Below are 70,831 nucleotides of genomic sequence, written 5' to 3'. Positions count from 1 at the left end.
AGCTCAACCCAGGCCTGGCAGCCCTGGGCCCAGCTGTCCACAAGGCCTCCTGCCACCACTCCCACACAAGGCTCCCATTGTGAGTTCTACTGCAAGGGAGACCTGTGTCAACCCACAAGGACCCTCTTTCCTTCCCTCTGCTCCTGGCCTGCTTAAAAAATACCCAGGTCTTGAGAGAATGGTCCAGGGCTGGACCAGAGTGGCCTGACTTGGGGTCCACATTTTGAAGAGCTTTGTTCCATTTACTCTTCAGAACAACATTGGTAGCAGATAGTGCTATTCTCCTTTAGAGAGGAGAGACACAGATATTGGAGGGCCTACTATGTGTCAATCTTGGCGCCAGGCACTGGGAAGAGTAGTGAATCGGGGGACAAGAACTGACCTCCTGAAACTGATAATCAGTGGGGAGACAGACTAACTGAATAGCCATGCAGAGAAATATCTGGTTACACAGCGTGCTCAGTGCTCTGAGAGGAAAGAGCAAGGACTGAGAGCATACAGATATTGGTGGGCTCATTAGTGGGGAGCAAGGGCAGTGAAGCCTTCTCAGGGTTGAGGTATGAAGTGGGGTACACGGGGCCCTGAGGTAGGAGGAAGGTGCTGAGTTATAGGAGGAACCGAAAGAAGGAGGCCTGTGACAGGAGACTAGGAGGGATGTCTCTTGATCATCTTTAGTGGAGGCAGCCTCTGGATGAAAAGGCCATATTATAAACGCCAAAGAACGCAAGTGCCTCAATGAGTCAATGTCGTAATCAATCTATGTGTGCGCCTTCCCCCAGCGACGTCCCCTACTCTGCCCCAGGAATTCCTTATTTAGAAGCAAGTCTCTTTAACTCTGGGAGCCTCACATTCTTTACCTCAAAAATGGGAGTTGTAATGCCCCTACGGCAAGCATGTCAAACTTGCGGCCTGTGGGCCCGCATGCAGCCCACAACGAATATTCTTGCGATGTGTAAGAAACATTTTAATAAAAATTTCATAACTTAATTTTTACAATATCCCCTTACACATAATTATTAATAACAAACTACAACGTTCGCTAATGACTGATTACTATAATCGTGTTGCATTCATTTCCCTTATGTGCCTTACGCGCAAGCACACCATTTCTCTCCACTAATACTAGCAGCGAATAGTTTAGCAGCCGATTGCCACGTCATGAATCTTGTACTGACTTGTTTGGTGTGCGCAACAGGAAATAATTCGCTTTCGGAGAACAATAAAAATAGGTTTATTTGCATTACGCTTATTAATTTGTGCAGTTATTCAGTGTCTGGTAAGTTAATATTCAAGAAAAAATATTAATTTTTATTAACGTGTTCTATTATTTTATGTTAATGATTACTCATTTATTTCAGCCCTTTGTATTCAGCATGTTTCTATCAAAATAAACCTATGTTTCTATGAAAATTGAAGCTTTTGGTTTTTTTGCGGCCCACATAAACTTAAACCTTGTTTATTTGGCCCGTGTGAGCCTTTGAGTTTGACAGGCTTGCCCTACGGAATTCCCAGGAGGAATCTGGGAAGCAGTGTACAGTCAGTGCCAGGCACAGGGCTGGTGCAGGTGTCCATTCCTGGAGACCCTTATAGGGAAACCCAGGCTGGGTTTCCCTTTGCAGCCCTCCTCCTGAACTGCCCCAGACCCAGCAAGCTCCTCTCTGGAGGGAAGAGGCCCCCAAGGCTTCTAGGTAGAGGTTAGAACTTGCTCAGCTTTGCCTGATTGCAGAGACAGACCGGGGATGGAGGCCAGGTGTGCCCAGACTTTATCAGCTACGGGTCTTACAACCCCAAGAATGCCCAGAGTGGAGAATGGTAATAAAAGGAAACCTTTGTTTCATAGGCATCTCATTTAGCTTCATTGCAACTCTATAAGGAAGATTAAAGGAAGATTTATTTAAATCATCCCTATTTTCCAAGTGAAGAAATTGAAGCTATTTTTCTAAGCCATGATTCAAATCCAAGCAATCTGACTCCAGAGCCTGCTGTGTTGACCACTCGCTGCACTGCCAGGCCAGAGCACAAAGCCAGTACTGCTCACCTCCTGCCCCTACCTCTTTTTCACCTCCTCTAGTTCAGTTCTACTACTAGCATACCGTCAGTTTGCTCAAAATGGGGAGGAGATAGCTGGGACTTTATAGTGGTTAAAGATCCCTTCTAACATCATCAGTTGTGGTTCCTTCTAGTGAAAGTGATGTCAGGATGAGCCATTGAAAGCCATTAAGTGCCCCAGCCAGTTTGGCTCAGTAGATAGAGCATCGGCCCGAGGACTGAAGGGTCCCCGGTTCAATTCCGGTCAAGGGCACGTACCTCGATTGCTGGCTCAATTCCCAGCCCTGGTTGGGGCACGTGCAGGAGACAACTAATCAGTGTGTCTCTTTCACATCAATGTTTCTTTCTCTCTGTCCCTCTCTCTCCCTTCCACTCTTTCTAAACATCAATGGAAAATATAGTCTGGTGAGGATTAACAACAACAAAAATAAATAAATAAGCACATAAATAAATAAATAAATAAAGCAAAATAAAACCATTAAGTTCCATCCACTCTCTAGGGGTGTCTCTTCTTTCTTTCTTTCTTTCTTTTTTTTTTTTTTTTAAAGAAGTCATATGCTTATCAAGGTGATCACTTTGTAAGTTTATGCAAATATCTAATCACTATATTGTATACCAACTGTAATTAAACGTTTTTTAAGTGAGAGAAAAAAAAAAAGAAGTCATGTGATGGACAGATTATATGACCTGAGTTCAAGTCCTGGCCTTGACATTAATTGCATGGTCTGTGCAAAGCCCTTCTTCTCATGCAATTAATGTCTGTTTTGCTACCTGTCTAATTGGGGCACTGGGACAGGTAATACAGTCCCCTCAGTGCAGAGATGGGAATGGGTGGCTGTCACCTAAGTTTATCAACCATGAGCACCGAGTGGACAGCTCCTACTGTCCCTCCTTTGTAAAGAATCACGGGTTTCCTCTAGGGACAGCCCCCTCCTTTACTCTCTACTATCGCCATCTTGCCACTACATGTAGCTTGAGGTTAAAGTTGACATATGAAGGAAAATAGAAGGGAGGGATGATGAGAAATTGGTACCTGGCTATCACTTGAGCACTGATTAAGCTATACCTCAGGCCCTACCTCTGGAGTTTCCAGTTAGGTGACCTAAGTCATTCCCTTTTGACTGAAGCCATTTTACATCAGATTTATCTGTCACTTACATTCTAAAGAGGCCCAATGAGAATGGATCCTGTGCTGTATCTCTGCTATTTGTCCCTCCAGATGCTCTACCTTCTCCCACCCTGGGTGGCTGATCCTTAGGGGTTATATCCATAGACTCCTGTGACCTTTAGTTTCCATCTGAGTTTGGCCAATGGGAGGCCTAGCAAAAGAGCAGAGGGCAAAGGTAAGCTGAGGTCAGAGTATGCATTCCCTCAGCTCTCTCCCTGTCCAGTCTCTGCAGGTCAGCCGATCCCTCTGGCACCCTTCCCACACAGCTATTCTCTCAGTTCCTTCAGGACCCCACTGTTACTAGCCCTGAGGGACTGCACTGTTCCCTGTTGCTCCCCCCAAGCCCTGCCATACCTTTATACCGTCTCTATATTACCCCCTCCTCGAATACCCAGGGCAAGGAGCCACCTGTGTACTGCCTATGTGTGTTCTTGAGTGTGTGTGTGCACACATGTGCATGCATTGTCTCTGTGCCAGTCCCTTGGCAATTCATCACGAGTTGGGACAGGAAGGAAACTGGTTTTACTGAGTACTCACCACGTGCCAGACTCCACACAGGACACTTTATACGCATGATTGGGTTTCATCCTTGAAAGTCTCTGAAGAAGGTATTTTTAGCCACATTTTACAGAAGGTAAAACTAAGACCCAGATTGGTAAAGGGACTCACCTAAATTCCCATGGCTGAGTAAGTGGAGCATGGATTTGAAACCCATATACACTGGCTCTAAAACCTGTACCTTTTAGCCCCTCAGGGTACTGCTTTCCAAAATGCCTAGTTCATTCTCATCCTTAGGTCTCAGCTTAAATGTCACCTTCCCCAGGCAGCGTCCTAACTGAGACCACTCTGTTTGAAGGAAGTCACCGAATGATGTCTTTTTCATAACATATCATTCTTTTCCTTCAGAACATGAATTTGTTTTTTCTTGGTTTGATGTCTGTCCCACTCATTAGATTCCGAGCTCCGTGAGGGCAGCCAATCTCCAGATCTGTTTTGTTCACCATTGTCTTCCCATTGCCTAACTCAATTGCCTGCTACATACTAGGCCCCAGAGAAATACAGTATCCCTCTTATCTGCCGTTTCACTTTCTGCCGTTTCAGTTGCCCATGGTCAATTGTGGTACAAAACTATTAAATGGAAAATTCCAGAAATAAAGAATTCATACATTTTAAATTGTGTGTCCTTCTGAGCAGTGTGAGAAAATCTCCCACCTATCCTCTCCATCCCACCTGGGGCGTAAATCATCCCTTTGTTTAGCATCTCGTGCTGTTACACAGGCATAGCCATCCAGGCTATCAGATCAATGGTCTCATATCCAAGTGCTTGTGTTCCAGTGACCCTTATTATACTTCATAATGGCCCCAACCCACAAATAGTGATGCTGGCAGTTTTTTAAAAAATATATTTTATTGATTTTTTACAGAGAGGAAGAGAGAAGGATAGAGAGTCAGAAACATCGATGAGAGAGAAACATTGATCAGCTGCCTCCTGCACACCCCGCACTGGGAATGTGCCCACAACCAAGGTACATGCCCTTGACCAGAATCGAACCTGGGACCCTTCAGTCCGCAGGCCAACACTCTATGCATGTGACTTCACTGAGCCAAACCAGCCAGGGCGATGCTGGCAGTTTTGATATGACAAAGAGAAGCGGTAAAGTGCTTCCTTTATGCGAAAAGATGAAGATTCTTGACTTAATAAGGTAAGAAAAAAATCATATGCTGAGGTTGCTAAGATCTACTGTAAGAATGAATCTTCTATCTGTGAAATTGTAAAGAAGAAAATTTTCTGACAAACCTCAAACTGCAAAAGTTACAGCCACAATGTATGATAAGGGCTTGGTTAAGATGGAAAAGGCATGAAACTTCATCTTAGGGATGTACATGTAGGAAAAACATGGTACGTATAGGCTTTGGTACTCTCTGTGGTTTCAAGCATCCACTGGGGGCCTTGCAATGTATCCCCTGTGGACACAGGGGACTACTGTATTTGCTAAATGAAAAAGTGTCAAAGGAAAGGAACAAATATTTATTAAGTGCCTGCCCAATGCCAGGCATTTTACATAGATAATCTTATTTCCTCTTCAGCACAGTCTTACGAGGTACACGTTGTTATCCTATTGTGCTGATGAGGAAACTAAGGTAGAAGAGGGAATGTGACTTTCCCAAAGCCACAGAGCCTACACCTGGGGTTAAACACAGGTCTCTCTGATGTCACAGCTGTACTGCATGGCTGGATCTCCTACACAGGAGCTCACAGTGGGGGGAAAGGAGGAAGGGCCAATCCGTGGAACTCTGTCATTCCTGGACAAACAGAAACTTCAGGGAGCAAATAGTGTTTGCTGCGGCGACTCACCTGGCACTGGCCACTCCCAGGTCCAGTGGACACACACCCTCCCAGCCCGGGCAGGAAGCATGCTCTTCCATTTGCCCTCAGGCTCTTGGCTCAGCCCTATCTAGTCTGTGAGCCTCTGCAGAACCCTGTCCTTGTCTTGTTTTGTAGGGCTGCCTGTGTCTAACAACCCGCCCACCCGGTTCGCAAGAGAGGGCTCTGAAGACTGACCCCTGCATGCAGGCGAGTTCATCAGCTGGTGCTAGTAAAGAAGGGGGTCCTGCTCGGCTGGTGTGGCTCAGTGGTTGAGCGTCGATCTATGAACCAGGAGGTCACAGTTCGATTCCTGGCCAGGGTACATGCCGAGTTGTGGGCTCAATCCCCAGTTGAGGCATGCAGAAGGCAGCCGATCAATGATTCTCTCTCATCATTGATGTTTCTATCTCTCTTTCTCTCCCTTCCTCTCTGAAATCAATAAAAATATATTATTAAAAAAAAAGAAGAAGAAGAAGGGGGTCCTCCTGCTAAGTCTCCAGGAGCACACATCGGGCCAGGCTGGTACCTGGGAGGATCTGTTCCTTCCTCCCTCCTTTGCTCTCAGACCCTGCCCACTTTGCTCTTTAAAATCAATGCCACCCAAATGGGGGTTGCTTCTGGGACGCTAAGCAGTGTTCTTTGTCTTGGGTTGGGTGATGGTTATCTTACCAGACCAAACTGGGTCCGAATGCTCAGTAGTCGCCAGTCAAAAGACAACTCCAAGATGATTTTATGAAAAGGAACATTATTGTAAGCCAGCAAGCAAGGACACACCAGGGATTGTTCCCAGAGCATTGTGTCCCTGAACAAAGTATCTAACCCATCTTTATTAGGGAAAGTCATGCATAAACATTGAAGTAGACTTTGTAATTGCATGTATAGGTGGTGACAATCCAGGGCGTTCGAAGTCAGGAAACATGGTTATACATACATCGGCATATTCAAGTAGGATAATGAGGGTGTAAGTTCAGGAGGAGGTCTTTGGAGAGTCCTTCAGGCTGCTCCAGCTGGTTTTAGGCGATTTAGCAGGTTTCCCCCCTGGTCCTGCAAAACAACCTGGGTTTGTTCCTGAAAAACATTCTGGCGCCCAAACGTCAGGGCTTGCGTAGGTATGGATAAACATCTGACTAAATTGTGGTCTTTCTGTGAGACTTTCAGCAGATTGCAAGACAGCATTACACAAATCTTATAAATTTTAGAGTGATCTAAGTGGGGTTACCGGTTAAATGAGACCATGTTATAAACTCTAAACAAAAGTTAATCTATGGTAGGCTACCTACTAGGCTACATGTGTAGATTAGGTTACAATTACACAGGTGTGTTTGGGTACTTTTTGTGAAAATTACATGGGTGCATTCCTCCATATATACTTCAATAAAATGTTTACAAAAAAAAAAATCATGCTATCCACTCATGCCCCAGGGCACCAACTAGGAAATGAGGCACTATCTTTCCAGCTGTCCTCCCTCAAAACTCCCCAAAACACACCCAGAGATCTTTTCATCTAAGACAAGCATGTCAAACTCGCAGCCTGTGGGCCGCATGCGGCCCACAACAAATATTTTTGTGGCCCAGCCAATATAATGGTATGTAAGAAACATTTTAATAAACATTGCATAACTTAATTTTTACAATATTCCATTACACATAATTATTAATCATGAACGACAACGTTCGCTGATGACTGATGACTATAATCGTGTTGCATTCATTTACCTTACGGGCCTTACGCGCAGGCGCACCATTTCTCTCCACTAATACTAGCAGCTAATATTTTAGCAGCAGGTTGCCACGTCATGAGTCTTGTACTGACTTGTTTGGTGTGCACAACAGGAAATATTTTGCTTTTGGAGAACAAAATAAAATGGGTTTATTTGTGTTACGCTTATTAATTTGTGCAGTTATTCAGTGTCTGGTAAGTTAATGTTCAAGAAAAATATTAATTTTTATTAAAATGTTCTATTATTTTATGTTAATGATTACTCATGTATTTCAGCCCTTTGTATTCAGCATGTCTCTATCAAAATAAACCTACGTTTCTATGAAAATTGAAGCTTTTGGTTTTTTTGCAGCCCACATAAACTTAAACCTTGTGTATTTGGCCTGTGTGAGCCTTTGAGTTTGACATGCTTGATCTAAGAGTTTCTGACTGAATCCTGCCCAGCAAAGACAGGGTAGAACAAAGTAACCAACATGGACAGTACCCCAAGTCCTGAAACCTCCAGAGTCCTGGTGGGGAGCTCGTCCCTCCCTCTCTGAGATACTTCTGGTCCAGTCAGAGGCAGAGATTGGACCCCCTACCTATTTCCCACCAGACCTTCTTTCTCAGGGCATGCCTCTGACTCAGCACTATGTGGGGTTGGTTACTGTTTATCCTCAGGACCTCTGCCAGCTCGTCCTCCTCAGGTTCTGGGAGAGAAATTAATTGCAGCCCATCCAGCTCCAGGCCCAGTGCAGAGGCCAGGTGATTACCCCACATAGACACCTTTTCACACAGCCCCAGGACACCTGGACCCAAGAGAAGGGAGGGGCTCTGCACACCTGGTGGGTGGGGATAGCAGAACTCCCTGGGGCTGAACACAGCCTGAGTGTCAGATCCGGCTCCTGGTGGCCAGCCACAGAGGCCAGTGCCAGCTCCTTAAACAAAAAGGGAATTTTTTAGAGGACTACCAATGTTGACAGAGGAAGGGATTAGCCCAGTGTCAGGGGCCTGGCAGAGATCACACTGCAGAACGAGCTGGCTTCTGCTGGTCACAGGCAGGCCACTGGCTACACCAGGGGCACGTAGAAGAATCTAATTTCTCAGACTTCTGTAATTTGAGCAGGGACTAAGACTTACCCCCAGGCAAGACTTTAATGGGAATTTCCCCCAAGTGGAAGAGCATGGGGCTAGTAGGGAAGGGTTAGGGTCTGGACTTGAGATTGTCAAAAAACAACTGTCTCCTTAACACAGGCTTGAACTAAACTGAAGATGACTTTGAGCTCAGGTAGGGGAGAGGTTGTGCCACCTCCATTACACCCTTATTCACTAACAAAATTTGAATCATAACATTTTAAAGATTAATTTAAACATATATATAGTTATTTTTTTAGTATATATTTTTTAAAATATATTTTGATTGATTTCAGAGAGGAAGGGAGAGGGAGAGAGAGATAGAAACATCAATGATGAGAGAAAATCATTGATCAGCTGCTTCCTGCATGCCCTCTACTGGGGATCGAGCCTGCACCCTGCAACCCGGGCATGTGCCCTTGACCGGAATCTAACCAGGGACCCTTCAGTCCGCAGGCCGATTCTCTATCCACTCAGCCAAACCAGCCAGGGCTAAAATATTTTTTATTGATTTCAGAGAGGAAGGAGATAGAGAGAGAGATAGAAACATCAATGATGAGAGAGAATCATCAATTGGCTGTCTCCTGCATGCCCCCCACTGGGGATCGAACCTAAAACCCGGGCATGTGCTCCATCTGGGAATCGAACCATGACCTCCTGGTTTATGAGTTGATACTCAACCACTGAGCCATGCCAGCTGGGCTTTATTTTTTATCTAGTATCATGAAGGTTTCCCTATATTATTAAGGATTCTTCTGCACCATTATTTTTAATGGCTGTATAACATTGTACTGTGTGAATGTATCATTTCTTCCTTTTCTTCTGTCTTTTTTTTTTTTTACTTTACTATAAATAGCACTGTTAACAAGCATCCTTTGTAGCTAAGGAACTGTGCAGGAAGTATCCACCTTTCTGAGGATCTTATTCTTTGTTGCCAAGTAACTAGAAAGGCTGTGTCTACCACTGGGCACATGGGTGTGGCTGCCCTGAGTATGTTTTTGCCCCATGTTCAGCATCTGAGCCCTCAATAGGGCTGCCAGGGCTGTAGTCAAGGGCTGAGAACATGAGCTAGCTTATAGCCAGGGCCTGAGAACCAAGCCAGACCACCTCCACCACATGTCTTGCTGGCATCTGAAGCACAAGCAATTTTTTCTGGATTGATCCAAAATGCCAGCTAAGGCACTCCTCCACTTCCTGCTCCACGTTCTCTTTCCTTTCTCCCAGCTTCTCTTTCTTCTCACTCCCCTCTCACTCTCCTCTCTTTCCTCCTTTCTCCGGCACTGCTCCTTTCTGTTTCCCCTTTAACTCTGGTATTCTTTCTCTCTGCCTCTTTTCTCTCTGTCTCTTTGCTTTCTCTTCCTCTCTACTCTTTCTCCTGCACTTTTTATTCCCCCCCCTCCCCACCGCCCCCTGGAATCCAGCCTTGTTTCTGTCTTTTTTCTCTTTCTCCTGGTGGCTCTCAGTCCTCCACCCACCCACCTACCCACCGCTGGGTAGAGTGAGTCATAATTTCCCCAGGTTAGATAAGGCAATTTCCAGGTAGGGCTGGATTTGAATGAGAGGTGAGTTTGCCTCCCACAAAGGGCAAAACTAATAGATCACAGAGTTGGGAGCTGCCTGGTAAATCAGGGTGACTCAGGGCTTCCAGATTGGGAGATACACAGACCATCAAGCTTCTCTTAGAGGCCTGGGGGGTCAGTACCCTGTGCCTGATGACTCACCAGGGCAGCCTTAGCATGGTGCAGCAGAGTGTGGTCGCCCCAGTGAGCAGGCCCACTCTCTGTGGGCAGACTCAGGGCTGGATGCTGGGGGACCAGGAATGCAGCAGATCCAGGCCCCACAGCCAGCCATGGTTCTCACTGTATGGTCTCACATCACAGTGATCAGGTGAATGTCCATTAGTGGAGAATGGTTAAATAAATGATGATGTCTCCTGCTGCAAAATAATATTCAGGCCCTAAAAAAGGGTGAGGCACTCATAAAGACAGAAAGTAGATTAGAGGTTGCCAGGGGTTGCTTGTGTGTGTGTGTGTGTGTGTGTGTGTGTAGGGGTGGAGAGTTATTGCTTAATGTGTACAGAGTTTCTGTCTGGGATGACGAAAAAGCATCGACCTATGAACCAGGAGGTCACAGTTTGATTTCTGGTCAGGGCACATGCCTGCGTTTCAGGCTCAATCCCCAGTGGGGGGCGTGCAGGAGGCAGCTGATCAATGATTCTCATCATTGATGTTTCTATCTCTCTCTCTCCGTCTCCCTTCCCCTCTGAAATCAATAAAAAAAATATATATTTTTTAAAAAGGGTAGTGGTGATGTTTGCACAATACTCAAATGTAATTAATACCACTAATTTGTATAATTAAGATGGTTAAAATGGCAAATTTTATGCTATATATAAATACATGCACATAATTTTACAAAAAGAATGAGTAAGAACTATAGGCATTAACATGAAAAGATGCCCAAGTTAGCCCATTAAGTGAAAATGAAAATTGCAGACCAAGATGTAGAATACTATATAATAAAAGGATAATATGCAAATCAACCTATGGGGAGCAGGCCTAAGCTGTCAGTTGGACATCCCCCGAGGGCTCCTGGACTGCAAAAGGGTACAGGCTTGGCTGAGGGACCCCCTCCGTCCCCAAGTGTACGAATGTCTGCACCAGGCCTCTAGTAAGAATTATAAAATTGTGTGTGTGTGCCAGGAAAACACACCACCCTCTTAAAAGTGGTTGTCACTGGAGAAAGGATTGGCAGGACAGGCAGGAGAAGGAAGATTCTTTGTCCTTCCTGTGATATTAAAAAAAAAAAAAAAGTGGTGGGATAATGGGTGATTTTGACTTTCTTTTTAGTGTTTTTCATATAAAAATTTTAAATACACTCAACAAAACAAATACTTTGTTCTCAAAGAGCTCAGAATCAAGTGAGGAGATACATATGGATCAAGGCAATTACAACAGAACACTAAGGCCTGTGGAAGCACAGAAGAGAGGGTGTCAGGTCAGACTTCCTGGAGGATGAAACATTCAGACTCTGGTCTTCAAAGTCCACAAGGAGTTGGCCAAGTGGAACAGCAAAGCTAGAACTCTTCCGGTGGAGGAAAAGGAAAAGGTGTGAGAGAAAGTGGGAGGCTCCAGAGGAGTCTATCAAGTCCCAGTTGCTGAACTGCAGCGTGCCAACCGGAGAGGCTAGAGAGTGTTTCACGCTGGAGAGTGACGTCAGATTTGTGTTTTGGGTAGATACTCTGGCGAGGTCTCTTCTGGGTTGAGGTTAGAGACTGCTCTCAGGCAAAGGCTGGGAACTAATCTATATATATATAAAAGGCTAATATGCTAGGTGTATGACCGTCCAACTGGTCACTCTGATGTGCACTGGCCACCAGGGGACAGACACTCAACGCAGGAGCTGCCGTGACACGCACTGGCACCGCGGACCTGGCAACACTCAGCTTCCCTCAAGTGGGACACTAGCCCCGCCACCACCCTGGAGCGACACCCGACCAAATTGCAGCCGACGCTGCCAAGACCCCATGGTGCAAAATGCAGCCCACAGCCCAGCCCAGCACGGAAGGATCGCTGTGAGCACCGGGTAATGATGTCATGTAGCAATGCCCAGCTTCCTCTCCCTAGTGACTAGCCTCCTTGGAGTTTCTTCAGCCCAGGAACATGACTTGCTTTATAGCCAGGTGCAAACATTTTACACTTTAACCAAATGTCTGTGAAGCATTTTCCTGTGCTTCATCTCATTTGATCCTCACAGAAGTCCTGGAATAGGTAGATAGGAGACTGGGTGGAATCGTATTTTCTTTTCATTAGCCGGAAAACAGATTTAGAAAGCTTAGAAACTTGACCCAACTGAAAAGAAGTAAGAAATGGTGGACCTTGAAAATGACTTCAGGTTTTCTCACTGCACAGAATATAGTCAAACACTGCTACAATTAAATATTTTACCCTTTGTTCTCCCTGCGTGATCTACAATAATAATCTGATTTGTGTTGATATTTACTGCTGTGTTGCTGACAATTACCTGAAAGAGAAGTTGGGGTGCTTCACTGGGCTGGAAAAACTTTAGCTACATCAGAAAGCAGGTCTAATTAAGCAAGTTTGTTCTATATCTATATAAGGCTAAGTTGACTCGTACATGCGCGATACATATAAAGCTCTCGCTGGCACCAATTGTACGTGTGTGTTTCGATCTGTCATTGTTGCTCGTGAGTTTGGTTGACACTTCTATTATAGAGAAAGGGTGAATAGCAATATTAAAATATTTCTTCTAATTAATTTCCTTTCAATGTGCACGAATCCGTGCACTGGGCCACTAGTAAGATATAAACAAAGACTTTTCCAGCCACCTCAGAATTTCAGCTGAGGTCTCACAGCGAGACACAATGCCAGCCAGAGTCGCTGAGAGACTGGACCACCTGAGAGGGAGAGCAAAGACCTACCTCCTGCCCATCACAGAGAAAGCCAAAATCCCCCAGGAACTTGGGAGGATAACCTCTTTGGAGAGAGTTGTTAGTGCACTCACCGGGGGTCCTCCAACCCACATCCCACCAGAAGGGAAGGAACTGCTCCCTCCTCACCTCAAACCCGGGGAGAGAGGCTTTAGAACAGTTTGAGGAGTCTTGGAGGAGGAGGCTCTGTGATCTGGAATCCGGTGAGAGCTAGCAAGTGCCGGGCTCCTAGGCAGGGGGCTGCATTGCAGAGGTGTGTGTGTGTGTGTGTGTGTGTGTGTGTGTGTGTGTGTGTCCTGTAGGGCACATGTAGACCCTGCAGAAAGGAACAGAATGGAGGCCTTTCTTGAAACAGACACCAAGGAAGAGGGCTTCCATTAAGGTGTGAGGGGACTCCAGCAGAAAGAGGCCAGAGTGTGGGGAGGGATGCAGAAGCTGTGGGGCTATAGCAGCCTGAAGGAGGAGGCAACCCGCCCCTGTTTTGGGGGTCCTGCAGGAGAATGGTGGGGTGGTGGGTCTCCCAGGAACCCATCAAAGTGCTCCTCATAGAAAGTGTCAGTATTTGGAACCTGTCACGCCCAGAGGCCTCTGGTTTAATTAGACTTCTCCCCCCAGTCCTGGAGAGCCGGGGCAGCGGGAGGGGCCGGAGGAGCCGAAGAGCGAGGCGAGATTGGAGAGCGGCTGCCCAGTTCCTCCAGCCCTTCGCCAGCCAGCAGGTGTCCGCGCCAGAAAAGGCCTCAGCGGGGCGGAGGGCTAAAGGGTGTGGATGGGGGGTAGTTTTACTCTGACACTGGCCTGCACGTGGCTTATTCACGATTTGAAATTATCTGGCAATAAACGGGAGACTCTCGGAGAAACTGGAGGAGCTGCCGAGATTTCATCCAGGAACAGTATAGACAGAGTGAGCTCACGGAATCTGTGCACAAGGGCAGTGGCCGGAAGGAAAGAAAGCGGCTGCGTGCTTTCACCTGCAGTCAAGCCTCTTTAATAAACAGCTCAAACCGTTCATGACGCCTCTCCTGGAGAAGAGAGGGTTTTCTCCCGCGCTCCTCCCTTCCCGCCAACCCCTCTCTATTAAAACGGGGCGGACAAGTATCGCCTGGAGACTCGGGTGTTTCCACGGGCGACTGGCCTCCGCGCGCTGGCGGGAGTTCAGGGACCGCGTTGCCCAGGGCTGCGGGGCTGAGCAGCGGCGGTGGCGCGGGCGGAGCCCAGGTCCTGGCCTGCCCGGCAGCGCCCCCTGCTGGCCTGAGCTGCAGCAGTCGGCTCCCGCCTCGGTGCCCAGTTCTGGGGCTGGATCCGGCTCAGCCTTGCCTGAGTCTTTGCGGCGAGACGTGCATGCCTTCGTGAATTGAACCAGCCTAGGAGAGGTGTACACTTGCAAGTGGGATGAGAGCCTATCCGACTGGGGAGGGGCTGACCTGGTCAGAATGGTCAGCCCGGGGCGTAAGGCTGGGCAAAAGGGGGTGGGTGAGGCAGGAAACGGGGGTCGCGGCGGGGGGGTAGTGGTGGTAGAAAAGTTACTGTGGAATTTGGGGACAGTGCAGGCAAGTTGAGGATTCATCAGTATTCTTGGTATTTTGTGTCTCAGCTTTTGCTAAAGCTGATACCTCTACCCGGAAAACATTTCCCACTTTTCTTTCTTTTCTATACGCACGTAATGTATACAAAAATGTTAGAGAATGAATATATAAATATCTATGTACCCATCACTGAGCTTGGTAAATAAGACTTAACAAATGTGAAGTCTACTCCTCCCTTTCACCTGCCCCCTCCCCAGAGATGACTCCTTAAATGCATGTTTTCATTCCCATGTTAAGTTTTTATTTACTGTATATGTATGCATTAGTAAATAATATATAGATGCATGAAATCAGAAAAATTGTAATAGGTATATCCTTTGTTACATATACTATAAAGACTATATGTGCTATCTATACGTTAATATATAATATACACTGTAGTATTATAAAGTATTTACATATATACATATGTAGTGCATGTACTGTGTGTATAGTGAATATATCTAAGAGAGAGAGAGAGAGAGAGAGAGAGAAAGAGAGAGAGAGAAAGCCACATTTCCCCCTTACCATCCTGCACTTATGGTTATTCCCACCTTTCTCTGTCTTGATAACTCCACAATGTTACTCTTTCAGGAAGCTTCCCCAAGCACCTCTCTTCTCTGTGCCCTGTGCTCCTGGGATACTCACCCAGCTAGGCTGAAGTGGCTTGCTTAGTTGTCTGTTTTCCTCCCCCATCAGGCTCTAAGCTTCTGGGGGCAGGGACTGTGAATCCGGGTGTCCTTCCTGCCCAGCTCAGAGCCTGGCCCAGAGGTGGGGCTCAGGTTGTCGTCCTGCTGGCAGAGAATAAAGCCAGAAAGGCTAGTCGACGCTTTGAATGCCAGGGTAAGACTTTGGACTACATCGTGACTGGTGGTTTTCCAGTTGTGCTCTGTGGAGTCTCTGGGTTCTCTGGAGGTAACCCTAGGGCTAATGAAAGATGGTCAGCTATAGACCCCCTCATCCTGCTGCAGCCAAATCAAATTCTTTTCCATTGAGCTTCTGTGCAAAATTTCATGTAAAGAAGTGTCGTGGCATGTAAAAACAAATTGAAAGGGATGAGGAGTGCGATGGGTACAATAATAATGGCTCCCAAAGACATCAATGTCCAAATCCCTGGCACCTGTGAATAGGTTAGGTGACTTGGCAAATGGGGAATTAGGATGCAGGTGGAACTAAAATTGCTAATCAGCTGACCATGAGATGGGAAGATTATCCTGGATTATCCAGTCAGGCCAAATGTAATGACAAAAACCCTTGTAACTGGAAGAGGGAGAGCCAGAGAGACGGCAATATGAGAAGGTGTTGCTGGCTTTGAAGGTGGAGGAAGGAACCTCAGACCAAGGAATGCTGGCAACCTCTAGAATTTGGAAAAGGCAAGGGAATGGATTCTTTCCTAGAGCCTCCAGAAAGAAACGCAGCCCTGCTGATACCTTGATTTGAGGCCAGGAAGACCCATTTTGGACTTTTGACCTCTGGGAATAATTCATTAAAACAAATTTTTAAAAAAATCCTTACTGACAACCCAGATATGTGCCCGACTGAGACACCCCTCCACCCGCCTCCCTCCCCTCCCATTCCTTCCCCTAGTGTACACAGGATGACACCCAACCAACTGAGCCACTCTGGGTGGTACATTTGTGTTGCTTTAAGCCACTAAATTTGTGGTAATTTGTTACAGAACTATAGGAAGCTAATGCAGGAACTATTGAAGGTATTTGAGCCAGGGAGGGGTGGTTCCTTCTTATACCAAAGGAAGATTGATTGTGTATGGAGGAATTGATGGAGAAGCCAGAGCAGGAGTCACTGTGAACCCTGGCTGGAAAGGAAAGGAAACCCCAAAGATGGCTGGGTGTAGATTGAGGGCTGGAAGGCCTGAGAAAGCCTGGAAGAAGGGTGTTCAATAGGCTAAGTTTTGTGTATGAGCTCATGGCCTCCTCCCCCAACCAAGTCATCGCCAAACACTCCATCAGAGTGGGGAGAGGACCCTCAGACACTTCCTGGACTCTGGCCTAGGTCCAAGCTTGGAGGCCAGCCTTTTGCACAGAGTAAGACACCCCCCACCCCATCCCCAGGTGACTCATGGAGCACCCCAGAAGGAGGTAGCTGAGCCAAGGCCCATCATAGTTGAGCTCTCTGGAGTCCTGGGCCTGGCTTTGGCAGCCTCCCACCCCACCCCTCCCTGTGGCCAGGTTTCCTCTGTAAAACTTTGTGAAGAGAAAAAAAAAATGAAGGAAGGAGTGAAGAAATATCTGGGGAGCACACCAAAGGTAGACAAAATTCCCACAATTTCATTTATTCATCCTTTCAATCAACCAACTAAGGAAACTTTCCTGAGTTGCTGGGGTTCCGGGGCCATAGGGTAGAGTTTGTCTGTCTGCCCTCTGGGGCTCCCAGGTAGAGGAGAGACAGACATGTTATCTGTATGCGTGACTAGTCTTGTCACAGAATTTTAAAGTATCATAGCCTTATAGTGATACATATGGAAGGTGAAGTCCTTCCAGGGGCGCGAACAAAACATGATTGGACATATAAGTTGGACGCTCAAGTTTCCTCATCCGTAAAGTAGAGGCTGGGTTGCAGGATCACTAGAGTACACCCAGCTCCAATAATCCAGACCTTCCTGACTGACTGAGGAGCTCTTTGTTGACATGTCGGTCCCTCTCTCTGCAATTCTGCCAGCCCAGAGCCCCGAGACTGCCATGGGAGCTTGTTGCATCAGCTGGAAGAGGCACTGAGTGTTCCCAGAACTTGGGGAGGGGTGGGACAGGGAGGAATTTGGGAGGAGTGGCTGGACCCAAAACTTGCCAGCTTCCTGGGTCTCCTCCGGTCCTCTATTCACAGTCTTTGTATCAGCAGAATTTGCAGTGGATTCTCAGAACAGCAGAGATACCCATATTCCTGAGTCACAGAAAAAGCCTGGGCCTCCTGGGATGACCTGAGGACTCCAGAGAGGGGACCTGACACTCCCGCAAATAGCTTTCTTAGCTGGTCACTTGACTCTTTTTTGTTGTTGTTAATCCTCACCAGAGGACATTTTCTCCAATTGATTTTTATTTTTTTTTTATTTTTTTTAAATAAATCTTTATTCAGATTATTACAATTATTTCTCCTTTTTCCCCCCATAGCTCCCCTCCACCCCTTTCCCACCCCACCTTCTGTCCTTACCTCCCCCCCACTGTCCTCATCCATAGGTGTATGATTTTTGTCCATTCTCTTCATGAACCCCCCATATCCCTTTCCCCCTGAGAATTATCAGTCCATTCCCTTTCTATGCCCCTGATTCTATTATATTCACCAGATTATTCTGCTCCTCAGGTTTTTAATTCACTTGATTTTTAGGTTCGCTTGTTGATAGATATGTATTTGTTGTTCATAATTTTTCTCTTTACTTTTTTCTTCTTCCTCTTCTTTAAGAATACCTTTCAGCATTTCATATAATACTGGTTTGGTGGTGATGAACTCCTTCAGCTTTTTCTTATCTGTGAAGCTCTTTATCTGCCCTTCAATTCTGAATGATAGCTTTGCTGGGTAGAGTAATCTTGGTTGTAGGTTCTTGCTATTCATCACATTGAAAATTTCTTGCCACTCCCGTCTGGCCTGCATAGTTTCTGTTGAGAAGTCAGCTGACAGTCATATGGGTGCTCCCTTGTAGGTAATTAACTGTTTTTCTCTTGCTGCTTTTAATATCCTCTCTTTGTCTTTTGCTCTTGGCATTTTAATTATGATGTGTCTTGGTGTGGTCCTCTTTGGATTCCTTTTGTTTGGGGTTCTGTGGGCTTCCTGGACTTGTAAGTCTATTTCTTTCACCAGGTGGGGGAAGTTTTCGGTCATTATTTCTTCAAATAGGTTTTCAGTATCTTGCTCTCTCTCTTCTTCTGGCACCCCCATAATTCTGATGTTGGTACGCTTGAAGTTGTCCCAGAGTCTTCTTACATTATCTTCAACTTTTTGGATTTTTTTTTTTTGCTTTTTGCTTTTTCGGTTGAGTGATTTTTGCTTCTTTGTATTTCAATTCTTTGACTTGATTCTTGTGTTCCTCTATTCTGTTTCTGGGTCTCTGTATAATATTTTTTATTTCAGTCAGTGTATGTTTAATTTCTAGTTGGTCCTTTTTCATATCTTCGAGGGTCTCGTTATATTTATCGGCCTTTTCTAGGATATTCTTAAAAAGTCTTATAACGGTGGTTTTGAATTCTATATCCAGTCGTTTGTTTTCCTCCATTTCTTTCGTTTGTGATCTGATTCTTTGACCCCGCATTTTCATTGATTCCCTGAGTTGGTAAGGTAGATATTTGTGCTAGGTTTCCAATATGGCCCAGTGGGTCTGCTTCCCCAGTTAACCTGAGGTGGACACTCTTGGTGCACCCCTTTGTGGACTGTGTGTACAGCCTTGTTGTAATTAAGTCTTTATTGTTGTTGGTATCACTGGGAAGAATTGACCTCCGGGTCAGTTGGCTGTAAGGATCAGCTGTGTCTATGCTGGGAGAAGCCCGGTGCTGGAGACAGCCCTATAGGATTAGACTTGCCAAATTGCAATAGCCTCTGTGCTCAGCTTGGATGGGGTGGAGCCTCAGTCTTGGCTTCCTGTCAGCCCTGCCCCTCCGCGCGCGTGCGCTTTCAGTCCTCCGCCTTCCCCGACTCCCGAGTCTCCGCCCGAGAGTCCAGACTCCCCCCACAAGAGCGTGGGTCCCCAGGGGCTCGCCTGGAACTGGGGTTCACTGCAGTCAGAACTGGGGCTCAGTGCAGTCAGAATCCTCTGACTCCCCTCCACTAGGGAAAGCCTGTGGCAACCCCCGCAGCCTTTGTGCGCACTGGCCCGCGTGCGCCTTCAGACTTCTGCCTTTCCCAGCTCGAGTCTCTGCCCGAGAGTCCAGACTCCCCCCGTAAGAGCGTGGGTCCCCAGGGGTTCCCCCGGAACTGGGGTTCAGTGCAGTCAGAACTGGGGTTCAGTGCGGTCGGAGGCTTCCTTCCCCCTTCTGCCAGAGGAAGTCAGCCAGGCTCTCAGCCGCCCTTCCTCTCTGCGTGCACAAAGCCCCTTTGCCGTACCTCCAATTCTCTGTGAGCTTTTCTCCTTCCTTCTAGTTGTAGAATTTTCACTCAGCCTGCTTTCCTGTGGTTCTGGATGGTGTCCGTTCTGTCTTTTAGTTGTAGTTTTGAAATTGTTGTGCGAGGCAGCAGTTTAGGTGTTTACCTATGCCGCCATCTTGGTTTTTCTAGCAGTCTCCTCCAATTGATTTTTAGAGAGGGGGGTGGGCGGGAGACAGAGCGAAACATCAATGTGAGAGAGACATATTGATTGGTTGCCTCCCATATGCCAGGGGGGCCGAGGTTGAGAGGGTGAGGGAGGAGTGTGTGGGGGGGGAGGGGGAGTCGAGGGAGCCTGCAACCCAGGTAGGTGCCCTTGTCCTGAATCGAGCCCGTGACCCTTCAGTTCATGGGCTGACGCTCTAACCACAGAGCCAAACTGGCTAGGGCAGTCATTTAACTTTTGATGCCCAAAATTCTCCATTCAGATGATTTTCTTTTCTCCCCTTTTCTTTTCTTTTTTTCCTTCCTTTCTCTTCCTTCCCTTCCCTTCCCTTCCCTTCCCTTCCCTTCCCTTCCCTTCCTTTCCTTCCTTTCCTTTCCTTTTCTCTTTAAAACTTAAAAGAGCTTCTATTTAGTCCAACTCCTCAATTTTCCAGGTGGATCACTGAGGCCTGGAGAGGTAGAGTGACTTGCAAGGTTACCAGGTGAGCTAGGTGTGTCTTTAAGGAGAATATTTTATGTTCAGTAGCACTGGCTGTTTCTGCTGCCTGGAAGACACATCTTCCAGGAGCTGAGAACCTTCAGGTGTCAACACAAATATTTATTCTTCCCTGGGATAATAATCGCTGGTTTGGAGTGAATTCCTGACTCCCTGGCCATAAGCATTCCCTTGGGGAGCTTGCTGAAATGCAGTTTCTGATCTGGAAGTCCTGGGCAGGGCCTGGGAACCTGCATTTCTGATGAGCTCCCTGGTGATTTGCTGCTGCCTGTCTGCAGACCACACTGGCAGTCGCGAGGCTCCGATGCATTATTTCACTTTATTTTCTTCCTAGTACATGTCACAGTGTGATATTATTGTATGCATCTGTACATATGTTTGTTGTAGCTCTTCCCACTAGATATAAATTGCCTGACTGGGGTGCCTTGTCTGCCTCATGCCCTGTTATAGTCCCAGGCCCAGCACAGTGCAGACACACAGTAGGCTCTCAATCCATGAGGTCCCTGGGTGACAGAGGGAGTCAGGTTCTGGACGGCAGGGACCATGTCCTGTTTTCTCTGGGCTTCCTCCTGGCCCACCAGGGGCTCAGTGACTGGGCAGCTCCTGGCCCGTGAGCCCATGTGTTCCCAATAGGTCAGGACTGGAGTGACAATGGGAAGAAAAACAGCCTGAGACCCATCGATATCAGGTGATATGTGTGTATAAAATTCTTTTTTTTTTTTTAATCCTCACCCAAGGATATTTTTCCACTGATTTTTAGAGAGGGTGGAAGGGAGGGGGAGAGACAGAGAGAGAGAAACATCGATGTGAGAGAGACACATGGATTGGCTGTCTCCCACACCAGGGCCGGGATAAGCATGCAACTGAGGTATGTGCCCTTGACTGGAATCGAACCCAGGACCCTTCCGTCGGCAGGCCGATGCTCTATCCACTGAGCCAAACTGTCTGGGGCTAAAATTCATTTTTAAAACTAGAAAACTGGCTGCAACCTTTGTCTGAGTCCCTTCTGTAGCTGCCTGGGTCCTCGCCTAGCCGGTTGCTTGGAGACAGGCAGCCCTGGGGCAGGACATAATCATCCTAACCCTTGCACCACATTTACACGGTGTTCCTGGCCTGGCCCTTGGGACCTTGACTCCAGTCCATCTGGAATCAGTTCCGTTTGTCCAGCGTGGGCCATGCAGATGCCCTGAGGATGAGGCCACTGGCAGCTCTGCGGAGGCCATCCCAGGACAATGCCTCACCCAGCCTCAGTTTCCCCCACCTGAGGGCAGGAGAGAACTCTGGGGATACTGAATGACGCTTGAGGTTTAGTCCAGCTTCTGCTAACTCCCTCCCTTCCATTGCCAGGATTCCCACCTGCAGTGCCCCGTTGGACCAGATAACCTCCCAACCCTGGGATGGGGCAACTTGAGAGCAGGGACACCAGAGTCCACCGTGTCCTGCACCACAGCAGCCCCTGAGAAGCCCCCACCTCCCTTTTCTGCCTTCCTCTTCTCCCCACTCCTAGGACTTGTCTGAGCCAAGCCTCTCCCCTTAGATCCCTGCTCTTTGTCTTCTCATCCAAGATGGCTGGCAGCTGCTGATTCAGCAAAATTTTATCCAGGGCCTCCCATCTGCCATGTAGACCTGGGGGCAGTCTCTGTCTGTAGCCTGCTGGCTGGGCGACGCTGGGCAACCCTGGCCTCTCCCTCCTTCCCAGGGCAACCAGAGAGTTCTGCACACATTCGCTCACACAACTCATTCCCCCCCCAATTATGAGTTTGTTCACACTCTCCCTTTTTCACTAACACACCCATTTACTCACTCACTCCATCCTTCTGGGCCAGTCCAGCAACAAGTCTGGGAACAGACTGGCGTTAGCATGCAAGCACAGGGGCAGGGTGCCACCACGGGGACCAGGGGCCATGTGCTCAGTGGAGTTCCTCAAAGTCTGAGCTGGAGAGGCCCTCACAAAGCTCAGCCCCCTTGTTGAATAGATGAGGCAGGGGCGGTCCATAGGGGCCCGGGTGGCTCTTGGTCACTGGGTAAAAGAGGAAGGAGGCTGCCGCGTGCAGGGAGGGCACGCCTGCCCTGCCCATTGTGCCAGAGTCAGCTCTCCCAGCCCTGGGCACGGAACTGGGACATCATGTTTTCCAGTTCTGAGTCGGTGACGATGGGGCTAGGTTATAAGCGCCAGCACTAAGGCAGGGTAATGCTCTTAGGGACCTGCACATGGATTCAGAAGGAGTTACCCAACCAGGGCTGGAAGGGCCTTCCCTTCAGAGATCTGCAAACCTTTTACTTTACAGCCGTGGACATTGGAACTCAGAATCCGCTGAGTATTTGCAGTTCTGGGCACCAGGAAAGATAGGAACGGAACTGAAATGTGTGTATCGAGTCCTAGGATGGAGGGGCAAATGAGGAATTGGGAAGCAAAGTGTAGGAAAGGGGAAGTGGCAGGAGGCAGTGCATATTTTTCTGTAATATACCAGATATTTCACAGACATCATCTCCAAACCTCATAACGATCCATGGGTAGGAATTATTGCTCATCCCAACTCCTCCTTGCCTTAAACTAATAGTGTGTGTTCTGAGGCCTCAATTTCCTCCTCTGTAAATGGAGAACACCATTTACATGTGATTATTGGAAGGGTTGAGTTCTGTTCCAAGTACTTTGCTTAGAATAGCAAGCCCGTGATCAGTGTTTGCTCTGATTGTTATTAGGACATAGGAGGAAGCTGAGGTTCAGAGAGGAGCCCAGGGCCACACAGCCGGAGGGAGGAAGAGCTGGCCGGACTCTCTGTCCCACTCCATCACCTGCAGTAAAGAAAGGGTTAACGTGGAAGCTCTGCCCTTCACAGCAGGTGCCTGAACTTGGCTGCCCTCTCTGTTCTGAAGAGGCAAGGCCAACTGTCCAACGCAGGATGAACCCAGGTCACCTGCAGCTGTGTACACAGCCAGCCCACAAAGGGCGCTTGGCGAGAGGGGCAACTGCTTTCCTCTGAGGCCCAGAGAGCTGGGCTGAGCCTCCCTCTCCCGCCTCTGAGACCTTGGGCCACTACCTCCCCTTTTCTGAGTATCCGTTTCCTTATCTGAAAGGGATACACTTTTGTTTTTCTGCCTCACGTTGTGGGCATTGCGTGAGTTAGAGGCTGGGAAATGGTTTTTCACACTCCTCTGTTGTGTGAAACAGAGTAAAGACCAGTGATGTGGGGGTGGGGTGAATATTATAACTTAAGGGGGAAGGACTAAAGGGAGGTAGAATTCAGTTCAACATAAAGATGAACTCTCTCGGCGCTCAGGCCACAGGAGTGGAAGGAAGTAGGCGAGTGGGTAACTGTCAGTCCTAGGGATGCGGAGGGGTTCCTGCCATGGGGTGAGAGTAAGAGTCGCTTAGGTGAACCCTGGCTGGTTTGGCTCAGTGGATAGAGCGTCGGCCTGTGGACTGGTCAAGGGCACATGCTGGGTTGTGGGCTTGGTCCCCAGTGTGGGGCATGCAGGAGGCAGCTGATCAACGATTCTCTCTCATCATTGATGTTTCTATCTCTCTCTCCCTCTCCCTTCCCTTCTGAAATCAATAAAAAAAATTTTTTTTTTAAAGAGTCACTTAGGTGAGACACAGTCCCTTCCCTGTGCTCTCCTCTCCTCTCCTCTCCTCTCCTCTCCTCTCCTCTCCTCTCCTCTCCTCTCCTCTCCTCTCCTCTCTTGCTGGGCAGAAGGTACCTAGAGATCTTTCCACCTGAGGCGGTGTTGTGAGCAGGTGGCCGAACCAGAATCCTGACTCTGACACAAGCTTGCAGTGCAACTTTGAGCCTCCCTCTGGGCCTCGTTTTCCTAATTCTTTCCTAAATAAGTATAACAAATGCAGTTTGGTAATTGTGATAATGTGGCTGTGAAAATGATTATTATCTTCCAAGACTCTGGCCAAAGGACTAGGCCAGTGGTAAAGAGGAAGCACTGTAAGGCGTGGAATTACAGGTTAGAGTTGGGAGGGACCTGAGCATGAATCTAGAATCTGCCCAGGTAATACATTTGGGACTGTGCTTTGTGGCTTACAAAGCATTTTCTTTAGCTTTGTTTATTCGATCCTCACAACAATACCCCGAATTTACAGATAAAGATACAGACCCAGTGACCTTGTGCAACTCATTCAACCTCACGTGATCTAGAACACTGACCGGAGGTGGGGGAGAGGTGGTCCTGGGCTGGAATCCCAGCTCCAATAGGACCATGGGTGAGTTCCTTTAGCAATCTACACCTCGGCTTTCTTGTTGTTAAACAGGAAGATTAAATATTCATCATAGGGTTGTGGTGAAGATTAAATGCGATAACTTGTGAAAGAGTTTAGTGCAGAAATAGATGCAGAGTAGCTGCTGAATAAAGAAAAACCAAAACACACGAGGAAACTGCAGGACTGGGCTTCTGGTTCCTATTTCAGCGCTCTTTGCCCCTCTCTCTCCCCCTCCCACTTCCTCCAAGCGATTTCTTTCCTGAATCCCCTCGTTCATCCCACAGCCTAGGCACTCCAGGTTGAAGAAGGGAGCTGCGCCTTAGGAGGCTGCTCTAAGTAGGCAGCAAGGGGCAGCTTGGTCTCGGGTGACCTGAAGGAATTAGTGACTGCCCTGAGGTCAAGTGCACTAGTTGCCAAAGAGCAAAGCTTCCCTGTAACTGGCCCTATGAGCTGACGGAGGAGGAGCCAGGCTCTTGTCCAGGCGGTCAGGAGTGCTGAAATGACATGCAGAAGGCTGGCAGGTCAGTCCCTGGGCAGATAGATCGCCTAATACAGGCACTGGGGCCCAAGCACTGGGATTGGCCTAAAACAGAGCTGTGTTTTTGACCCACCAGGTGGGCCTTGGCATCCTGTCAAACTGTCAGCACACCCAGACGTTAAAAATAACAGTGTGGAAACAGTGCTGGGCAGTCTGCCGGACTCAGGGTGCCAGAGGAAGCGACCATGCAGGTGCTCACCACGCGATACCCCAAGAACTGCCTGCTGACCGTCATGGACCGGTACTCGGCCGTGGTGCAGAACATGGAGCAGGTGGTGATGTTCCCCAGCCTTCTGCGGGACATGCAGCCAAGTGCACAAGGGTGTGAGGCCCAGGCTGGAGCCCCCAGTCTCTACAACTACTTCACCATGCTCAAGGCCATCCGCATGGATGTGGAACATGGGCTGCTGCCCCGGAAGGAGGGGCAGGTCAAGATGGCAGGTGGTGGAGCCAATGAGGCTGAGAATGAAGCTGCAGAGACGGAAGAGGGCGAGGAGGTCTTGGGGCAGCTGGATCTAGAAGCCCAGTTCCACTTGCACTTCTCCAGCCTTCATCACATCCTCACCCACCTTACCTTGAAAGCTGAGGAGGTGACGAGGACATACCAGGAGATAACGGGACAGGCCATTTAAGCCTCGGACTCTAGGGAAGGTAATGGCAGCCATGCTAGCGGGTGTCAGGGTCCACGGAGGGACATTCCAGGGGAGCATGGGGAGCAGTGGTGCAACCCAGTGGGAGGGTGTCTCAGACAGAGCCACCTTCACTCACTTCAGGGTTCTGGGAACATCACCTGGGAAGGCCCAAGGCCAGGCCTGCCTTACTCTCCTTCTGACCCAGAATTGGTGAGTAATGGAGTGACTGTTATGGAGACAGAGGGAAAAGTGACCTGTGAGTACATACCTGATGTATGCACATGTGTTTATGTGTGTGCACATTTGTTAATAACCATGGGTATTTACTCAGGTAAATTGTGAATTCCATGTGTGAATTCTATGTACCCAATATTTTTTAAAGTCACAGAACATGAAAAATTATATTATGTCACATAGGGGTGATAGATGAGGCTGCTCACAATATTCCTGCACCTGACAGGGGTGCAGTCAACCAATGGAAAGCTAAAGGACTGCTACCTGTGCAGGCATGCCTGTTGGGAAACTCTGTTGTGAGGACATATAAATGTGTTGGAGTCAGAGCCCATATGTCTATGCACAGAAGGGTTGGGGTTGTGAGGTGTGGGTGGGCAGCCAGCTAGACAAGCAGGTGATGGCACTAGGTGACAGGAAGTGAACTTGGGACCGTTATGGGTGGGTTACTCCTGGGTAGATGGGGAGAAACTTGGCCACACCACCTGCCAGTTTTAATCCTGGGCCACCTGCCAGCCCTGCTCCCACAAACTGGCTTCATTGGTGATAAACCTTGTTCATGTCCATGGGAATCTCAAGACCACAGATGGAGGTAGGTGGGGCAGGATTTTTACTCCCATTTTACTGGTAAGGAAATTAAAGCCAGAGGTGAAGTGACTCACTAAAAGTCATCTAGTAAGAGGACAAAAGCAAGACTGGCCCCAACTTTGAGCTGGGTATTCTTTTCATTGCACCCGATCTTAGCCGTATGTGCTATCTTCATAATCTGCCTGGAAGCCACCTGTGATGTTGGGGATTAAACAGGGACCTGAACACAGTCTATGGCGAGCTCTGCTCAGGTATTTCCTCAGCCATTCTTCCTTCCACTACCTCAAACCCAAATCCGAACTTCAGCCTTGCTTCTCTCTCCCCTCAAGGTTCCCTAAGTCGCCTTTCAGAGGTTCTTGAATATAACTGAATTGGGTCAACAGCTCGGAGTCAAGTTCTGGTTCCACCACTAATGAGATGTGAGGCCTCACTTTTCTGGGCTTCAGTTTCTTCACTGGATAATAACAGTGGTTGTAAAAACAACAACAGGTATTTGAATGGTTTTATAGGTTAAAATCACTTGTATATTATCTAATAGAATTAGCATCCCCTTTTATAGATGAAAAAGCTGGAGGACTGAGAAGTAAAATGAGTCCAAGGTTATTCAGCAAATGTCAGAGCTGAGATTCGAATGAGCCCTGGCCTAACTGGCATCTAAGTCCTTTCTTCTGTGCTAGTGAATTTCCTTGGCGCCGTGGAATTCTGCAGCCTGGACTGGAGGTGGGGACTGGGACTGGGGGAGGGAGTATTGTGTGGGTAGAACACCCACTCTGTGACCAACCCCAAACTGCTTCACAGACAAGAGCAGCAGTTCTACACAACACTTCTGATTTTCGTGGCATAGCAGAAGTTAAAAAATCTGGGCTCTGGTCCTGGCTCTGTATGACCCCAGATAACTTACCTTTCATCTTTTTCTCTCTCTCTTTTTAAAAAATATATTTTTTGTTGATTTCAGAGAGGAAGGGAGAGGGAGAGAGATAGAAACATCAATGATGAGAGAGAATCATTGATCAGCTACTTCCTGCATGCCCCACACAGGGGATCGAGCCCAAAACCTGGGCATGTGCCCTAACTGGAATTGAACTGTGACCTCCGGGTTCATAGGTCAATGCTCAACCACACTGGCCAGACTCTTTATTAATTCCTCACCTGAAGATATGTTTCTATTGATTTTTAGAAAGAGAGGAATAGAGAGAGAAACATTGATGTGACAGAAACATCAATTGGTTGCCTCCTGTACATGCTCTGACAGGGACCCGAACTGCAACCCAGGTATGTGCTCTGACCGGGAATCAAATCTGTGACATTCTGGGACAATGCTCCAACCAACTGAGCCACACCAGCCAGGGCTAACTTACTTTTCTACATCGATGTTTCCCTTTGGTAAAATGAAGTTATTGCAGCTCTGATAACATGATTCTTCTTACAGTGCTATGATACTGCCAGGCTTCTCCTACAGCAACATCACTGAGCTTTTTCATTATTTTTCCTGTTCAGGAGGAACATGACAGTACCTCAGTGATGTGGTTTTACACTGATTTGGTTTTTTAATATTTCTGCATTCCACAGATCCCTTTATACGAGAGAAGGCAGACTCTGTGATGAGGACTCGGAGCAGTTCACTAGCCCTGGCGATGAGACCAGAAAGGCTAGACCTGCACTGGAAGTGAGGCGACGTGGTTTCCTGGGATGCTTCACTACCTCCCTTTGGGCACCAATTCATGACTCATCACTGGGTCACCTTTAGGATGCTTGCTGCTGTTTACAACTCTCCCTCTCTCCTCTTACCAGCCTGGGATAGTGGTCCGTGGATCATGAGAGGCTAGATGATACCTAAACAGTGTGGCATGGTAGGAACATAGGTTTTAGCATTTGACCAATTCTTAGCAACTCACTGTGTGATCTTTGGCAAGTTATTTAATCCATTGGAACCTAAATTTCACCATCTATAAAATGGGGATAGTATTGCCTACCTCACAAGGTTGGTCTAGAAATTAAACAAAATAGAATCCAAAGCACCTGGCATATAAGTGCTGTTATTTATACGCTCATTCCCCCACCCCCACCCCACCTTTATTTCTGTATTTGCTCTAGCCTTTTTTACACTGCAGAACGAAGAGGTAGCAGAGTCCCTTGGATTGAGTGGTTCACTCTTGTTCCTGCCAAGCACAGGTGAACTATAAGCCTATTTAGTACAGAAACCATCCTATCTAATAAAAGAGTAATATGCAAATTGACCATCATTCCAACACACAAGATGGCTGCCCCCATGTGGACACAAGATGGCTGTCACAAGATGGCCAGCAGGGGAGGGCAGTTGGGAGGGACCAGGCCTGCAAGGGAGGGCAGTTGTGGGCGATCAGGCCAGCAGGGGAGGGCAGTTGGGAGGGGCCAGGCCTGCAAGGGAGAGCAGTTGGGGGGGACCAGGCCTGCAGGGGAGGGCAGTTAGGGATGACCAGGCCTGCAGGGGAGGGCAGTTAGGGGCAATCAGGCTGGCAGGGGAGCAGTTAGGCATCAATCAGGCTGGCAGGGGAGTGGTTAGGGGGTGATCAGGCTGGCAGGCAGAAGTGGTTAGGGGCAATCAGGAAGGCAGGCAGGTGAACAGTTGGGAACCAGCAGTCCTGGATTGTGAGAGGGATCCCATATTGGAGAGGGTGTAGGCTGGGCTGAGGGACACCCCCCCCTTGCACAAATTTCGTGCACCGGGCCTCTAGTCTATCTATATAAAAGCCTAAGCAACCGTTATGACTGGTCGCTATGTGCACTGACACAGGAGCTGCCCCTGGTGGTCAGTGTGCTCCCACAGTGGGAGTGTTGCTCAGCCAGAAGCTGGCTCATGGCTGGTGAGTGCAGCTGTGGTGGTGGGAGCCTCTCCCGCCTCTGCGACAGCGCTACTGAGCAGTGGCGGCAGGTGCAGCAGGGCTGGGATGAGCGGGAACGGCGCAGCACCTGGCTCCAGCTCAGGCTCCTCCCTGGCCGCCTGCTGCTTCGCACACTGCTACACCCCTCAGGGATGTTGGACCTAAACCGGCAGCCCAACATCCCCCGAGGGGTCCCGGGTTGTGAGAGGGTGCAGGCCAAGCTGAGGGACCCCACTGGTGCTCAAACATTGTGCACCAGGCCTGTAGTTAAAAAATACCTTGTATTTGTACATTATTAACTCTAAAGTACTTCGTCATGATTTTATATTCAACAAGTGGCACTTGAGAACAGAGATGGAACTCATCTAATTTTGCCCAGAAACCACGCTTATAATCACATGCTACCTACTTTGAAGTTACATGGAAAGAAACAATTTTACTAATCGCCAAAAACTAATCTATATTATAAAAGGCCAGTGGCTGGAACGACCAAACGACCAGTCACCAGGAGGTGCATGGAGCACCTCTCGATCCCTCTCCCCGGCCTGCGAGCTGCTCACAGCGCGGAACTCGCGCACAGTGGGTCTGGGGTCCCGCTGGTGCGGCAGGTCTGGGTCTCGCACGATTTTGCGCGCTGGGTCTGTAGTCTGATCATAAAATCCAAGCCTGGAAACAAAAACTTTCTGGACAAGCACTTGGATTTGATGAGCAATAAAGAGTAAGCTCAGCCCTTGCTGGTTTTGCTCAGTGGATAGAGCATCAGCCTGCAGACTAAAGGGTCCCAGGTTTGATTCTGGTCAAGGGCACATGCCCAGGTTGCAGGCTTGATCCCAAGAGGCAGCTGATCAATGATTCTCTCGAATTACTGATGTTTCTCTCTCTCCCTTCCTCTCTGAAATCAATCAACCAACAAAAATTATATATAAAAAAGAGTAAGCTTGTAAGCTCATTCCAGTTAGGTGGGATCTTTTACTACTAATTGCACTGAGCTCTGCTGAGTGTTAGCACTGAGCCCACTTTCTCCAGGATGATCCATCAAAGAGCAAAGCCCCTTTGCAGAATCAGTTTTCTGTTCTGGTCTTGAGTTTCCTGCTTGTAAACCACCTGCTATATTGTTCAGAGAGCTCAAAAATGCAAGCCTGACCATGTAACTTCCTACTATCTAGAGCAGGAGTGGGGAATGTCCGGCCCATATGCTGCATATGGCCTGAAAAATCATCTGGTCTGGCCTTGCCAAGGCATTAGGTTTGAGTTAAATGTTTGACCAAATATAGCAGGCTGTTTTAAGTTAATAATTTTGAATGGCCCTCGAATGATGTTATAAATATCCAATTGGCCCTTCGCAGAAAAAAGGTTCCTCACCCCACCCAGAGGATCAAGTCAAAATTATTCTACATGACTTCTAAAACCCTCCATAATCAACTTCCTTTGTTTTGCTTTGCTCTAGAATGGGAGCAGGCAAATCTTTTCTGTAAAGGGCCATATATTAGATATTTTAGGCTTTGCAGGCCATGAGGTCTCTGTCACAACTACACAACTCTGCCCTCTGCTGTGTAGCATGGAAGCAAGCATAAACATGTAAACATGTGAGCATGGCTGTGTTCCAAAAGAACTTACTGGCATGGGCCAGATTTGACCCACAGGCTATAGTTTTCAACTCCGAACTATAACTAAACTTCATTTTTAAATCTGTCAGATGTCTTCTTAAAATTGGGTAAATGAAAACTGACCATTGTTTTTCTTATGACAAAAAGGAGTCAGAATGTTCATGATGACCATTTTAATCACAAGGTGTTAACATACAGATTAATATAAACTTAAGAAATCATGCTCCACAAAATTCAGAAATAACTGTTCTCAGTGAAACCAAAGAAAGTGTTTTGGAGACTTCAACGCACTGGATAGAATTCTTCAAATTTTTCACCATAAGTTTTCCTACCTATAAAAGGAAAGATCACAAAAGATTTATGTTTAAAGTATGTTTTAAATAATATTTCCTAAAGAATAAAATTAAAATGTAATATTCTTACAGATAGAAACCCCTAAAATTTCCTTCTTTTCTTGTCCTCAACCACGGTTTGGTGATCACTGAAACATTTTGCTACGCTGAATGGATTCTGAAGAATCTGTGGTGATATCTAGATGGCTGCCTGGAGGGGCAAGGTGCTGCCAGGGGGATCCTGGCTAAAGGGGTGAAGGAAGGAAGAACAGGGAGGGGCCCAGAGCTGAGGTGGCCATGCCTGTGTGGCCCATGCATGAGGCTCTTGGCACACCTGCCCGTAATCTGCTGCTCAGAGACAAAAAGAGCCCATGAGGCTATACAAGCTCCTGCTGACAGAGGGAGCTAGTAGAAATATGGAGGCAAAGAGCTAGAGGTCTGGAACTGAGGACTGCTCTGCCATTGGTTCTCACTCTTAGAAATTAATATTCCCAAGATTCCTTCCAGCTCTAACATCTAGCAGTTCTGAGTATTCCCCATGCATTATACAACCACTATTCATGGCTTTGTACTAGTCTTTGAGCTCTTCATTGGCAAAAACAAAACAAAAACTGTACCTTTCTGATCCACCATTAACATTACATATGTGATTAAAGGTTATAGGAATGTTAAATAGAGTAATAAAATTTAGAATAAACAGAACCTTAGAGATCATCATTTAGTCTAATAAAATTTCAATGCTTAATATTATACATATAGGAAAGTCTATTTAAAATCTATATATTTACACGTTTAAAATTTTATTTCTTTTTCCTTCTTTCCTTCACATATGTACACATCTGTATTGTGTGTATGTGTAAAATAAAAAGAAGGCAATTATATCATAATTATAGTTGAACAGAGATAAGCAGTTTGCTGAGGAAATTCCTGTCTGTAGCTGGGTAAAAACTTCATTGAGATGATGAACCTTGAGCAGGAATTTGTTAGATGGGAAGGGTGGAACTGGGACAGGAGGAGGATCAAGAAAAAAGTACAGTGTGTACGAAGTGATACAGGGCAGGTTCAAGACCTGGCATTTCATGAGGCAGGAGATGAATTATGGGAGATGAGGCAGGGTTCTGTGTTGTTCAGGTCAGCTATTATTTATTAAGTGCCTACTCTGTGTTGGCTCTGTCCTAGAGGCTGGGACATTCAAAGATGAAGCTGCAGTCTAATGAGTGACACAACTATGTATAAGTAATGTGGTGGATAAAAGGTATGGGCAAAGTGTTTCTACCAGGCAATTAACCTGAGATATGATCTACAGCAAGACCAAAAACAGAGGTGACTGAAGGCAAGTGCAATGATTCAAGCAAAAGATTATTAGGGCCTGAACCAGGGTAGTAGCAGTGGGACAGAGAGGAGAGTTCAGAGGTGAGAAATAGGAAATAGAACAGTAAGACTTGATGGGAAGTAAAAGAGAAAGACTTGAAGATGATTCCCAGGCTTCTGCTAGAATACACAGGTGGACAGTGGTGCCATCACTGAAGTAGGACACAGAACAGAAGGTCTGGGCAGGCAGAGGGTACATGAGGGTCTATTTGCTGTCTGAGGTACTTAGTCAGAAACCTGACATATGAATTCAAGAAAATTCTGGTCTATGGACTCAAAAGAATAGAGAAGATAGCTGAAGCTACAGACATGGAAAAGACTAACCAGGGGAAATGATGCAAAGTAAGAAAGGTTTTTTACAATTAACTTGAAATACCTTCTTCAGGAAAATCCTCTGGATGTGATTTTATATATGCAAACATATCATGGTCCTTCACAGCATACATATAGTCTTGACGTTTTAAAAGATAATATCCAACAAAAAAAAAGGAAGTAACATATAGAAGCTGGCGATGTATACCTGAAAACCAAAGGACAAATCCCAAAGAAAACAAAAATCAGTCAATATAAGATTATATTCTTACATTTCAGATATATAATTTGTTTTTCTTCTAAAATTCCTTTTTTTTTTTAAAAAAGGACTTTCTATATGGCTATACTGAACAAACAGCCTTGATTTTGAGATGTTTTCTTAAAGAAATTTGACAACTATAAAAGACAACATTAAAGTCTACAAACATCACTACCAATAGAACCAAGATTTTTAAAAATGAGGTTTTATAAATTTCTTCATGGTGTGTAAGTACCAAATCCCAAATGCTAAACTGAGAACAGAAAAAACATATTTTCTTCTTTGATAAGTTAACTTTAGACCTAAACTAATTTATATTCCAGGATATGTTCAGGATGTGATGAACTGAGGGAAAGTCCTCCACAAATGGTCTAAAAATAATTTTGTTGGTCTCCATATACTGATTTATATTTGCATAATTAGTGGTCACTACAATAGCAGGCTAACAACAAATATATCTCAATTCTCTTTTGTACCATCTAAATGTCCTCCTATTTGCATGTATTATCTATTAAAAAACTATATTTAAAAATTCATCATATTAAAAAAGTCACTCTATTATAATGAGACTAGAGAGGATCAAATCACATGCCCTAGAGAAAAATTTAGTTTGAAGGGGAGATCCAAGGGTATGAACTTTATATATGAAATATTTTTTTGCAAAAGGCTAACTGCAGGTTTGATTTTCTAGCTAAGCCCCAGATTTCTATCCCCAGCTCTCCACTTCTTATCCCACACATCTTCCTTTGGAGAACTCGTTTATTACTATACTTTTATCTACTATCCATGTGCTGGTGACCCACAAGTACATCCAACTCAGACACTCATACTGAATAACAGATACATCCAGATATGTCCACTTAAATATCCCCAAATGAACTCATTTCCTTCCTATTCATACCTATTACTCCTAATTCCAAGAATAAGACCTTTTGCCCAGAAATCTAAGTCCTGGGTAATAAACACAGTAATTATCCTTTATTTCTACCCTCTTCCCCATATCCAGCCACTCAATGCTGTCAATTCTACCTTGTAAATATTTCCTCACTTATCTCTCATTTGCACTAACTGGTCTCCCCTTCATCTAATTTTTCACTCCATAATGATCCCAGCTTTTATCCTATCACTAGAGGAATTTTTACTGAAATATAAACTTAGCTTGTTGGTCCCTTCTCCTTCAATTATGGTCAACAGGAGTCCAAACTCTTGCATATGACCTCCGAAGCCCTTCATGAGCCAACTCTCCCACCTTCATCTTCTGGCACTCCCTGAGAGACAGTGTGCTCCTGCAGCACTGAATATATATATAGATTGATTTCATAGAGGAGAGGAGAGAGAGAGAGAGATAGAAATATCGATGAAAGAGAATCATTGATGGGCTGCCTCCTGCATGCCCTCTATTGGGGGTCAAGCCCACAACCTGGGCATATGCCCTTGACCAGAATCGAACCCAGGACCCTTGAGTCCACAGGCCGATGCTCTGTCCACTGAGTCAAACCAGGTAGGGCTGAACTGCTTTTAACTCCTCACAAAAACTAGGCTTCTTCATGCTTCTACATACCACACACTTATTATTTCTCTGCCCAGAAACTTCCTGATCCTTCAAGACTTAACTCAGACATCACTTCAGCTAAGAAGTCTTCCCAGAACTTTCCTGAATTTAAAAGGGTAAGCTCATCTCTATTAACATGTAAGTTGCTATAGTAATTCTTTCTCTACTACCAGGCAACACCAATGTTTCATTTATTTTTGTATACCAGCACATAGATAGCAGTTAATATTTAATTAAGTGAATGAATGACCTTGGGCAAATCAATTTGCTAACTCTAAAACAAAGATAATACCTATCCTTTCTCACAGCAGTAGTATATAAACAAAAAAATGCATATAAAATATTTTTGAAAAATGTGTAAAACAACAAAAATGTAAAATATGACTATGTCCTGGGACTGGATAGAGCCCAGGCTCTTTTGCATTCTCCCTTGCCCCAAACAGCCACTGTTCTCCCAAATTGGGCCACTTTGCAGCACAGCAAACCAAAGGGTGCTGGCTGGGTTGTCCCATGTGCCACTGGACTACAAAGACTGACTTTCTGTGCTTACCCATATCTCTCACAGCAAGACTTCATAAATATTTTAGACATTGTCAGTGTCCCAGCCCTAAAGGCAGACTTAACCTCTTCCCACGTCCCCATTTCCCTAACCTGTCTTCTCTCTCAGTGGTAGTCTCCCTCTTACCACATAAATCACCCATCCACAATCATTTTCCCCTTTCCTTTACTCAGTTAATCTAAACTTGGAGCCATGGTGCTCTTTGCAGAACACCATAAATTACTGATAAATTAAACTAGAAATCAATAAATATTTAATTTTGTGGACTACACATAGATACCAACTAACTGTAAATTTAGGGCAGGTAAGTGGTAGCCAGCAACAGGGGTTTAAAAACAAATGATAGGAGAAAAGCTTAAGAAAAAAATTCTATTTAATGTTTTCTGTTAACTTGAAAAAGATCTGCACAATTTGATTTCACTGATAGAATATTCCAATACTACCCAGAGAATGCCAGGTCCTCTCCAGGACTATATTTTGAAAATCCTTTCCCACTCCTCCAACTCTGTCACACCTGTTACCCTATGTGCATAAACTTGTACCACAATTTGTCTTTTTAATGGATATGCTCATCTGATTTGTAAATATTTGGAGGGTTGAGATCATGTTTTATATTTCCTTGCAATTTACATAGACTTATTTATCCAATAAATACGTATTGAGCACTACTATATGCCAGACATTGAGCTACACAAACACATTATGAATTCAATAAATGCTACTAATGATAAAATTTCAATAAAGTCAAGACCTAAAATTTCCAAAGCAACTTAGGGAAACCCAGGGAACTCAGGAACTCTGACCCCTAGCTCTGGGCTAAGTGCTTTATATACATCATCTCATCTAGTTCTCACAGCCACACAAAGAGGTAGACATTCTCCTTATTTCATAGATGAGAAAACTAAAGCTCATAGCGATAAGTTACTTCCCTAGAATCAAAGAATCAAATGGCTGGTAAAGTGCAGGTGGTATCAAACCCATATCATAACCACTAAGCTCTCTGTCTTCCAGAAAAGACACAAAACCTAGTTTAATAAGGCGAGATTAAGTGGTATATACTTCACATTTCAGCCAATCTTTACTTGCTCTGGAACAGTTCCCCTCTGATCTGTACCTCCTATATGCTCCACAGGCACTCCCTGCTCATCCACTTTCATCAAAACAGGTAACTGTCTCACCCAGACCCATTTGTCTACCAGACTAAAAGCTCCTCAAGGTCGGGGATGGTATTCCTCACCCCACATACCTTGTATGTCAGCGGTCGCCAACTGGTGGTCCATGAGGTCCGAAAAGTTGGCGACCGCTGCTGTATGTAACACTGCCTGGCAAAGAGAAAGAGCTCTGTAAATGTTAAACAAACATACTGTAAACTGTCTGCATAACAACTGCTAAGGAAAGGGAACTCTGTCCAGCACCTTTTGTGGACCAGGCATTTTACCCATCTCACTTAATTGTCACAACAAATATGCAAAGATCAATTACTCCCGTTTTATAGATGAGGAAACTTGGCTCCGAACTGCCTAAGTAACTTGCCCAAGGTGACACAGTTGGGAAGCAGTGGAGGAAGGCCATTTAGTTCTTCATGTAATAGAGCCTGAAGAGTAAGACTTGATACATGAGGAGTGGTAAAGAGAAGGGAGAAAACCCCATCTCCCCATAGGCAGAAATGGTCAAAAATCACTCCTTTCTGTAGAGTAGGGTCATGTCCAAGGGAGAAGGGATTTCAATACTATTTGAGCAATGGAAGTGCTGAGATTTGGTGGGCTGGAAGCTGACCTCCAGGTATGACATACAGCTGGGAGAAGGCAAAAGAGGCACAAGTGAGGTGATTCCTGGTTGCTTTCTTCCTAACTGGGTTCCTGGGCTCCACTCGGTATTGCTTCACATTGCTGACAAAGTTGACACAGGTCTGATCATTGCATCTCTGGCCGCCTCTCCCAACTCCCCCAGCAATCAAAAGCTAAAAAGGTTCCCGTCTGCCTAGGCCCTAGGGAAATAGCCACGAGGTACCTACTAGCCTTATTGCCCTACCCTGCACACTCACTCAATCATCAAACCATCTGCCATCCAAAGGCCCTTGCCCTTATTTATTCCTACTAGCCCCATAGGTCTGGAAGGCTGTTAAGTCATAGCTAAGTTCAAAATCTCCCAGTTTCCCTCCACTTTCCCCTTTGGAGATCCACAGCCCTCTGCACACCTACTGTGTCAGCTATTAATGGCTCTGACAGGACACCACTGATATAGTAGGAGAAAATACAGCCCAGTGGCTTAGAGCCTCCCACTCAAAGCCGGGTCTCTACACGAGCAGCATCCGTAGTATCTGATAGTTTAACATCAGGCCTCCTCCCAGACCTAATGAATCAGAATGCACATTTTAACAAGATCTAGGTTATGAGTAGTATGCTACAGTTTGAGAGCACTATTTTCAAATATAGACTCTGAGGTCTAAAAACAGGCTCTGCTACTTATTGGCCGTATGACCTTGGGCAAGTGCTTGAACCCCTCGAAGGCTGTTTTCTCACTGTGGTTAAAAACTCCCCATGAGGTGCTTTGAGGATCAAATGCTATAATGTACGTGTCAGTAGTACATATAGCATGGAGTGAACGCTCATTTTTGCACACACCACAGTGCGAAATGAGAGGGGCGCGGGCAGTCCACTGCTGGTCCTTCATAGCCTCACTGTGGGGTCGTGAGTTTCACTGCACCCAGTTTCCTAAAGAGTCAAACGACGCCCTGGCCCTGCCGAATTCTGAAGAGCTCACGGGCGCGGAGGCCCTAGGAAGGCGAGGCAGGGCCTGCGAGGCGGAAAGGCCTGCACAAGCAAAGGCACCTCGGCGGCCTATCGCGGAGCCCGCCCGCAGCCCGGCGACCCTCCCCCCTCCCACCGGATCCCGCCCGCGCAGCCCTCACCGGCGGTCATCACCGGCCTGTGCCGGATCGCGTTATCAATGAGGCCCGAGCAATAGCCCAAGAAGCCGAAGTAGGCGAGCCGCGGGTCCGTCAGCTTGGGCGGGGGCAGGCTCCGGGCCTCATCCGGCAGTAACTCTAAGGGCCTTCGGCCCGGCCGTCCGGTCATCATGGTGAGGCCGTTCTTATTTGAGGCCTGGCCTCAGACCGCCAACTAGGAAGAAAATCACAACGACCACTGGCGGACTCCTCGTCCTAAACTTTCTCCTCCCAGCACTGGGCTGAAGGGCACTGCGCGGGGCGGTGTAGCACTCAAACGCTTCCCCGGACGCACCGCTGCACGAGCTTGCCCGGGAGGTTCCGGGACACTAAGTGACCCACGGTGCTAGCCGCCCGCGGGCGTAATTTCAGACGACAGGGTTGGTACCCGAGTCGAGGGGTACACGAAAGGAGCCAAATTGGGAAACTAGTAGGTACTGCTCTTTTTCGCCCAACCTTCCCCACCAGGAACTGTCTCTTCCTCTCCCGCCCCTGAATGTCCCTTCAGCAAGAATTTATCTTTGCCTCCAACATCTACAAGTGAACTTGATGGATAGTTTCAAGAAACGTAATTAATTGAATTCTCATAAGAGCTGTTTTCATTTTCTGGGTTTCCAGTCATTCATTCGTACCGGCACACCCTGCAAAGCCTAAAATTAAAGTCCAACCATCAACAAAGTATTCAGAGGACCCAGGACTGGATCATTAGCCAAACTATTGAAATTCAGCCTGGGCGGCAGCACCTTAAAATTTTTCACCTCTGGGTCTTCAGGTCCTTGTACGTGACTGAGGGAAGAGGTGTTTTCTAACGATTTGAGGAAAGAAAGGACTCTATAACATTCTGCTAAGTAATTGTTCAGTCTCTGCTCACCTACCTCCAATACTGTACTGGGGAGTGTCTATCTTGGAACAGTTTTTTCTTCAGAAAGCCCTTCCTGATATTGGGCGAAAATATTTTCTTTTTGTGTTCATTCATTAGTGGAATCAATACTAATTAAACCAGAGGTTAATACAAAAGTATATGTATCAACCAAAGTGGAATAATTAATTATCAGTTAAGAGTGATTAAATAAAGGACAGACCTTTTAGGCCTATAGAAAGCACTCCCAGATCGGCTAGATTTCAAGTTTGGATTTTCCAAAGGAACATATATTGCAACACTTTCCTGGAAGGCAGCAAGTGCTTCAAAGATTCATACTCTTTGACCCAGTAATTACATGTCTGGGAATCTGTCCTATGGAAATAGTATGTCATTTTATACAAAATTTCTTTTTTTAACCACAGTGTTTCTTTGAAAATATCAGAAGAATGAAAACCACAAAAAAAAAATCTTCCATAGTAGGATTATGTAAATTTTGAATAGGAGATGAATCATTAGGCAAACACTTAAATATTTAAATGATGCTAACACATCCTTCCCCTCTTCATCCATCTATGACCAGTCTATTACCAATAAATATTGAAAGAATTCTCAGAACTTCTAAAATCATCATGGAAAGTCACATTAAAATAACATATTTTTAAATGTATTAGTAACCTTGAATAGCCAAAACAATCTTGAAAAAGAACAAAATTGGAGACCTCACAATTCCTGATTTCAAAACATACTACAAAACAACAGTAATAAAGACTGTGTGGTACTGACATATAGATAGATATATAGACCAATGGAACAAAATAGAGAACCCAGAAGTAAACCATCTCAGAAGAAACATCTCAAATTAAGTATATTCCAATTGAGAAAGTTAAGAAATACTGTCAGGCTGTGGCTGGCTAGCTCAGTTGGTTAGAGCATTATCCTGATACGCCAAGGTTGTGTGTTTGATCCCTGGTCAGGGCACATACAAGAATCAACCAATAAATGCACAAATAAGTTGAACAGTAAATCAATGTTTCTCTCCCTTCCTTCCTCCCCCCCCCAAAAAAAATCAATAAAAATATTTTCAAATATAAGGAATAATATAAAAAATACCCACATTTCTGTCACTATAACATGTTGTATTTGCTTCAGGTCTTTATTTAAATTGTTTTTATTGTTGACAGTATTACAAATGTCTCCCATTTTCTCCCTTTTTGCCCCTCTCTACCTAATTCCCACCCCACCCCAGGCCTTCCCCATGCTATTATCTGTGTCCATGGGTTATGCATATTGCTTCAGGTATTATTGCCAGATGTATATATGTAAAATACACACATATACACAACATTTGTATATATTCTCCTTTAAAGTTTTTTTTTAAGTATATTTTTATTGCCCTAGCCAGTTTGGCTTAGTGGATAGAGTGTCGGCCTGTGGACTGAAGGGTCCTGGATTCGATTCTGGTCAAGGGCACATGCCCGGGTTGTGGGCTCAATCCCCAGTAGGGGGTGTGCAGGAGGAATGATTCTTTTTCATCATTGATATTTCTCTCTCTCCCTTCTTCTCTGAAATCAATAAAAGTTTTTTTTATTGATTTCAGAGAGGAAGTGGGAGAGAGAGAGAGGGAGAGAGAAACATCAATGATGCGAGAGAATCATTGATTGGCTGCCTCCTGCACGCCCCCTACTGGGAATTCAGCCGGCAACTTGGGCATATGCCTTGACTGGGAATGGAACCATGACCTCCTGGCTCATAGGTTGATGCTCAACCACTAAGCCATGCTGGCAGGGCTATATTCTCCTTTAAAAATATGTAAATAAAATAGTACAGTGCTAAAACTCCTTTTGATCTCAATCTTCATTCTCATTCTCTTTCCTTCCTTCCAAGAGGCAACTTTGGTCCTAATTCCATATATTATTAGTGTCTATTTTAATATATTCACATTCATAGATGAATTGATAAACAACATAAAACATGATGTGTGTGTGTGTGTGTGTGTGTGTCTGTGGTTTTAAAACTGTACACATTCTGTACAGATTATCTCCTTGTTTAGTATTGGAATTGCTGAATTTCAGAATATATGAATTTTTAATTTTACTAGGTAATATCAAGTTCCTCCATAAAGAAACGGATCCAATTTCCATTTCTATCCACAATTTATGTGAATGTAGCAATATTTTCTATTGTCAGACTTTAGTTTTTGTCTATGGTAAAAAATGGGATCTCAATGTTGTTTTAATTTGTATTTCCCTATTATCTAGTGAAAATTGTATCTCTCTTTTTTTAAAAAATATTTTTTATTGATTAGAGAAAAAGGAAGGGAGAGCGATAGAGAGATGGAAACATCCAGCCCTCAACCCAGGCATGTGCCCTGACTGGGAATCAAACCAGGGACCTCCTGGTTCATGGGTTGATGCTCAACCACTGAGGCACACTGGCCAGGCAATATTATCTCTTTCTACATTTATTTGCCATTTGGGTTTCCTTCTGTTTGCCTAGTCATATACTTTGCTTATTTTCTTTAGGGTTGTCTTTTTCTAAATGATTTGTAGGAATTTTTAATGTGAAGTAATATAAATCCTTTGTCTGTTATATATGTTACAAAATACTCCCCCCATCTGTTGTTTGTCTTTTAACTTTATTTATAAGGTCTTCTATTACACAGAAGTTAAAGTTCTGATGTAATAACATTTATCTATCTAATCTTTTTCTTTATGGTTTATTTCGTGTCTTTAAAAAAATCTTTCCAAAGCAAGGTCCTAAATTTTTTTATTTTTTTATTTTTTTTTAAATATATTTTATTGATATTTTACAGAGAGGAAGGGAGAGGGATAGAGAGTTAGAAACATCGATGAGAGAGAAACATCGATCAGCTGCCTCCCGCACACCTCCCACTGGGGATGTGCCCGCAACCAAGGTACATGCCCCTGACCGGAATCGAACCCGGGACCCTTCAGTCCCCAGGCCGACGCTCTATCCACTGAGCCAAACCGGTTTCGGCTAAATTTTTTTTTTTTAAAAGATTTTTTTAAAAAAATATATTTTATTGATTTTTTTACAGAGAGGAAGAGAGAGGGATAGAAAGTTAGAAACATCGATGAGAGAGAGACATCGATCAGCAGCCTCCTGCACGCCCCCTACTGGGGATGTGCCCGCAACCCAGGTACATGCCCTTGACCGGAATCGAACCTGGGACCCTTTAGTCCGCAGGCCGACGCTCTATCCACTGAGCCAAACCAGTTAGGGCCTAAATTTTTTTTTTTAAAAGAATTTTACAGTTTCCAAAACAAAGCTCTTGATACCACTTTTATGCATTTCCCCACCTCAGTAAATGGTGCCACCATCCATTCAGATGCAACACCTGAAATACAGGGATCATCTATGATTCTTTGCTTACCCTCAAGCCCTATATCTAATCCATTTCCAATTACTGTCAATTCCAATTCCAAATCCATCTGTTTCTCCATCACACTGCCACCACTCTTCTTCCATATTCCATAACCTTGCTCCCAGGTAATTCTCAGCAGAGTAGCTTTTTGAAAACAGATTTCAACCTCCAAGTAAATAAGAAATTTAATAGAAAAAGTGATAAAGAGCATATAGTTTTCAGAAGTACAAATGGCTCTTAAACATAGGAAAAGACTCTAATATCTCTCATAAGAGAAATGCAAATGAAAATTACCTTGAGACATCATTGGCAAAGATCTGAAATACTAATGACACACTCACTAGGTAGGCAAGTTTGTGGGGAAAGAGACATCATTCCTTGCCTGGGGAACATAAACTGGTGCAACTTCTATGACGAATTTAATATCTACCAAGATTATAAATGCACATAGCCTTCACAGAGCAGTTTCCAGGTGGAAGTCATTAACAAGGAAAACTATACCAGTGCTGGTATGGAAAGACAGCTCATCTTCCCTGAAGTTCTCTTCTGGTTCTGGCTCTATGCCTTTCCCTGGGGAAAGATAGTGACCAAGAATACCAAGTCCCTCCCACTTTTCTTTTATCTTGTGAGATTTTGGTATATTGTATGTAAATTAAACAGCAGATAAAAAAATGACTTTATAAATTTTGTTTAAATTTTGATAGTAATCTTGGCTTGTTCATGATTTTGCTACATTCTGGGTTTTCAAAATATTTGGAAACTATACTGTTTAGTAATGGCTGAAACCTAGCAATTTGTTGTTGAAAATTGCCCACATCTCTGCAAAGTTTATATATACAAAGTATATTACTTGGGAAAGTCCTGGGCTGTAGGCATAAGTCTGAGTTCTAGTCTGCGCTGGCACCAACAAGCTATTCCTGTCTCAGGAATCATTGCACTCTTGGCACTATAAGGGGTTGAACTGCTTTAAAGCCTATATTAGGACTTTGAACTCTTAAGCCAAACAAAAACTCACATGAAGCTTAATATATGAAATAGATCAAAACATATTTGCTTTGGTAGAAGATGGGACAGGGCCGAGTCTGAGGCAACTCTCGAGAACTTTAAGGGCTCTGCAGAACATTCTGGAAATCTCTGCACCAGATGAGCTCTTCCAGTTCTGACATCACATCACATTCACAGTAACAACCTTCAAAGCATAATTAAATTTGGCCTTGTTGAGATGTATCCAAACTCATCTTCTTTCTTTTTTTGGCTTGCTTACCTATTGGCAAAGATGTGAGGAACTACACTGGGCCCCTTGTGTTAATGCTGGTACTGTAAACATTCAGATTTTAATCATGGCCTTGTGGTGTGTTTCCATTTATCAACTGTGCCAAAAACTGGAGCTATCAAAACAAGTGTGGTCTCTGCTCTAATTGTTAAGTCTCCTCAGGAAAACAGACACATAAAAATTACAGCCATTAATAGTAGTAGACCCCTGGAAGCACATGGTGGGGGTACTCAATTCTGGTGGAGTGGGAGACAAGGTAGAGGGAGAGGACTCATAAAAATATGAAGATATTGTCCTGGCCCTAGTTGATTTGACTCATTTGGTTGGAGCTTTGTCCTGTGTACCAAAGGGTTTTGGGTTCAATTCCCATTCAGAGCACATGCCTAGGTTGTGGGTTCGACCCTCCGTTGGGGCTCATATGAGAAGGCAACTGATCAATGTCCTCTCTCACATTGCTGCTTCTGTCCCTTCCCCTCTCTGAAATCGATAAGCTTAAAAAAATAAAAGATATTTATTGAACACTTAATATGTGCCAGGCATGGTTCTAAACTTTTTTGTGATCATTTTAAAGACGAGGACATTGAGGCAAAGGATGGCTAAATAACTTGGCTACAGATTTTTTTTTAACCCTCACCCAAGGATATTTTCCCATTGATTTTTATTTTTCTTATTTTTTAAAGTATATTTTTATTGATTTCAGAGAGGGATAGAAACATCAATGATGAGAATCACTGATTGGCTACCTCTTGCATGCCCCCTACTGGGGATCGAGCCTGCAACCCAGGCATGTGCCCTTTACTGGAATTGAACCCGGGACCCTTCAGTCTGCAGACCAATGCTCTACCCACTGAGCAAAACCAGCTAGGGCTCCCATTGATTTTTAGAGTGGAAGAGAAAGGGAAAGACAGAGAAACATCGATGCGAGAGAAACACATTGGTTGCCTCCAGCACGCACCCTGACCAGGGCCCGGGGGGGAAGGAAGTGCCCCGGATGCTCTATCCTCTGAGCCAAACCAGCCAGGGCAATGGCTACAGATTTTTAAAAACCATGGAGGCAGAATTTAAAATCAGGCTGTTTGACTCCAGGGCCCCAATTCTTAATCACTACACTGTACTACCTTTATATTCACAGATATGGTAGCAATTAAGTTGAATCTTGAGGTATGAACAATCAGATGACAGAGTAGAAAAATCAGCAAAGAGGAAAGAGAGTAAGGGGCATGACTGAAAGAAAGCAAATGTACAAAATAGCATGGCACACTGGGAACTTTGAGTTGTTAGATCAGCTGGGACATAGGATGCAAAGGGCACTGTGGTGAGGAACATAGGCTTGGGGGCTCCTCCCACACACCACACCCTTGGCAAAGTCCCCATCTTTATCTCTGCAATGAGACTCAAAAGCAGCCTGGGAAAACAGAGTGAGTTTAAGAGATGGATAGCTGGATTAGCATCCCAGGATGCCAATGATCTTGGAGTCTCTCTGATCCTCTAAAAGGGGATAATGAATAAATAAAAATGTGTCCAAGTTCCTACTGTCAGCCAGATAAATGTTGGCTGAATTTGAATGTGCAGCAGATATGAGGCAAACTGGGGCCCTGGATAAAAAGTGTGTATGAAGTATGCTGAAGGAAGGGTGAGAACAACACCAGGCTGTTAAACCAGTGTGCTCAGTTGAGGAAAGTTTGAGAAATGGCAGCTTTATCAAAATTGTAGTGCTTGCTGATAGAATAAATGAACTGTACAGGATATCCTTAACTCAATATAAGAGTAGATGTGGTTTGTAATCTCTGGTGACAGGCCAAATCATTCATTAAATATTTCACCTAGCTTTGTGAGTACTGTCATTGTATAATTTCAATGAAAAAAAAATCTGAAACAAGATTTACAGAATGGGGACAGTACACCATCTGCTTTGTGCATGCCAACAGGAAGGTGTAGGAGCAGGTAATGATCCAAAAATGTTTTTGTGTAGAAATATAAAATAGTATTTTATATTTTATTTATATCTTCCTTGGCACATGATTCTAATTATGCTTTATAGCCTGACAATGACTATCACAGGCTACAAATAATCAATTCTGTTGATCAGACTCTGCTTGCCTGGAGCAAGCACAGCAGTCTGAACGAACTGACAATTTTAACAGGGAAAGGCAAGATTTGTTTTGGATGTATTTCACTGCTTATGGAGGACAAGTGGCTTCTCACCATGGTGACAATCAGGTTGCTAGGCTAGGCTAGGCCAAATCTGTTCTCAAACAGATCTACTGAATGGTTCATGCCATCAGCAACTTTTTCAAGTTCTGATTAATTTTCCATGAAATGATTGCTTGGAATACATCCAAGCAGTTCCTTTATTCATTGCTTCTTTGTCTTGCTGACAGGAGGGTCAGTCAATACTGAAACATACAGTCTGAACCAAGCATATGTGATGCCCACTGCACAATACGCTGAGGTCAGTAACAAAGGGAGAAACGAGTACTTCAGCTTCCAGGAGGTGAAAGGGAATACAAATTCACAGAAGACTTCCAGAGGCCCTAGGCCAAGGAGGTAGAAAGTTTCCATCCAATTAAAAAGAGGCTTTTCTTTCCTGAAGAAAAAAGGAAAGGTTTGATTTAGATGAGTCATTCTGGTTTTGCAAACATTTCTCAGCTAAAGCTTCCCATCTGTGCTGTTTTGAAGTGAAGTACAGCCAAAGCCAAAGCCAAAGTCAAAAGAATGTATCCAATTTCACATTTAGAAAAAAATGATAATGACATACCATTATATTATCTCAACAATCCAAAGGTACCCAATTATCATCTACCTCTGCTGTCACTTAGCTGAAGGTCTGAGAGAATTAGCTATGCATTTGGAAGAGAAAAGAGGGCTGGATGCTGTTATATTAGAGTAAGAATATGGCAAACAATATATAACTTTTTTGTTTTGGTAAAATAACATAAAATTTGCTATTTTATTTTTACCATTTTAAAGTATACAATTCAGTAGCACTGAGTATATTGACAAAGTTGTACAACCATTACCACTATCTACTTTCAAAACATTTTCATCACCCTAAACAGGATCTCTGGAAATATTAAGCTGTAACTTCCCAATCCCTCTCACCCCTGTTCCCATAATCACTAATCTACTTTCTGTCTCTATGAATTTGTCTATTCTAGATATTTCATATAAGTGGAATCATACAATATTTGTCCTATTGTGTCTGGCTCATTTTACTTGGTCTAAGTTTTCAAGGTTCATCCATATTGTAGCACATATCAGAACTTCATTCCTCTTTCTGGCTGAATAATATTCATATATATATATGTGTGTGTGTGTATATATATATGTGTATATATATATATACACACACACACATATATATATATATATATGTTCACACATATACACACACACACTATTTTGTTTATCCATTCATTTGTTGATGGACACTTGGGTTATTTCCACAATTTGGTTACTGTGAATAAAGCTATAATGAACACTGGTGTACAAGTATCTGCCTGAGTACCTGTTTTCAATTCTTTTCGGTGTATATCTAAGACTGGAATTGCTGAGTCACATGGTTATAAATAAGTTTTAATATAATTAAGTATATAGAGTTTTATGAACACAATCAGATATGAACCAAAAACAAACTTTAAAAAAATTATACAGATAACATTACATAAATTTTAGAAAAGCAAAACATTCCATCAATGATTCTATTCCACCTATAATTCTAAGATATGTAAGAATTTTTACATCTTTTAGTTTTATGCATCTGTATTTATGTGGTTTTACTCTTAATGCATATTTTACATTCCATTTTTTACTTCTTATAAAAGGTTTTAATTTATGCTAGGTAGTCCCTCCTGAAATATTACCCTATACTATAGATATGACCCATGTTGTCATGTCAGAGTGATGGGATTATGGGTAATTTTCTCTCTTTACTTACTAATTTTTCATAATGTTATATTACTGTTAGTAAAAACAGTTTTTAAAAGGCTTACTGTGCATTTAGGAGCAAAGATTTCACAAGAGAAAATATAATTTTAAATGTACTTTTTGGATTACCTGAATAGAGTCTTCAGTGAGGAAATACTATAGATGGTAAATAGTAACATGAGTAGGATTTTAATGGGAAGTTCTGTTGAAAGAAGAAAAGAAAAAGCAGACAATAATTTAGTTGATAAGGGAAAGGTTTATGAGACTTTAGGCCATATAAACACACTGACACAACTATATAGTGCTAATAATGCTTTTTGAGCTTAATTGTGCATTTCTGTGACATCTAAAGGTACTGAGAATTAGGGATAGGTTTTACTTAAGAGAATGGGTGAGCCCTTTCCTCCTAAGAGATTTTAAGGTTGTTTAAGTCAGGCTGTATTGATCTCTAGGCCCTGATGAAAAGGGCCTGGCAATCAAACCTACTGCTCTAAAAAGAAGCTGCTTACCTGGTGCAGTGAAGAGCAGAGGGAAGAGGGAATAATGTCCTGTTGTAGTCAGAATCAGAAAAATTGAAGCATCGCCTGCTTTTCCCACAGACAGAAGGCTGAAAATAAAAATTCTCATAATAATTCCTTAAAACAACAAATGAAACTTACATTTGCAAATAGTTTGAGTAAATTGCATCTATTGTCACTTCTATAACTGGCATAATACAACATACTAATCTTCGCTACAAGTCCAATTCAATTGCAAATATTAATTTTTTAATGGGAAACTTCAAGCAACTGATAGAAGAATGTATCACATTGAATCAGGGAATATTTAAAAAAAAAGGATCTTGCTTCCTTGAGTAATTGCCTGCTCCCAAGAAAGGGATATTGTGGGATTGGAGCTGCCTAGTAGTGGGTAGCCAGGAAACAAAACTTGGGGAATTTAATTTCCAACCCTATAGCTCCTCTCTTAGACAATGCCGGGCACCTGCTGGTGTTCAGTAGGAATTTTAACTGAAGACATTAGAAATTTTGCTCTATTTTTTAATTTGGTCGCTAAATGAACCCAGACAAGCCATATACCGGCCTGACAAATTTGCTTAAAAAATTTGCAGGATTAAAACAAACAAACAAACAAAAAAACCCACGCTAATCCTATTACCACCTATCCATCTTCTGGGTTTAAATTATATATAAAATGGACACTCTTGCATTTAAAATGCCTTTTTAGCATGGCACAGTGAAAATATAAGATTCAGCATCATAAGATTCAGGTTTTAGTCCTACTCTGCTACTTGCTAGCTATGTAACTTTGAATAAGTCACTTAAACTCTCTGAGCCCCAGTTTTTGTTAAGATAGGGGATGATAGTCATTTATCCTCATTATCTTAAAGGTTTATGTGAGGCTCAAAAGAAAGAATGAAAAAGAAAATGAAAACCCCAAAAATAACAGGTCTGAAAACTCTGAATGTTGTACCTATGTTAGATATTATTGCATAATGAACTCAATCCTTACCTTAACTAACAACACTTAATAAGGAAGAGAAGACCTTATTTCCAAAGCCCATGCTTTTTTCATACTGTGCTGCTGCTCAATATCCAGATGTAACAGTCTGGTGTCATTCATGGTTCTTAAATCACCACAGTACCCCTTACACCAAAATATCCAGGAACAATATGCACAATTTTGCATACCTCAGAACCTTTACAGGTTGCAAGGATCCCAAGTTAAGCATCCTGTCCTTTTCTAGTATAAACCTGTTCCTATATATCTTTGCCTTTGCCTACCCCACTGAACATGTCAAAAAGGGACAGATCAAATAGAAAACAATAATATCACTGTGAAATATTCCAGAAATGCTGACTGACTGAGCTACCTGCTTACCTCATTGGGAGAATTGCTAGAAGTATGGCTTTCTCATGGACGTGCCACCCAAACATGAAGGAGCTCAAAGCACAAAGGATCAGACACCGGAGAAAGCCTTTGGGCCCTTGGGGTTTAAACCAAAGACAGAAAATAGAGGGCTAGAAATAACAGGCAAAGATAAAACTTAAGTATCATTTAAAATAGGCATTACAGAAACACTGTTCAGGTGCATTTGCATCATCTCTGAAAAACAGTAGATCAAAAGACTATTCTCCATTAAACTGGGATAATTCATCACTTTGTGAACAGTCCATCAAAAATTAACATAAAAACTACTCAGAAAAAAACGGCATTCAAATATATAGAATTCAACAAAATTAATAAGAAATGGTAACTAAGTTCTAGGATGGCCAGTATAACCCTTATTAAATCTTCATAATTAGTTAATTAATAGTCACTGAACCTATAGGTCAAATTACAAAAATGTTGACTCCATCATCATCAATATCCAGGGATTCCAGACAACTTTGGATTTTGGGTCATTTAGTCATGGGTGAAAACATAAACCTGGGCTATCCGGACTACAAGTGTCTTCCTCTCTCTCCACAGTGTGGCCCACGCTCCTTTCTCCGTGGTCTTCTCTTTGCCCTCATCCCAAGGTGAACAGATGGTCTAAGAGTCTCTCTCACAGAGATTTTCTCTCACAGAGGCTTTACTAAAGATCCCTCCTTCTGGGAAGGACCTAAGAATTGCTAAGACATGCCTCAATCTGCAGCAGGGATATGACCATGGAATTCATGCTGTGGCTGAACAAACTGGAAGTTGAAATTTAACCAGCCACACAAAAGAAACGCAGAGAAAACTCAAGAAATGAGTACCATGTGTGAATTCTTACCAATATGGCAATCAGAGTGCAGATGAGGGTGGCCAAGGGAGTCACTGAAGGAAGGACTGTGTGTTGGAACTGCTGAACCAAACCACTTGTCATTGAGGCCTTAGGAATCTTGTTGGGATCAAGAAGTTTCAATTTTAAACCTACACAGTAAGTAGACATTTTATTTTGTTTTGGTCAATGGCACACCATATTTTACCAAACAATTCCTTGAGGAAAAAATAAGCTACGAAATCTTATAACCAGTTCAAAGTTAAGATTTCATTGACTCAGTTCTGTGCTAGTCTACCTAAAATGCTGCTGGTCTTGAGATTATGCCATTTGAGGCAGCTGTCTACATTAGGACGGGAAATTTGTGCACCTTACCAGGAACCTGCTGACAGGCACCACGAACAGCAATCTGCTCTCTCCGCTAAAATGAAGGAAGTAAACTTTCTGAAATACAGGTCTGACCATGTCATACCCCAGCTCTGAATCCTTCATTGCCTCCAGGATAAAGTTCATGTTCCTAAGCATGGTGTAGTGTCTTCTAGGATCTAGCCCCTTCCTGCTTCTCCAGCCTATCTTCCATTTTTTTAAAATTTTTTTATTAAGGTATTATATGTGTACATATCTTACCATTGCCCCCCCCCTCCATTTTTTTAAAATGTGACTTGGCCACAATGAACTGACATACCACTCTCAACACTTATGTCCCTTGGTACATGCTACTCACTTTACTTAGAATGGCCTCCTCACTTTGCAGAGTTAACTCCTAATTCACTTACTCATCTGAGAAAGCTTCTCAATCAAGAAACAAAGCTGATTTTCTCATGGATCAGGTATACCTTGTACAAGTCTCTATCCAGTGTTCACCACACTGCACTGTATCTGTTTACACACTCATTTCCTCTATTGTACGGGGAGGTACTTAAAGGCAGGAATGGTAATTCTTTCTACCCAGAGCACATTGGAGTTCAAGAAATACTTATTAAGGGAACCAAGTCTGAGGAGCAGGATGCAAGCCCTATCCCAAACAAGCTAATAGGACAGTCAGGGACAGCCTGAGCACCTACATAGCCCTACCTAATGCCATTGAATACCAGTGAAATATGGGAAAGATATATATTACCAAAATATTTTCTAGTCATTCACCTCTTCCCTTTTCCTTCAGCCTATTGATTCTCTCTTAAAGCCAATGTCCCTGAAACACAGACTAATCTGCCCCACAGACTTCCCATGTAAGACATCTTAAAGACAGAGATGTACAAAGTAAGTCAGCAGCCTAGCTGGTTTGGCTCAATGGACAGAGCATCAGCCTGTGGACTGAAGGTCCCAGGTTCAATTCCGGTCAAGGGCACATGCCTGGGTTGTGGACTCGATCTCCAGTAGGAGGCGTGCAGGAAGCAGCTGATCAATGAGTCTCTCTCATCATTGATGTTTCTATTTCTCTCTTCCTCTCCCTTCCTCTCTGAAATCAATAAAAATATATGAAAACAAACAAAAGAAAAACACAAAGTAAGTCAGCACAGTTTCCTGACTCAGATAAGGCAAGTGGCCCTTGTACCTCATCCCATACTGGTTATTCAAAGCTTTTTTGAAATATGTTAAGAAATTACTGCCATAACCAGGTAGCTCAGTTGCCAGAGCCTTGTTCTTATACACCAAGGTTGCATGTTCCATCTGCAGTCAGGGTACACACAAGAAGCAACCAATAAATGCATTAAGCAAGTGGAACAACAAATCGATGTGTTTCTTTCTCTCTCTGTCTCTCTCTCACTTCTGCTCTTTTTATAAATCAATTTAAAAAATTTTTTAAAAGAAATTACTCTTTAAGAATGCTATGTACATCAAGGCTAGATTCACAGTGGGTGAAGGATAGCACCAAATTATGATTTCCTACAATAGCCCCCATTCATTGAGCATTTATCACGTAAGATTCGCAGCCATTATTTTTAGCCCCTAGGCCAGCCGTGGGCAAACTACGGCCGCTGTCCTATCCAGCCCGCAGAGCCGAAAGAGTGGAGGGTTCTCTTGCTCTCCCCTCTGCTCCTTCACCAGCAGTAGTGTTAACATGGCAACGTCGGGAAACACGGCCGCAGCTCCTTCTTCTGAGTTGGCGGATTTATATCCGCCCATTCAGTAGAAGGAACAACCTCTCAATCTTCCAGAGGCTCCCTGTAATGCCCACTGACGCGTCCCCCGACATCACCATCGTGGTGATGTAGGGAGACACGCCCCTGGAGAGCACAGTATCAGAGCATTAGCTAAAAAGGAGACCAACAACACTGTTCCCACTGAAGTTGATGTTTTAAAGACCAAAAACCTTTCAACCCAGTCTACATTGCCATCTACATCTACATCCCGGGCATAATTTGCAAGTTGCACTAAAGAAAATGTTTAATTTACTGTTTACACATTTTGGTCTTTTCTATTTGTTTTAGTTTTAAGTTATTTTATTATATTTAAGTTTAATTTGAAAGGCTTTTGTACCTTTCCTTTGTTAGGCAATTTTATTTTGCCTTTGCCATCTTCAATATAAGGTATGTTATTGTGCTATGATTCCTCCATTTTTTGAAGTTTCAAATTATAATAATTAGTGTTTACATTCTTCTTGTTAAAATGTTTGAAATGAATAAAACTATTGAAATAAAAAAAAAAAAAGACCGTACCCTTTTATGTAATGATGTTTACTTTGAATTTATATTAGTTCACACAAACACTCCATCCATGCTTTTGTTCCGGCCCTCCGGTCCAGTTTAAGAACCCATTGTGGACCTCGAGTCAAAAAGTTTGCCCACCCCTGCCCTAGGCACACAGAAATGGAGTAACTTGACCAAAGCCACCAACTAATAGGTGGTAGAAATGATCCCAGTTCTGTCTGGTTCCAAAGCTCCTGCTACTGACAACCTAGCATTTCTTTATTGCTGCCTTTGTTTCACACAGCATGCTTCATGGAAATAGGTAAAGTACTATTATCTCCTTATTAGAGTAAAGCAAGACTAGAGGAATCAAATGACTTGCCCAGTGCCACGGAGCCAGCAATTTATGCAGGTGGGCCTCCAACTAAGTAATCAGATTCTAGATTAGGAGCTGGTAAACTCCAGCCCTAGCCTGGGGGTCACATCCAGCCTGTGACCTGTTTTTGCATGGCCCTGAAGCTATGAATGATTTTTACATTTTATAGATTGTAAACAAACAAACAAACAAACAAAACACCGATGTGATCTGCAAAGCCTAAAATATTTACTATCTGGCCCATTACAGAAAAAGTTTGCATACCTTTGCTCAATCCTACTACTTCCTATTGAGCTAGGCTGTATTCACAAATGAAGACTGGGAGTTACTCCAAAGTGACTTATCTTTGGTAGAACCAACTCAAGGTATAAATTATTTTTCATCACAACCCAAACTTAAAAATATAGCCTAGGTTTTCCATGTCTTCTCATCTCTTGCTAAAATGCATGGCTATCATTTCCTTATTGGTTTAATACTTAGAGTCATAACTTACACATTCTTCCATCCTGCTTCATCCCATATTAAAGTTTAAAAGTAGGGTTAACTATTCATGTTCTACTTAAGGCAAAATTAACTTTTAAAAATGTCTAAATATTTTATTTTTCCCTTCAAGGAAAGGGTCATCAACCTCATTGCCACAAAGAGCTTTTATAAGACGCTCAATCTGTTTACTGCACTGAAGCCTCAGTCCCTAGAACCACTCCCATGTTCATTCTGAAAGCTGAAATGCAGGGCTGGAGAACAAACAGTTCAACCTCATTCAAAACACAAAACAGGTTTTTTCATTTCTCAATGTGACTAGTCCTTTCAATAGTCAGAGTCTAAGTAAGAAAGCTTGCTATCGTACCGATGACAGACAGCACTTTGTCCAAAGCATTGTACAAAGCCCAGAAGTTTGGAGCCCAATATGCATGGCAGAGGCCCCGCTTGAAAGGGAAGAGTCGGGAAAAGACTTGAGGCAGCTGGCTCTGTTGAAAAGAGATTAAACAGTGATCAATCTTTCCCAAATTCAAAAAGAGAACTATGTCTATGGCACAGTGTGTAGGAAGTTACGAGGTCTGAGTTCCAGTCTTCGTTCCTTCAAGTAAGTACTATGATCTTGAGCAGGTCACAGAACCACTTTTGTTTAACCTTCTCATCTGTTTAGTAGGACAAGATACATGAAAGTACTTGGAACATCAATCCAATATATTATAAGTATAATAATGGAAGAATTTATGAGGTGCAAAGGAGAAAGACTGAAATTTATCCAACTCTACTGAAGAGAAGGTGAGAGCAGGGAAGACTTTACAAAAAATGTAGTGCTCTCCAGTTTTAGCAGGAATTAAAGTTAATTAGTTGAATTAAAGTTAATTAATTAGGATGAGGGAAGAAGGGAAAAATATTTGTTGAACATCTCTAACATTCTAGGCACTTTAGAATGCTGTCAGTGAATGACTATGAAAATGCTTCAAGTATTGATTTTTGGGGTTATAAATAAATTTTAGCAAGTAGGCAAGCTAGCAGATACAAAATCTATGAATAATGATGATCGACTATGTGTGACATGTAGTTAAACATACAGGTATTTGAATATGCACAAAAATGACTCAAGGAGTACCATCCCTATATTTGGAGAGTCATACTAAAGAGAGGTAAGAAAAGCCTAGTTTTGCCTATTTTATAATCTTAAATTTATTATTTTTTCTAAACGACAACAGCAACAGCAAAAAACATGTATTATTTTATAAAAAAGGAAATGCTTACCAAGGCTAGAAAAGGACCCAATGAAAGGGCAGAAACTAGAAAAACAATCAGTCCCAGGGAAATAAGGCGGACGAAGCTGAAACTGTTCCATCGAACAGACCCATCTACAAAAAAGGAACATTCTCATTAACCAGGAGCATGGGAAACCATAACTTATACCATGTTGTAACCTGGAGGGATCCTGACAGTACACCAATTTTATGATGTGGCAAGAGCAGAGAAAAGTCAGAATGGGTAAAGAGGTTATAGGATCAATGTGATTCATAAGACCCTCTTACAAGCAAGCCACCAAGTAAAGACAAAATAAAATATAGGAGGTTTTGCTATTCTCACTAAAACTTGCCTGGTTTATTTGCAGTGAAGCAGTAAGATCGTAGCAGATATATACCATAAGCTGGTGCTACGTAGAGGTAAATGTGCTTGAAATGTAGGAGAACAGCAAAGAGAAGTGCTCCTTCCATATGCCTTTTCTAGGAGATTTAAAAGGGAATATCACTTTAAAATTCAGAGTAAATTAAATGCAGTAATGTAGTATCCTGGATTGGATCCTAGAACAGAAGAAGGACATTAGTGGAAAAACTGGTGAAATCTGAATGTACTAAAATTGGTTTCTTAGTTTTAATAACCATACCATAATTACATAAGATGGTAATGTTAGGGGAAATGGGCAGGGGATATGGGAAGTCTCTTTGTAACTTTTCTGTAAATATAAAATTTATTTAAATAAATAAAATTTATTACACAATAAAGAACACTAGAGATGGTTGCACAATAATGTGAATATACTTAACATTACTGAACTGTCTTAAAATTGATTAAGTTGGTAAACTTTATGTTGTGCTTTTATACCACAATTTTTAAAAATACAAATACTTTTAAAGATATTAAAATTAAATCCTTTTTGTTCTTATGAACTAACATAATGTTGAAAATTAAGAGTACATGACTTTTATAATTTCCCCATCTCAGATAACTAGGTGTCGCATACAAGATCATAAGGCAGTGTGAGGAAAATAAAGTGTAAAATAAAAAAAATGTATTTTAAAACATCTATTCTGAAATACTTAACAAATGAAATATGATGTCTTAGATGAGTTTCAAATTAATCTTTTGTGTGTGTGTAGATCACTAAGCTATTTTCTCTACTTATGTATAAGATTTAAATTTTCTAAATAAATTAAAAAAAATTCAGGCAAATATTCTACATGCAGTATAAGGTGAATACAGGCAAGTAATTCCAGCTGGCTTTTATAATGAGTCTAGTGGGTTCATAAATTCCTTACTTCAACAAATATTAAGTTCTATGCTTGATGCTGAAGTTCAGGATACACCATCCTGACAACACACTACACATTTTCCCTAAGGAACTAAAACACAGAGAATTAAATTATCCCCCCTCTCCCACCCTTACAAAGTGTTACAATAGCTGTAGTTGATTTCTAAAGAGGAGCTAGGGACGAGAATATGAATGAATAAATATAATGCTATGCTACCAAAAAATTATTTAACTCTTATACTATAGATCAGGTAATTTAATATAGTGCTATCAGGCTTGAAGGCATCAAGGATAATACTTGATCCTAACAAACTACCTAAAAGAACTAACGGTATTCTGATTAAACAAACAAACAAACCGAGTTAACTGTAACTAAAGAAGTGTGAACTCTACCTACCTCACAGGAATTTTGGAAGGATCAAATGAGATAATATCCTGGGGTTCAGCAAAGGAAACTGTCAAAGGGACCATGAAAGGCCAGGTTCCTTCTCTCACTGTCTCGTCAGGTGTGGTCTAGAATAGATGAATTGGGAATGATAAGGAAAAAGAATGAGATGCTTCCAGATCTCTCTTCATCAATTTTATAATTTATTTAAGATTCAGAGAAGGTCTTGCTGGTTCTATAGCTAAACTTTAGTTTATTTGTTCAACAACTATTCAACAATCATTCACTGAACACCAACTATGTTCTACGTACTTTGTGGCTTTTTATGGGTTAAAAAAACACACACTTATCCAGATATTTATAGTTGACAAATAACTTTAAAAAAGATTATCAAATGTGATCTTTCCAAAGTCCATGTGAGGTAGTTAACCCCATTTTACAATTAAAAATGTAACAAAGGGTAAATTTCATTTTATGAAGGAGAAAACTGAGGCTGAGAGGGTTAAATGACTTGTGTTGGGTTAATGGTCCCCAAACCTAACAGTTTATAAAAATTCCCTGGAGAGTCCTAAACCACAATCCCAGATATTCTGATTCAGTGTACAGAGGGATGCCCAAAAATGTGAATTTCTGATTTCTCCCTCCATAAGAAGGAGACTAATAATTATAACAACCTCACAGAAGCATGAAGGCCTATCTGTTGCCAAGTTGCAAGGTTTGTTCAATAAGATATTACATATAATGCACCTTAATCTGAAGTAGTTGAGGCATTTGGTAATCCCTGTGTGAGTCACACAGCATATTAGGATTAGTCAGGATTTCAACTCAGGTTTTCTGATTCCGAATCCCATACCCTCCGTTACACTATACCACATGCTTCTGATGGTAAAGCCCCGCCATAATTGTTATTACATTATAAAAACTGCTGAAGATTTCATTCCTAGGTACATGATCCCAACCAAATGTAGAAACTCAATTCACTTCAGGACTGTCATATTCTAACAAGTTTTTGAGAATACAGTTTTCTCATCTGTAAAATGAAAAAAATTGTCAAAAGAGATAAAATTTGTGAAAAATACTCAATAAAAGTTGTTGGTAACTCAAAACAGTTGGTCAAATAAATTGACCCATCACTCACTATACTATTGTCTCTATTAAAAAGCAAACTTAAAGGGGAAAAATCTAATTAGCCTACTTTATTTACCTGAAATAATCGTGCAATGGAAAGTAGCATTAATCCCATTAAAAAACCATTGTATTGGAAATGGATATCTGAAATTAGGTCAAGGAAAGACAACAAAGGATACCAAATTCATAATGAACCTTGCCAGCAGACTGAGTTTAAAAACTAAAAATGCTTTCTTAATAGATAAAGACAAAAATATTACTACTGGATTGGACTTCTCATAAATGTGTTTCTATAAACAAGTCAAACCCTGGACAAGCTCTTAAATTACGATTTATATTTAAGAAGAAATAAGAAAACTTTCCCATGTTTTTTCTACCTTAAAGATCTAGCAGCTAAGGGGAAAGATGTTTTATTTTTTAGAATTAGGGACAAGAAAGAAAGGGACCTAACAGCTAGTGAAGGCCACCAGCATGCAGCACCCCAATTTATAGAACATATACAATCTTATTTACTAAGCCTCACAATGAACCTGTAAGGTAGTCTGAGCTCAGAGACATTAATCTACTCATGGCCAAAGCTACTGTTATGACATAACTAGGATTTGAGTCTAGATCAAATTTGAACTAAAGTCTGGGTGTTTTCCTCCACACCAGGCTACTTCTATGAAAACTATAAAAATTAGGCTTCTATTATTAGAATTTCAGAACTTTGCCTGTTAATATGTGGTAAGCCAAGGTGGCAGAAAGCATGAAGGCCTGTCTGTTCCCATATGTAACACTATGATATGCTGTTTCCTATAAAAGGCATTAGACTAATGTATGTATGAGTTAACAAATCCTAGTATATTGCTTTACTTTTGGTTTAATTGGTTCTCACATATCACCACTAAATTTTCAGGGACAAAGTTCTGTAACAACCAGAGCTTGGTAAAGCTGGGCACAGACTAAAGTTTTGGGAACCCACTAACCCACCTCACACCCATTTTCCAAAAGCAGCTTAGGTTTCAGAATCACCATTATAAAAAGAATTAACCTTATAATTAATATATAACAGAATAAATAAGGGAATAGTACATAAAATGTCAAGGATACGGTCCACAATTAACAGCCCAAAGTTCCACAGCAATAATACTGACAGAATAAACTTTGGCTTCTCTGTAAGTTCTTTACCTGCTTTTTTCCCATCAATGCATTTACAGCACCTACATTGAAACACCAGAAAAGAATCAGAAACAACTTTAATCTTCATTAGAACATCACAATACTTCTACAGAGTACACTGCGATACATTCTGGTACATTTCATTAGCCATTGCTAATAAAACTGTGCATGCCATTTTTGACTGCTTTAAAAAGGTGATAGTGGAAACAAATCCCTCAGGGGTGGTTCCCTATCTCTTTCTCAGCTATGCTGATTTGAAACAAAGTCTTTATATTTAATAATAATAATAATGAAAACATAAAAGAAAAACCAGCCACCAAATCCCCAAAAGTAACAAGTTTGAAAATTGAGAGAACACACACTTTTTCAGTCCTTGAGAGTAAAAAATGCAGACCAGGCCCTGGCTGGCGCATTTCCGTTGGTTAGAGTGTCATCCTGTGCACCGAAAGGTTGCCAGTTGAATTCCTGGTCAGGGCACATACTTATGTTGTGGGTTTGATCCCCGGTTGAGGCACATATGAATGGCAACCAATCAATGTTTCTCTCATACCTCTCTCTGTCTCTGTCTCTCTATCTCTTTCCCTTTCTAAAATCAGTAAAAAACATCATCAGGCAAGGACTAATATGTAGACCATGATGATGTAGCACTCTAAATTATATATCATCATACCAGCCAGATGAAGAATAGAGCTTCAAGAGTTTGGGAGGGGGTGGCATAGGGAAATAAAAAATAGAGCCAGAAACTTGCAGCTCCTGATTGTCCAACTAATTTTAAAACCCTTATGTAAAAACTAGAAGCCCGATGCACAAAGATTCGTGCTAGAATGGGCCTTCCTTTCCCTGGCTGCCGGCACCGCCTTTCTGCTCCGGCCCCACCTTCCTGCTCCTGCCCCGCCTTCCCATGCTGCCCAGAGGCCCTGAGAGACCGGGGGTGGGGCAGAACGCCTGCATCATCACCATGGCAACGATGCAAGCGTCCCGCCGCCCCCCGTTGCTCAGCACCTGTGTATGCAAATTAACCACCATCTTTGTTGGGTTAATTTGCATACTCACTGATTGGCTGTGGGCGTAGCGAAGGTACGGTCAATTTACATGTTTGTCTATTATTAGGTAAGATGTATGCCATTCAAAGGTAGTGGTATACATATAAAGTGATAATATCAGCTGATCCCATTCTTATTTTCTAAAAATTATATTCAGACACAGAAAAGAGGCTGAAATAATAAACACCAAATTGTTGATAATGATAGCTGTAAGTGGAAGAGTACACGTCATTTGTACATTGTGTGTGTTTATGTGCTTTTCTGCTTTCCAAAATTTTGACAATGAGGATGTATTATTCTATTAAAAAATATATTTTAAAAATATATATTTTATTAAGATGGCGGCATAGGTAAACACCTAAACTGCTGCCTCGCACAACAATTTCAAAACTACAACTAAAAGACAGAACGGACACCATCCAGAACCACAGGAAAGCTGGCTGAGTGAAAATTCTACAACTAGAAGCAAAGAGAAAAGCTCACAGAGAATTGGAGGTACGGCAAAGGAGCTTTGTGCGCGCAGAGAGGAAGGGCGGCTGAGAGCCTGGCTGACTTTCTCTGGCAGAAGGGGGAAGGAAGCCTCCGACAGCACTGAATCCCAGTTAGGTCTGAAGGCGCGCGCGGGCCAGTGCGCACAAAGGCTGTGAAGTTGCCACAGGCTTTCCCTAGTGGAAGGGAGTCAGAGGATTCTGACTGCAGAGCCCCAGTTCTGACTGCAGTGAACCCCAGTTCCAGGCGAGCCCCTGGGGACCCACGCTCTTGTGGGGGGAGTCTGGACTCTCAGGCGGAGACTCAAGCTGGGGAAGGCGGAGGACTGAAAGCGCACATGCGCGCAAGGGCAAGGCTGACAGGAAGCCAAGACTGAGACTCCACCCCATCCAAGCTGAGCACAGAGGCTATTGCAATTTGGCAAGTCTAATCCTATAAGGCTGTCTCCAGCACCGAACTTCTCCCAGCATAGACACAGCTGATCCTTACAGCCAACTGGCCCGGAGGTCAATTCTTCCCAGTGATACCAACAACAATAAAGGCTTAATTACAACAAGGCTGTACACACAGTCCACAAAGGGGTGCACCAAGAGTGTCCACCTCAGGTTAACTGGGGAAGCAGACCCACTGGGCCATATTGGAAACCTAGCACAAATATCTACCTTACCAACTCAGGGAATCAATGAAAATGCGGGGTCAAAGAATCAGATCACAAACGAAAGAAATGGAGGAAAACAAACGACTGGATATAGAATTCAAAACCACCGTTATAAGACTTTTTAAGAATATCCTAGAAAAGGCCGATAAATATAACGAGACCCTCGAAGATATGAAAAAGGACCAACTAGAAATTAAACATACACTGACTGAAATAAAAAATATTATACAGAGACCCAGAAACAGAATAGAGGAACACAAGAATCAAGTCAAAGAATTGAAATACAAAGAAGCAAAAAACACTCAACCGAAAAAGCAAAAAGCAAAAAGCAAAAAAAAAATCCAAAAAGTTGAAGATAATGTAAGAAGACTCTGGGACAACTTCAAGCGTACCAACATCAGAATTATGGGGGTGCCAGAAGAAGAGAGAGAGCAAGATACTGAAAACCTATTTGAAGAAATAATGACCGAAAACTTCCCCCACCTGGTGAAAGAAATAGACTTAAAAGTCCAGGAAGCCCACAGAACCCCAAACAAAAGGAATCCAAAGAGGACCACACCAAGACACATCATAATTAAAATGCCAAGAGCAAAAGACAAAGAGAGAATATTAAAAGCAGCAAGAGAGAAACAGTTAATTACCTACAAGGGAGCACCCATACGACTGTCAGCTGACTTCTCATCAGAAACTATGCAGGCCAGACGGGAGTGGCAAGAAATTTTCAATGTGATGAATAGCAAGAACCTACAACCAAGATTACTCTACCCAGCAAAGCTATCATTCAGAATTGAAGGGCAGATAAAGAGCTTCACAGATAAGAAAAAGCTGAAGGAGTTCATCACCACCAAACCAGTATTATATGAAATGCTGAAAGGTATTCTTAAAGAAGAGGAAGAAGAAAAAAGTAAAGAGAAAAATTATGAACAACAAATACATATCTATCAACAAGCGAACCTAAAAATCAAGTGAATTAAAAACCTGAGGAACAGAATAATCTGGTGAATATAATAGAATCAGGGGCATAGAAAGGGAGTGGGCTGATAATTCTCAGGGGGAAAGGGGTATGGGGGGTTCATGAAGAGAATGGACAAAAATCATACACCTATGGATGAGGACAGTGGGGGGGAGGTAAGGGCAGAAGGTGGGGTGGGAAATGGGTGGAGGGGAGCTATGGGGGGAAAAAGGAGAAATAATTGTAATAATCTGAATAAAGATTTATTTAAAAAAAAAATATATATATATATATTTTATTGATTTCAGAGAAGAAGGGAGAGGGAAAGAGAGATAGAAACATCAATGATGAGAGAGAATCATTGATTGGCTGCCTCCTGCATGCCTCAATCGAGTCCGCAACCCGGGCATGTGCCTCGACCAGGAATCGAACCATGACCTGCTGGTTCATAGGTCGACGCTCAACTTCTGAGTCACACTGGCCAGGCTCTATTAATTTTTTTTTTAAAAAATGTGGTTCATTTGAATATTGGCATATTCTAAAAACAAAGAAATCTAAAACAAAAAAGTATAGACATAATAAAGATGCAATTAAAGAGTAGCAACAGATGCCTGCTTCTCCCCCAAGGAGCCTCAGTTTCCTCATAAAAAGAGACAGTAACCTTACAGGGTAATTCAGAAAATTAAGTGACTAATCTACACATAGTGCCTGGTTCTGGGAACTGGCACATAGATTTCAACAATTTTTATCTTACTTAACTGCTCTCTCTGCATTGCAGATGGACTTGAACTTGACTCACTCTCTCTTTCTGCCTGCACATGTTTTCCCTGGGAGCTTGAATTCAACCATTTTGAGTTAAAGGCAGTGAATTACTAATCACCTTCCCTTTCAATATTTGCCAGGACATAAAACAGATTGAAAATTAGGGTGTCACACAGTAGTTACTCCATGAGAATAAGCAGAGGTTAAAACATTCCCAAGGGACTCTTTCTTGAATGGGGTGAGTGAGGGTTCAGTCTAGAAGGTACTGAAATGAACTAGTTATGACAAGGATCAATGAATGGACACCAGTTACTGCTCTGTCACAGTCATACCAGCAGGACTAAGTATTATGACAGAATAGAAACCAACATTAACCAGAAACTTATTACTTGGATGTCATTGTGCAAAATGTTCTAAATATATATATTTAACTACTTAAAATTAATTTATAGGTAAAAGATACAAAACATAAAAAAATATAACATGAAGGAAAGAATTCAGATTATAACTAAAGCATTCCATGATTTCTTGAGTTTACTAGGATGAAAATTCCATTGGTGGTTAGCATAATTCATATGTGTCCATGAGTGTATGTGTGCTGCATGTATTTGTGTAAAGAATAGGGCAGGTGCCTGGCTGGTGTTGCTCAGTAGTTGAGTGTCGACCTATGAACCAGGAGGTAATGGTTCAATTCCCAGTCAGGGCACATGCCTGGGTTGTGGGCTCGATCCCCAGTGTGGGGCATTGCCGAGAACCAATTCCAGCATGTAATAATTACAAGAGTTTTACCAAAAGGTTGGTGAAGCTTGGGCAGCTCAACAAGGGTGAGCCACACATGTAGTTTACATGTTGGCTAAATGGCACTTCCCCCAAACCTGAATAGGATAATTGTTAGCTGCCAGACAGCTCAGGGCATTTTATTGCCTCCTGTTGGCCAAAGACCTGAACAGCTGTAGGCTATTCCCCAAAAAGATAATGTTTCTGTATATCCTTTGATACCGTACCCTTTGAAGTATATATTTCCACCTTGCCTTAGGACAGGTTGTGTTGAATAAAAGCATGGGTCCTTGGTCAAGGAAGAGTCTTCAGTTCCCTTTAACTGAAGCTCTTCTGATCCCCAATGCCTCTCAAAAATATCTTTCATCGTCTTTGGACTCCTTCTTAATCATCTACGCGCAGCCCCTTTCTCCAGAATGCTGAACCCTTTGTAAGGCTGGGAAAAGAACCCTGGCAGGGCATGCAGGAGGCAGCAGACCAATGATTCTCTTTCATCATTCATGTTTCTATCTCTCTCTCCCCTCTCTCTTCCTCTCTGAGAGAGAAAAAAAAAAAGGGTAGGTCACAGAAGCCGGTGGGGGTGGGGATTGGGACTGCTATAAGGAAGGAAAGAAAAGCATATGGAGCCATTTGGACAGGAGAAATGGTCTTGGAACTCTACCTGAGACTACCTTTCACAACACTCACAACAATGGTTCTACCTCTGCCTTGTAACTTCACCTTCTCCCCCGTTTTTTTCCATAGGATTCAGGGACACTGCTTACTGTAAAGATTTACTGTGCAGTTTAAAACACAACAACACAGTTTTGGACTGTTCTAAAAAATGCTATTATATGAACTTTGTTTCCCCCAAAAGAATCATAAGTTAGTATTATAATTATTTCTTCAATATTTTCCACACAAAATTATATTCTCAGACTTACTCATGCACAGCATACACAAAGAGTATATCTGTAAAGATGACAGAAAATCTCTGGAAAAGTAAGGTCTTTGAGCTGGCATAATTCAGATTATGGACATTCAGCATCTCTTGATCAAAATATTTGGCAACATGTGACAGGGCATACTCAAACCATGCAAAAAAAGGCGGGTAATCTAAGGTCCACTCTGAAGTTTCCTGTAGTAAAAATTGAAGATAGAACATATCTTAAGTAACTGAATAAACGAAGAGGACGCAAAGATTCTCTGGTTTTTAAAAAAGCACATGAAATGCAATTGCATTTAAAATATGCCACAAATAGAACAATTTCTATGTTAACACTAAGCAGAACATCAAAACTTGTATCATAAGTTTGATCTTCAATTTCCTTAGTCAACTACAGTGCAAAAGAAATTAAGCTAAAACCTTGGAATAATAAACTTGATTATGACATAGTTCTATTCATCTATACAAAAAGAGAGCTGTGGCATAACCAATGACTCACTAGCTTGGGTTCAAGTTCTGTCTCAGAGATGCAATTTCCCTATTTGTAAAGTGAGTATCTATGCAATTTAGTAATTCATACCAGAAATAAAAATACAGACATGTTTTTTATAAATAACAATAGAAGAGAATGGTTTATTACCAGATGTTACACATATTTATTTATTTCCTCATAAATTGCAAAATATTAGGGAAAGACAGGATTGTAGAAATAATTCATTCCAAATCCTCACTTGCCAGATGAGAAACTAAGGCTCAAAGAAATGAAATACACTTTCTATGCTGTGGCAGAGCCAGGCCTAGAGCCCAATTTTTCCTCTTTCCCAATCCAATGTGCTTTCAAAAAGGGTGTCGCAAATATTATAATTACCAATTTATAGTTTGGTAAATGCATTTTGAAGTAAAGGGATTCCCTAATAGTGCCAGAGAGCAGAAGAACTGAGGAAAGAACACACTTTTTATAAAGATTTATTTGACCTATGACCACATGGAAAACTGTTTTAATATCAATAATACTTTATGATTTCACAAATCTTGAAAAAAACACACAAACCAAAAAAGGTAAAAATCGAAACTTACCTCATAATACCACTGTGATACTGGCAAACTATGAGTGATAGCTAGCCAGTTTCGGTGTACTTCAAAATCTGTGGAATGACTATTCAAAACAATCAGATGAATAAAATGAAATTTTGTCAATTATCAATTTCACATTTCTAACATTATGCTTTTACATGGATCAATACCCCTACACTGTCACCACTCACTATCCTTTAAAGCACAAAGAGGTATTACAATAATCCTGAAACACCCCACTTATCTGGAGGCCAGACCTTTTGAAAAAGATGGGGAAACTACAATTAAGTGAAAAGGTTCTCAGAGCTATCTAAAGGGCTGACCCATACATTTTCTTAAGGAAGGCCCTCAGCCTGTTGTTCAGAGGTGACTTATTCTCATTAAAAAATAATTCTAACAAGACTCATTATCTGGAAAAAGCCCCACATACAAGCTGGATAGATTTTCAATGATGAACAGTTCATCAGACAGGGAAGATGGGGAAAGGCTCCTGCTTTGCCTTTCCCACATCTCCAGAATCTCCTTGTTCACTGTTTCCCCCCTTACTATGTATAAACATAGTCAAGCATCTCCCTGTAGGGGAAGAAAAATTTCCCCTTATAACCTAGGTTCTGTGGCTGGTCTAAGAATGAAATTGACATAAGACAGATTATCAGGACAAAAAGAAAAGCCAATTTTAATCATTGAGGTATGTACAGGAGCCTCAAAAGATATGGCACTCAAAGGTACCAGGTGATGGAAGTTTATATACCATCCTGAGCTAAGTAAAAGGATAGGGGTCTGGGTGTTCAAAGGGAAAAAGGCAATTTATGGGAAGGTGAGAAGTGTATGGTAAACAAAGGTTGCCCAGCCAGGCAGATATGTCTTTCAGGTGAAAAAGTGATTTCAGGTAATAGCTCTGTTTTTAGTACAGGCCCCCCTTTCTCTTACAAAAGGGTAACTTCTACTCTGTTTTCAGACCTTCTCCTGTGTCCGCAGTTCCTCAAAATAATCAGTCTAAAAAAAGTCTTATGCCAAACAGGCATATTTTGGAGTGGCATGTTCTGCAACCCTTCTCCCCTCTGTAGTACATTTTTTTTGGTCCACTGCTGTACCTCCTTTCCCTATCTAGAACAGCACTCACTACATGGATGAGCTCAATACATTCTTGTTGAATTAACCACTCACCGAAGTCAACAATGAGTTCCGCAGCAAAACCTGATTTACATTTTCCAATGTTTTACACAAACTTTCCACAGTGACAATCCTTTCCCGAGTTTCCTAGACAACTCCTTCTAAGTCTCTTTTAGTACTTTCCATCCCAATATTCACCAAACTGATGAATATTATTGATGAATAAGTATGGATGTTCTCCTAGGTTCAGTTTTTGCTCCTCTTTTTATGCAACTTACTAGACAATCTTATTCACACTTATAGCTTCCATTATCAACCGTATAATGATGACTCCCAGATCACAATGCACAACTTTGGTCTCTTTCCTAAATTATAGAGACACACATCTCCAACTTCCTGCTGACAAACGTCCTGCTGACAATGTCACCAGAATTTCTTACAGATTCTTCAAAATCACAATTCAAAACTGATCTGATGACCTAGCAATTCCATTTATATATATTCAAAAGAAATGCATACATATGTACTGATTGTGTCTTCAGGCCTCCAATTATGTCAGTTTTCAGAGCCCTTCCTGACACCCAATCTAAAGTAAGTCCTTCTTGTTAGTCCCCTTATAGGATCCTATTCTTTTCATTCATAACACTTAACACAAGTATAGTTATGCAATTACATATTTGCAATGGTTTGTTTCTGGGACTGTTATCCTTACTAGACTAAACCCTTTATAGGGTTAGGAACCATATCCATTTTGCCTCTAGTGCCTCTCCATAGTAAGTAGTACATAATAAAGCAGTTAGTACACAATTTGCTGAATAGATTTGCATTTATCCTATAGCTTCCACCTCACTTCCCAGAGGTTTCCATTTTGAGAAGCAGAGTATCAACTACAATTATATATGTTCTTAATCCTGGATCAGTACTAAGAGCAGTATTCAAGATAACAATCCTAAAGACACATTTCTAGGCTGAGATAGCAAAAGTAAGAAACATCATCTTATATGCACAAACCTACAGTTTAAATAAAAAAATCTCTTTCACTCTGATTTGAAAGGAATTTCCTACATTTCAGATTTTTCCAATTTGCTTTCAAAATGTATAGATGTTCATCTGCTTCCAGTTATGCAGAAAGCCCAAGTGATCAACCCCTTCTTTCCCCAAGTCCCTGTTAAGTCACTTTGCTGAATCTACATCTACATTTCACTGCTTATATAATTACATATATGCATCAGCATAGATACACATTCTGCACATACAACTCTTCCCTACTCAAATCAACAAGAAGTCATCAAGAACTTGAGCCAAAGGATACCAATAACCAAACCCTAAACAGGGGAGGAAGGGAAAAAAGAAATGATGGGAAAAGTCAAGGGAGAGGAGTTAGGAGGGATGAAGAGAAGATGGAAGCCGATATTAATAAATACTGAGTACCCATTGTATACACATTACCACTTGGTGGTTGCTTTCTGACTGGTTTCCTCGCTCTCAGTCTTGGTCATGCATCTTTTATTTTTTTTAAATCCTTACCCAAAGATATTTTTCCATCGATTTTTAGAGAGAGTGGAAAAGAGGAAGGAAGGGAGGGAGGGAAGGAGGGGAGAGGGGGAGAGAGAGAGAGAGAGAGAGAGAGAGAGAGAGAGAGAGAGAGAGAGAGAGAGAAACACTGGTTGCCTCCTCCATGCACCCTAACTGGGGTGGGATTGAACCTGCAACAGAGGTAGGTACCCTGATACATGAAACCTTCTGGCGCAGGGACCAACCCACTGAGCCACCGGCCAGGGCCTTGCATCCATTTTTACACTGTAGTCTAACCCTGTTATCTGACCCTGCCTACCTTCATCCCGTACCACTCCTCTCCTCACTTACTGCTCTTGAGCCACAATGGCCACTCTGTTCCTAAAATGCCGAGTTCTTTCCTACCACAGGGCCTTTGAACTTGCTCTTTCCTATGTCTGAGCTGCTCTTCACATTGCTTTTTCATTCTTCTGATTTTAACTCAAACATCACTTCCTAAAAGAGTTGTAAACACTTGTTTGGTAGTCACAACCTTAAACCTCTGTGTTTCTCTATCTGTGCCCACCAACTCCGCCAGGCAAGGACGGGAAATGCCTTCCTCTCCCTGCATCTCCAGGGCTGAGAACAGTGCACCAGCTGAGTGAACAGTGGAGGGGGGTGTTCTTATTTTGCATATTCGGGATGAGGAAGGACCCCGAGGCTCAGAAAACTTTCAAGAGAACGTCTGGCCTGAACCCAGACTTTCAAGGCTAAGATCTAGTTATAAGGTTAAGTAACAATCAATAGGTAGAATGGGGAGCTTGGTAAAGACGAAGCGGTGACTACACCACTTCCAAGTTCCCTTTCCTGGAGTCATCCACACTTCTCTCTCCCGCCCTGGCCGACCGCGGGCCTCCTTGCCCAGCCCCTGGCCGCGCGGGTCCCTTACTAGGTGGGGATGAGAAGGCATTTGAGAAGAGTCACCCCGAGCGCCAAAGCCGAAAACCAATTGCCACCACTGGTCGCAATACCAAGCGCCGCCATTGCTGCCGCACCGCGAGCTTTCCACCAACTGGGTCTGCATCCGGGATCCCGCGCATGCGGGGAAGGTCCTCGGAGCGGGCGCCTTGGGTTACGCGCATGCGCGGGTCCGCCCCGCTAGCGGGAGGCCGTTGCTCTGGCATTTAAACCTCCCGCTCACTGTTCGTATACCGTTGCGCCTCACTCGCCACTCGGGAGGGACTCGTACGCCTGCGTGGGTCTCTGAAGCGACAAGTTAAGTTTCATTTATTACATCATTCTCCACCTCCGCCCCTCATACTTCATTCTTAAGTTCAAGTAGTTGCTGGGCGTCTGCTCCGGGTCGTGATTTTGCCTGGCGTTGGGGTCCCTGTGCGACAGAACTGGATCTCATAGAGACCTTCACACGCTAGTGGGGGAGACGGAATTGTGAAGAGTTACAACAGGAGTACCAGCTCCAGGTAGAGAATGCTAGGAGCAAAAATACAGGGTGGACAACACCGTGCTTCTAGAGCTCTGAGCTAGGGTCTGCAGCACCTGCCTGAGTCCCGGGACGAGCCCATTCTGGAGGAAGGCTAGACGCTAGTGCTGCTCACACTCCCTCAACAGATAACTTGAGTCTTGTTAAAATCCAGATTCTGCTTCAGCGGGCCTAACGCACTCCTGGATCATGTCAATGCTGCTGGTGCCTGGGCCATAAGGGCTGAGGCACAAGGAATGGAGTTAGTCTTGTTTCCCTCGTGCTCTGATTTTGGACAAATGACTAATCTCTCTTAACCTCGTTTTCCCTTTCTTGTAAGTAGGACGTAAAAGTGGTGTCTACCGCATAAAGTGATTGTGAGGATTAAATGAGGATGCATGTACATTACTTGATAGGATGATGCCAGGACACAATAAATAATGTTTCAGAGAAGTGAAGTGCCTTGCTGGAAGATGCACAGTGGGTGGGTGATAGTGTCACTCTGCTCATTAGAGCTTATGCCCTCCCACAACGTCACATGCCAACCATGCGAATGAATAGGACACTCAAATTTATATCACAAGCCCAGCCTTCTTCTCTCACCTATAGACCCTCTGTCCATCTGCCTCCCAGACATCTCTTAGGTGTTTCAAAGGCTGTTATAACAAATTACCACACACTTAAAGCACAATCTTAAAACAACACAGATTTATTTCCTTACAGTTCTGGAGATCAGAAGTCTAAAACCAGTCTCATTAGGCTAAAGCCAAGATGTTATTAGGGTTGGTTTCTTCTGAGGCTCTGAGGGGAGAATCTTTTATTTTTCAGCATTTAGAAGTAGGCTGCCTTCCTTGGCCTCTAACTTCTTGCTTCTATTGTGACATCTTTTACCTATCTGGACTCAAATCTCCCCATGCTTCCCTCTTATAAGGACACCTGTGATTGCATCTAGGGGGTCACATGGATAATTCAAGACAATCTCCCCATCTCAAAATTT

General features: G+C 43.1%; 3 protein-coding genes across 7 annotated transcripts; 1 reads left to right on the top strand and 2 right to left on the bottom strand.

Moving 5' to 3' along the window:
* Positions 1–24,890: 24,890 nt before the first annotated feature.
* THRSP (thyroid hormone responsive) lies at positions 24,891–28,605 on the top strand. The gene is made up of 2 exons (XM_080640847.1): positions 24,891–25,575; positions 27,945–28,605. Exon 1 carries the CDS (start codon positions 25,110–25,112, stop codon positions 25,554–25,556), a length of 447 nt encoding a protein of 148 aa, XP_080496973.1. The 5' UTR covers positions 24,891–25,109; the 3' UTR covers positions 25,557–25,575; positions 27,945–28,605.
* A 2,394-nt stretch (positions 28,606–30,999) lies between these two features.
* NDUFC2 (NADH:ubiquinone oxidoreductase subunit C2) lies at positions 31,000–38,468 on the bottom strand. The gene is made up of 3 exons (XM_080641950.1): positions 38,140–38,468; positions 32,923–33,066; positions 31,000–31,175 (listed from the first exon to the last, which is right to left on the bottom strand). The coding sequence occupies exons 1-3, from the start codon at positions 38,306–38,308 to the stop codon at positions 31,126–31,128; spliced, it is 363 nt and encodes a 120-aa protein (XP_080498076.1). The 5' UTR covers positions 38,309–38,468; the 3' UTR covers positions 31,000–31,125.
* A 5,909-nt stretch (positions 38,469–44,377) lies between these two features.
* ALG8 (ALG8 alpha-1,3-glucosyltransferase) lies at positions 44,378–69,435 on the bottom strand. Of its 5 annotated transcripts, XM_080641946.1 has the most exons (14): positions 69,339–69,434; positions 65,751–65,829; positions 64,672–64,865; positions 58,999–59,108; positions 57,983–58,050; positions 56,791–56,906; positions 55,461–55,587; positions 55,118–55,221; positions 54,219–54,339; positions 50,378–50,517; positions 49,501–49,640; positions 48,132–48,229; positions 47,752–47,824; positions 44,378–46,282 (listed from the first exon to the last, which is right to left on the bottom strand). In XM_080641946.1, the coding sequence occupies exons 7-14, from the start codon at positions 55,576–55,578 to the stop codon at positions 46,051–46,053; spliced, it is 1,026 nt and encodes a 341-aa protein (XP_080498072.1). In that variant the 5' UTR covers positions 55,579–55,587; positions 56,791–56,906; positions 57,983–58,050; positions 58,999–59,108; positions 64,672–64,865; positions 65,751–65,829; positions 69,339–69,434; the 3' UTR covers positions 44,378–46,050. The 5 variants fall into 5 exon arrangements, with proteins under 5 accessions (XP_080498072.1, XP_080498071.1, XP_080498074.1 ...); XM_080641945.1 differs by lacking the exon at positions 56,791–56,906 and having other exon boundaries at positions 69,304–69,435; XM_080641948.1 differs by lacking the exon at positions 56,791–56,906 and having other exon boundaries at positions 49,501–49,606; positions 50,378–50,476; positions 69,304–69,435.
* Between the last annotated feature and the right edge of the window lie 1,396 nt (positions 69,436–70,831).

The sequence above is a fragment of the Plecotus auritus genome (assembly GCF_963455305.1).
Source record: "Plecotus auritus genome assembly, chromosome: 9".
Taxonomy (NCBI): domain Eukaryota; kingdom Metazoa; phylum Chordata; class Mammalia; order Chiroptera; family Vespertilionidae; genus Plecotus; species Plecotus auritus.
Note: the sequence above shows the minus strand (reverse complement) of the source record. Positions and strands in the feature narration are given on the sequence as shown.

Excerpts from the sequence above, each read along its gene's own strand:
- THRSP (XM_080640847.1), top strand. The coding sequence starts at position 25,110 with ATGCAGGTGCTCACCACGCGATACCCCAAGAACTGCCTGCTGACCGTC.
- NDUFC2 (XM_080641950.1), bottom strand. The coding sequence starts at position 38,308 with ATGATGACCGGACGGCCGGGCCGAAGGCCCTTAGAGTTACTGCCGGAT. Across the intron at positions 33,067-38,139 it reads CAGGCCGGTGATGACCGCCG|GTATACATCGCCAGCTTCTA; the intron begins GTGAGGGCTGCG and ends TTTGGTTTTCAG. Across the intron at positions 31,176-32,922 it reads AGAGGATTTTCCTGAAGAAG|GTAGGAAAACTTATGGTGAA; the intron begins GTATTTCAAGTT and ends TTCCTTTTATAG.
- ALG8 (XM_080641945.1), bottom strand. The coding sequence starts at position 69,398 with ATGGCGGCGCTTGGTATTGCGACCAGTGGTGGCAATTGGTTTTCGGCT. Across the intron at positions 64,866-65,750 it reads TATCACAGTGGTATTATGAG|GAAACTTCAGAGTGGACCTT; the intron begins GTAAGTTTCGAT and ends TTTTTACTACAG. Across the intron at positions 58,051-58,998 it reads TGGGCTGTTAATTGTGGACC|ATATCCATTTCCAATACAAT; the intron begins GTATCCTTGACA and ends ACCTAATTTCAG.